Raw genomic sequence first — 61,471 nt, 5'->3', positions numbered from 1 at the left:
ACCTAAAGCAATCAGAGAAAGAAGAACAAAAACCCCCAAAGTTAGCAGAAGGAAAGAAACCATAAAGATCAGATCAGAAATAAATGAAAAAGAAATGAAGGAAATGATAGCAAAGATCAATAAAAATAAAACTTGGTTCTTTGAGAAGATAAACATAATTGATGAACCATTAGCCACATACATCAAGAAAAAAAGGGAGAACACTCAAATCAATAGAATTAGACATGAAAAAGGAGAAGTAACAACTGACACTGCAGAAATAGAAAGGATTATGAGATTACTATAAGCAAAAATATGCCAATAAAATGGACAACCTGGAAGAAATGGACAAATTCTTAGAAATGCACAACCTTCTGAGACTGAACCAGGAAGAAATAGAAAATATGAGCAGACCAATTCCAAGCACTGAAATTGAAACTGTGATTAAAAATCTTCCAACAAACAAAAGCCCAGGACAATATGGCTTCATAGGGGAATTCTATTAAATACTTAGTGAAGAGGTAACACCTATCTTTCTCAAACTCTTCCAAAATATAGCAGAGGGAGAGAAAGGATTATGAGATTACTATAAGCAAAAATATGCCAATAAAATGGACAACCTGGAAGAAATGGACAAATTCTTAGAAATGCACAACCTTCTGAGACTGAACCAGGAAGAAATAGAAAATATGAGCAGACCAATTCCAAGCACTGAAATTGAAACTGTGATTAAAAATCTTCCAACAAACAAAAGCCCAGGACAATATGGCTTCATAGGGGAATTCTATTAAATACTTAGTGAAGAGGTAACACCTATCTTTCTCAAACTCTTCCAAAATATAGCAGAGGGAGGAACACTCCCAATCCATTTTATGAGGCCACCATCACCCTATACCAAAATCAGACAAAGATGTCACAAAGAAAGAAAACTACAGGCCAATATCCCTGATGAACATAGATGCAAAAATCCTCAGCAAAATACTAGCAAACAGAATCCAACAGCATATTAAAAGGATCATACACCATGATCAAGTGGGATTTTTCCCAGGAATGCAAGGATTCTTCAAAATATGCAAATCAGTCAATGTGATACACCATATTAACAAACTGAAGGAGAAAAACCATATGATCATCTCAATAGATGCAGAGAAACTTTCGACAAAATTCAACACCCACTGATGATAAAAACCCTTCAGACAGTAGGCATAGAGGAAACTTACCTCAACATAATACAGGCCATATATGAAAAATGCACAGCCAACATAGTCATCAATCATGAAAAACTGAAACCATTTCCACTAAGATCAGGAACAAGACAAGGTTTCCCACTCTCACCACTCTGATTCAACACAGTTTTGGAAGTTTTAGCCACAACAATCAGAGAAGAAAAAGAAATAAAAGGAATCCAAATCAGGAAAGAAGAGGTAAAGCAGTCACTGTTTGCAGATGACATGACCCGATACATGGAGAATCCTAAAGATGCTACCAGAAAGCTACTACACCTAATCAAAGAATTTGGTAACGTAGCAGGATACAATATTAATGCACAGAAATCACTTGCATTCCTATAGACAAATGATGAAAAATCTGAAAATGAATTTAAGAAAACACTACCATTTATCATTGCAACAAAAGAAAAAATACCTAGGAATAAACCTACCAAGGGAGACAACAGACCTATTTGCAGAAAATTATGACACAGATGAAAGAAATTAAAGATGATACAAATAGATGGAGAGATATACCATGTTCTTGGATTGGAAGAATCTACATTGTGAAAATGAATATACACCCAAAGCATCTGCAGATTCAATACAATCCCTATCAAATTACCAATGGCATATTTCACAGAACTAGAACAAAAATTTTCACAATTTGTATGGAAACACAAAAGACCCAGAATAGCCAAAGCAATCTTGAGAACGAAAAATGGAGCTGGAGGAATCAGGCTCTCTGACTTCAGACTATACTACAAAGCTACAGTAATCAACACAGTATGGTACTGGCAGAAAAACAGAAATATAGATCAATGGAATAGGATAGAAAGCCCAGACATAAACCCAAGCACTGATGGTCACTTTATCTTTGATAAAGGAGACAAGAATACACAATGGAGAAAAGACAGTCTCTTCAAGAAATGGTGCTGGGAAAACTGGAGAGCTACATGTAAAAGAATGAAATTAGAACACTCCCTAACACCATAAACAAAAATAAACTCAAAATGGGTTAAAGACCTAAATGTAAGACCAGACACTATCAAACTCTTAGAGGAAAACATAGGCAGAACAGTCTATGACATAAATCACAGCAAGATCCTTTTTGATCCACCTCCTAGAGAAATGGAAATAAAAACAAAAATAAACAAATGGGTCCTAATGAAACTCAAAAGCTTTTGCAAAGCAGAGGATACCATAAACAAGAATAAAAGACAACCCTCAGAATGGGAGAAAATATTTGCAAATGAAGCAACTGACAAAGGATTAATATCCAAAATTTATAAGCAACTCATGCAGCTCAATAACAGAAAACAAACAACCCAATCCAAAAATGGGCAGAAGGAGCTGCATGAGTTGCTTATAAATTTTGGATATTAATCCTTTGTCAGTTGCTTCATTTGCAAATATTTTCTCCCATTCTGAGGGTTGTCTTTTGGTCTTGTTTATGGTATCCTTTGCTGTGCAAAAGCTTTTAAGTTTCATTAGGTCCCATTTGTTTATTTATGTTTTTATTTCCATTTCTCTAGGAGATGGGTCAAAAAGGATCTTGCTGTGATTTATGTCATAGAGTGTTCTGCCTATGTTTTCCTCTAAGAGTTTGATAGTGTCTGGCCTTACATTTAGGTCTTTAACCCATTTTGAGTTTATTCTTGTGTGTGGTGTTAGGGAGTGTTCTAATTTCATACTCTTTCATGTACCTGTCCAGTTTTCCCAGCACCACTTATTGAAGAGGCTGTCTTTTCTCCACTGTATATCCTTCCCTCCTTTATCAAAGAAAAGGTGACCATATGTGTGTGGGTTTATCTCTGGGCTTTCTATCCTGTTCCATTGATCTATATTTCTGTTTTTGTGCCAGTACCATACTGTCTTGAAAATACCGTATGCTAACACATATATATGGAATCTAAAAAAAAAAAAAAAAGATCATGAAGAACCTAGGGGCAAGACGGGAATAAAGATGCAGACCTAACTAGAGAATGGACTTGAGGACACGGGGAGGGGAAGGGTCAGCTGGGACAAAGTGAGAAAGTGAGAGAGTGGCATGGGCATATATACACTATCAAATGTAAAACTGATAGCTAGTGGGCAGCATCCACATAGCATAGGGAGATCAGCTCGGTGCTTTGTGACCACCTAGAGGGGTGGGTTAGGGAGTGTGGGAGGGAGGGATATGCAAGAGGGAAGAGATATAGGGATATATGTATGTGTATAACTGATTCACTTTGTTATAAAGCAGAAACTAATACACCATTGTAAAGCAATTATACTCCAACAAAGATGTTAAAAAATGAACATTTCACTCAGTTCTGGACATTTCAGTCATCTCTTAGACACTCCATTAATACTCTTGAAATTTTCATTTACAGAAACACAGTAAGTTCTTAAGAACACTTCAAAAATTTTGCAGTATAGATTAAAATTGGTGGTGTCAACCATAATGCTAAAAAGGTACTTAAAACATTTGTATTAAGGCTATACTTATATTCACTGCTTTCCTAAAATGCTGAAATATTTAATGTTAAAATGTAGGTCTGTCTTGAAGTAGTGTAGGAAATCATATCAGTAATTTTCCTGGGTGCTGGGTAATTACATTTTGATGTTTCTATTTCATTTCCCACTCAGTGATTACAAGTCCTTTCACTTATATTTTCTTTAATGCTAAACAATTGGATTTGAATTAGCTGAAACCTGAAACATATCTTTAAGATAAATGCTTATAGATTCAATTTGTTTGCTAAGCTTTCAAAGCTTTCTTTTAATTTTATTCTTTATTGGATGAATTGTTTTACATCTAGTGAAATTATATTGTAGCATTTTTTCATATCTAATAGTTTTTTTTGGTGTGGTCTATATGGGATAATTGCAGTTATTGAATGACTTGGATCATAAAAATTTAGGTTCACTTTTCCTTGTTCATTACTTAATGTTATGCTTCTGGTCTGAATTATCTTGGTAATTACCTAAATTCTTTGTTTTGTAGGATGAAACACTCATTTAACATCCAGAAGAATGTTAAAGATAAAGCTTTCTTCTTGCTCATGCTTTTCCAACTAGAAGAAAGTTACTATTACCGATTTCACTCAATCTAAACAGGGACTACGTGAGATGAAACAATTAGCCACAACTTGTCAAAGAGAACTTTATTTTTCAATTAAATCTAGTAGCAGTGTGTGGGTTAATGTAGGTTTATGTATTAAAGTACATATATGGGATTTGTTTTAAAATGGCAGAATATATTTATTTAAAGAGCAAGTAAGAGTTTGCTATATTTTAGCATGTCATTTGTAAACTGAGAACTTAAAGACAAATTGGAAAAGATAGTCATAGGACAATACTATCAAATCATAATGGATTGAAATCTGGGAAATGAAGATAATCCAACAGGTTATTTCCAATATTTATTGGAAAATGCTTAAGATTTTTGAGTGAAATACATAAAATATACTAAAATTTTTCAATAAATGTGATACTGCATTGTAATTAATGAAGGTGAATCATCTTAATAGTTTTATATTTTAACATAACATTAATTCTATAGGAATTTAAAAATTTTTTAAGTTTGTATACTTTTAAATATAATTTTATGCATTAAATCTAAATTGATACGGGGTTTTGATTTTAAAACAGATTAATTGGTTTGACTTAATATTTTTACATGTACTAATTAAAATGCAACTTCTCATCTAACTTTAAAAAATTCCCAAGAATTATACAAGAGCACATAACAGTATTTAAAATAATCTTGACTATTTCTTACTAAAAAAGTTAGTTTATAGTTTATGCCAGTCTGAACTCTGAATGATACAGTAAGCCATTTAAGTGATTTCTTCACATTTAGTTGCTTAGAATTCCAGGGTTCTTAAAGAACTGAAAAGTGTGTGTTTATATCTCTAGAATCATGGCCTTTGAATCCAAGTGTTGTTAGTATATCCTAGCTAAGAGACATCTTGAAAAATCAGAGATCCTATAATTGGATTCTCCACAAAGCACATATGAAAACTTTATTCTCTAGAATGGGACCATCTACCATCACAATCCTACCTGAGTCAATAATTCTGATATTTCCAGGCCCTCCTCTCACTAAGAACTAAACTTGGAACAGTGCCATTTTATCTTTTGATAATATAAACAGTAATAAATTGCCCCTAGACTTCATTTTTTTGCATCTTATCACTGTGAGCACAGAAAGATGTCATTTTTGTAAACGAGGAAAAGGTAGAAGAAAAACTGCAGGAATTAAAAACTTGTCGGGAAATGTGCCCCCTTTTGTAAACTGTCAGGAATACAATTTGTATATCTCTTATTCAGAGGTACGCTCCTTGACTAAGTAAACAGTTACTGAATTTCATATGAGTCTATTGCAGCATATTAAATATAGTTCTGTACATTTCTAAAGCACATAACCTCCCTGCCATGGTTTCTATTTCAGTACATATATTATTTACCTAGAAGATGATGCCTTTTACTTTAAAAATGTATTTAGGTGATTTTAAAAGTAGCAGATTTTTCACCTTAAAAACTGTTAATTTACTTTTTTTTTTTTTTTTTTTTTTTGCGGTACGCAGGCCTCCCTCTGTTGCGGCCTCTCCCGTTGCGGAGCACAGGCTCCAGACGCGCAGGCTCAGCGGCCATGGCTCACGGGCCCAGCCGCTCCGCGGCATGCGGGATCCTCCCAGACCGGGGCACGAACCCGGTTCCCCTGCATCGGCAGGCGGACGCGCAACCACTGCGCCACCAGGGAAGCCCTAAATTTTTTACCTACTGACACTATCTGAAAGAATTTTACCTGATAATAAATCTGGAGGAATTGCAATGAGACAATAGTTATTTGGCGTTCACTGCCTGAGCAACCATTGCTTTTTGGAGGCATTTAATCCTAAGTGTACCAAAGCTACCCTAGAAAACTTACAAAACAGTTAAGAAAATCATTTTTGTAAAAATCATTTTGTTCAAGGTCACTTGTAAGGCTTAAAGAACATTATTTTCAATCCTCTTTATTCAAATATCCACTAATATATGTTTGGGTTTACTACTCAATTTTATTGGGGGAAGGTGAACATTTGTAAAATATTTTTAAGCAGAAATTTTAAACCTCAATGGCTAATACCGGTTTTTATTTTAAATAAACATTTTAGAAGTGACTACTACAAATGTATGGAATTCCCTTTTTAACTCTAGTTTTACAAGGTGAAGATATTACAATATCATTATTTTTTCATTTGGGATTGAAGCCACATTCTATATAGAAAAGTGTTTGTTTTAAATGTTGTCCTATGATAAAAGTAAAATTGCTGAATAAGATAGTAGTCTGAACCTCATACCACTCTCTACTGTCATTTTCATGGTGACCAAATCTCCCCTACTGATTCTCCAGGGCTGCAACAGTGCTGAAACAGGATTCAATCTTAGGCTTCTGGGTTCTCTAGTTGAACCAAAGGACCAAGTGTGACTTGGTCATACTTTATTTATAAGGAAAATGGACTACTTATTAGAATTTTAAAGAATGGTTCAAATACTATCACCAGTCTAGAATGTATAAAATGTAAATTTTCATAAATCATCATGGAACTACTTGAGTTGGATTTAACAGGGTTAGTCAATCCATCACTTTTAACTAGGAGTCATGAGAGAGAATTTTGCCAAGAGGGCCCTCTCAAGATATTTCTCTCTTGGGAAAGCCGCTTATGCCTTTATAGGGGTTAAAATCTTGGCCATAAAGTACTGAGAGGTATATCAATATAGTATTCTTTTTCTAGAATAGGGAGTTTGATTTGTTTTTATTTTGAAGGGTCAAAAAAAGCACATGTATTGGGTTGGCCAAAAAGTTCGTTCGGGTTTTTCCATAAGATGGTACCAAAAACCCGAACGAACTTTTTGGCCAACCCAATACAACAGTCATTTATAAATTTTCTATCGCTCTTTTAAGGGCTAAATCTAAACAAAAAGGGTTTCTGTTGCTGTTTCAAACACTAACACAATCCATGTAGACACAACTGTGTGAAAAATAACCTTACAGTTCCCCATATTAAAGCAAAGCAAAACAAAAAGTACTATGAGTTGAGCTTAAAGATCACCTATTACATGTTAAATTGGTTTCCAGATAGCATATATTCAAAATAGTATATTTTGCTCAAACTCAAAAAATTCAAGGAAAACTGTTTCCTTAAGAAAGTACTTAAGAGCTGATGTTCCAACAAATTACCTGCCTCCAATTACACATGCTGAAAATATGTTCATAAATGAAGCAGTGGATTAGCAATATAATTTCCTATACTTATTACATAAATTTTATCATTAAAACATATAAAATAGAACGACTAAAATAATAGCAGAACTGAAAACAAAACATTAATGTATTTCTTTTATAATGGTAAAGCAAATGAATCCCAAACAGGTTAAAATGTTGGGTTTTATGCCTTGCCAAAATGGACTTCATAAGAATGTTTACCAAACTGTAGTCCCACATATCTCCCAATCCTGTTGTAATGTTAATTTACAGAGTTACTTATTTTAAAAAAATCTTCTATAAATGGAACTGCTGTATTCATATATTGATATAATTTTGAAAAGCATTACAATCTTTAAATTTCAAAAATGTTCTCAATTATACACTTTAATTTATATTTTTAAAATTGGGTGAATATTTTCAGATAATAGATCCATCGAATGAAAGGAGTTTTAATCAGATCTCAGGCATTTTGCATATTGATATCTTTATCAATGTCTAAAACAAAAAGGTGGCTAAAGGCAAATTTTAAAATTGCTTCAATTTGGAGGTATTTTAATAGAGCCTTTTTGAGATAATATAAAAAATGGAATTTGGGCCCAGGAGCTTTCCCAATTTTTTAAAAGATATTCACAACTTTTCTAGCTCTGATATTTTGTCTTTAATTTAGCTGGGCTCTCATTTAAAACAATACTTAATCCTTCTCTTCAGTTTTCTTTGACTAAACTGGACATCAGTCACTATTAGATTAACTCTGAATTTAAAAGTTACAAATACTCTAGTAGTAAAACTTTGATAATAATGTGAATATTTGTGAAATGCAAGAATATTTTAGTTTTTAAAAATATGTACCAATAACTACCACCAAATATGTCCCACTGATATGAATGCTAGAAGTATATCAAAATGCTTTTCTTTTTTTGGTTTTGGTTAGGTTTCTGGAGGGAAACAAAACAAAACAAAACAAAACTCCTGAGCCAAGACTCAGTCTTGAATTGTATAAAATAAAATAAGAAAAGACAGCATCATTTATCTCTTGTAATGGGATGACATGCTATAGAGTTATATATCTATAATATCTATCTCTCTATATATATATATAGTATATATATATATATATATATATATATATATATATATATTTGTGTGTGTGTGTGTGGTACGTGGGCTTCTCACTGTTGTGGCCTCTCCCGTTGCGGAGCACAGGCTCCGGATGCACAGGCTCAGTGGCCATGGCTCACTGGCCCAGCTGCTCCACGGCATGTGGGATCTTCCCAGACCAGGGCACAAACCCATGTCCCCTGCTTTGCGGCATGTGGGATCCTCCCAGACCGGGGCACAAACCCGTGTCCCCTGCATCGGCAGGCGAACTCTCAACCACTGCGCCACCAGGGAAGCCCCTAGAGTTATATTTTTAACTAACTTCTGTTAGCTCCTTTAGGCCAAGAGGCTAGCACTCATTTCCTTATTAAAAAAAAAAAACTTTTCCATTTATTATCCTAATGAACAGAATGAGATAATACTGCTTCTCAACCCAACTAGCCTAATCTTGGAGAGATATTCATACACTATTGATGATAAATATTTTTCTGCTTGAGTTGGGAGCAAAGAGGACAGCCTAGCTTGATGATGGTATCGACAGAAAGCAAGCCATGATAGATAAAGCTATAGCTTTCTCTTTAGTGATACCATTCCCTTCAACAAGTTTGGATTCTCTCTCTTGAGAAAAATCTGAACTTTTTAAATGCCAATTCTGAGCTTCTTTGCTATAATGGAAACACATGCTTGACAAGGTAGGAGGAAGCATATAGCTTTCAGGCCATTTTCCCAGCAGGAGAATACCATAGGGGATTTGCTTTTTAGGGAAGGAGTTCAAATTCTCAAAAGGACCAAAGGAAACTAAGGGAGCACATGGGTGATAAGATATTTCCAAATAGCTTCAAAATTCTGCTATTCAGCATAAAATGCTACTCTGGAAAATACTGAACTTTTACCCCTGACTCATCATTATCATAGTTCTTTTATTCTTAAATACTTTTCCTATATCTTTTGTAATTTTTTGGGTACTGTTAATATAGCATAAAATCCTTCAGTTTTATGTAGAAGCACTCTCATTGATATGGGGATATATGTATATGTATACCTGATTCATTTTGTTATAAAGCAGAAACTAACACACCATTGTAAAGCAATTATACTCCAATAAAGATGTTAAAAAAAAAGACGCACTCTCATTAACTGAAAACTAAACAGTATACTTAGGGCAGAAAGATCAATCATTTTTAGCCGATACATTATGCAGATAGATGACTGAATTTTCTCTTTAATATAGCATGTTTAAATTATTTATTTGTCCCAAGCAAGGAAGTGAATCCATACAATGTTTTAAAGCTTCACGGTTATGATATATAAATAGTATATATATATATATATATATATATTCATATACTGATGGCCAGTGGTACTGTGGTATAAAACATTTCATAAATATTGGTTATTTGAAAATGCCATCTTTGGTGTACTTCTTTTGTCCAATACTGTAATATAGAGAAGACAGATTAAGCACAGTCTATAAGTGACAAATTCTCAGAATATGCCTGTTGGATCATGTTGTGATGGAAAACCTTGTGACAGTCAATGAAAACTGAGATGGAAACTCATAAAAAATCAGAAGCCAGTAAAAATGGTGAAGTTATCTGATGGTCTTATCTATATTCATTCAGGACAGCTCCTCCCATTCTGTAATATTGGTAATATTGGTCATGGATTATTTTCTTCATTACAGGAAGAAAATACAGTTGTAATCCCACTGGAAGATTTGCTAGCTGCATATCTGATGTAGTGAGTAGATATTCAGATACATGATGAACATATACAATTGTTGAATAAATTATAGCGTTATGCAAAATCTCACATGAGGAGGCACTTGAGTGTCATGTTAGAAACTGATCTTTGGTAAAGGCAAGATGGAAAAAAGCCTCATTTAGTAATAATGAAAATATTTTCACTTACTAACACTGAACGTCTCCACATATTAAGATGTTGGTCAAGTCGGTCATAAAAATGGTAAATGCAATAGCTAAAAACCTCTGCCTGCTTTTTGCTGTTTGACATGTAGAGTCTCTTTAACAGATGATGATAGAAAACTTTCACATTCAGAGTTGGTCATTTTCATTCTTTTCAACTTGTTTGGGGGAAAATGAAGAAATCTGTATAAGTGGTCACAGTATTGGCTGTCCAGCTGGACAGTACTATTCTTCAGATCCACAAGTCAACTTATTTGATAGCTGATAAATTACTAATGGCCAGTGTTTTCCAGAATCATTTTTTCAGTGTTCCTTCAAACTATAGTAGGATTTTGTATCTAACCCAATTCAACTGAGAAACAAAATATATGCTTGCAAAGTCCAGGGTTTTAATATCTTCTGAATCTGTTGTCTTTGAAATTAGGCATTTTTGTTAGGTATTGAAAATTCATTGATGGTAATATTCACTAGCAAAAAATGAAGTGAAGGTAACAAAGGAATTGACAGAATACAAAAATGTTTGCACTGGTCTTTACTGTATGTCTGGATTTTAAAATATGAGTCTGTTCTTTTATATTTTAATCAAAGATGCAGGCATCTCTAATGTATTTGTCATAGAAAATCTGAAAGTCATAAGTAGTCAGTCAGACTTGAAAATCATTTTAAGTGGTCCACAACACTTGAAAGTTGTTATAGCTAATTGATAACATTTGAAAATCATTTAAAGAGGTCATTTCACAGATGATACTGTAGTTACTGTGATGGTTTAAGCTATAATTGATGAAAAATAGTTGGTAACTGCATAAAAATAAAAATAGTGCTTAAATTTTATGGAATTTGGAAACTTGCTTTTAAGAGGTGTTTAATTAAAGCAAAGTTTCTACTGTTTTTTTTTTTTTAAGCCATACCATTTGGCACATGAAAGTGTAGTGGGTGGTATGGCTGAAACAATGTAGGTGGTAGTATAGATGTTACATAATACATAGGGGACCCTCCCCCAGCAGCAAAATATGGAGCAGGCAGATAAAAGCAAGTTACCTTGTCTGTATTAGGTAGGATATTCTGTTCTCCAAGTACTTTTAAGGCCATAAGCGTGATCATATTGAGGGTCTGTCTTCTTTCATGACCCATGAGGCAAACAGTGCTTTCATTCACAACTCCATGCAAGGTCATGAGGTAGTCATACTTGCTCTTTTCTTCACCTATGAAATGGTTGTGGAGGTATGATTCAATCTTCTTTCGCTGTTCTGCTACATCAGGAAAATCAATGAAGAATCTAGAACACATATAACGTTCTAGGGTCTTCATTTCTGCTTCACAAACTGGCTTAAAGTTATGAACCAGCAAGTTACTGTATTTCAGAAGGCCACCACCTCTAATTTCTTCAGGTTTTCTGGTAGATATAAGCTTGTGCTCCAAGTGTGTCATTGCTTCTTGGAAGTCTCCATACATGCTTTCAGCTACCACAACAGGATATAATTCTTTGGTTAGCTTACCACTTTTGTCACTGTAGAAATCTAACATGGGATCCAAGACAATTTGAAAGGAATCTACACTAAATTCAAATTGTCGTCTGAGTGAATTCACAAATTTTAGCTCTACATTCTTCCCAGTGTTATTTGAAAGAGAGATGAGACTCCAACGATCATGCTTATTGCAAACTTTGACCATCTTCTGCACGTAAGCCTCTTTCATAATCTTTAGGGTAATCTTTTCCTTTTTTACACCTTTTGGTAAAAAGTCGAGTAGGCAACCTAGAACTACGTCCTTAACAAGCTGAAATTCTTGATCACTTGGTAGTTCAATACCAAAAATAACATCCAGATCCTTATAGCTCATGCCTTTGTGGCTTGCAAGTATGCAACTTGCTGTGGAACCATTCAATCGGGTATCTTTAACAATAATTCCTTGCTTTATCAGTTGATCTTTCACAACATGAATGATATCTTTTGGTTTTACCTCCAACGTGGGGAAATTCCCCCTTCCATGAATTGGAATTACTTCATCTAACACTTGATGCAGTGTTATAACTTGATCCCAAGTGAGATTGCTGAATCTGATTTCAGACATTATGAAGTCAGTAGGTCAACTAGAAAGTAAGCAAAATAATGAGAAGAAATTTAGCATCTTGAAATCAGTGTTATAGCTAAGGCATATGAAAAGTAAAATATAGACTTACCTGCAACATAAATCAAACTAATACTAAGCCGTAAATTATCAATGTATCTAATTGTGTTCAAATCTATAAGTGAAATAAAAGCCACTATGATTATATCAAAATTGTTAGATTGATTGGTGCATGTAAACAGACATTCTCAGGGATTTGTTAGAGTTGGAATTATTTTTGATGTGAAACGGTGGCCTTTCTCAATCTTTCCTCATGTAAATACTATAACAATTATATTTGTTTGGTGGTATAAATTTTGCTCATGAGATAATCAGAGCACATAATTGAGGTTAACTGTCATGAATTTAAAGTGAGATCAGATAGCATGTCTGTGTGTGGTAGACCCAATTGACTGAACAGCATAATGTTTAAAAGTAATATATAGCATCTTTAATCCAAAAGCATCAGAGCATTCTATTATTTAATTTCATATATATTACTGCTCTCATTTTAAAGAATGTTACTGAAGTCCATTATTAGATTATTAATTCCTTGAATTGCTTGAGGATAAGGAGAGTACCTAATGCAACACCTCCTCTATGTTCCTGGTAGCCCTTAAAGAAATGTTGGTTAAAGGAAATAATGAATGTCATTTTAAAATAAAAAACAAATAGTATTACTAAATTTGTCTCCAAAATGAGAGCAAGAATATACAAAAGCATAAGATTTCTGATTTTAAAAAAATGTTTTCTGCAGATGTGTAATATGACATGCTCAGAAAATTTTACAGTTGGGGGAATATTAGGAAGCTAAAATTATAGACACTATAAATATAATTAAATATAATTATACTATTATATAATTAGGTACAATTACAGTTATTACATGGATCTTCAAATACTCTTAAGCTATTTAAGCAATAAATCTAGTAAATAAAGTTCATTATGGATGTAGCTTTGGGTGTAGGCACTCTTTCCTGAATTCCAGAAATAAAAATTATACAAAGCTTAAGACAGATTTGTATAGACAGTATTCATATTTTGCTTATCTAGAGAGCCATTAGAACAGAATCTAAATATTTAGAATTTGGTGTTGTATATTTCTATATTTCCCCAGTAGAACTAGAGCAAAGAGAATCAGCTTATTTCACATCTGTAGAACCAACTTTGACAGCCCAAGCATTTTGCAAAAGGCCATTTAAGCAATGGCAGACCTGTCAGTGAGAAGGCTAAACCTATTCTGTTTCTCTATATGAAATCCCCATGTATATGAATTAGAGTATTTATTTTTATTATGTGATGAAATGGCCCGCATAATGCGCTGTGTGTTTCATTTTAAGCCACATTAATTGCCAATGTTCATACAGTTTTATCAGCTATGTCAATATCCAAATCAATCCTTAAAGATGAATGAACTGAACTGACTACACATCAGGTTGTTGGATTTTGGTCATTCATCCGTCAAGTGAAATTATCTTTATAGTGTCTTTAGGACAATGGAAAGAACAAAATGCTACATGAAGGATAGAATATGCAATAAGAACTGGCATGCTTATTTTCTAGTTAATTTTCCTGGAATTATCACTGAATTATTTGAAGCTAACAAAGTTTGTTTTCCTCAAATTCTCCATCTGGAAAAGTAATAGTTAGTAACATTGGCTGGCTTCATGTAAGACTTTAGGGAGTTCAATAATTTACCTAATAAATATTTTAGAAATATCACATATAAACTATGCAATTTTAATTGATATAGAAAAAAGTTCCCAAATTCCTTTTTAATATGCAAATTTCTTTTGCAAATGGCAATTTTCTTTTCCTTAATGGCAAACTTCCTGTGTCAATATTAGCTAAAAGTTAAAAATTCAATGACCTAGGGAATTCCCTGGCGGTCCAGTGGTTAGGACTCTATGATCTCACTGCCAAGGGCATGGGTTCAACCCCTGGTTGGGGAACTAAGATCCCACAAGCCACGTGGTGTGGCCATAAAACAAAAAAAAAATTTCAATGGCCTAATCCCAGGTCTACAATCCCCATTTAATCTATACTTCTAATCACCAATGATCTGAAAATAAAGGAGATCATTTACATTGGCATACTGACATTACTGAAGTTACCAAATTCTTTTCCACACAGAAGTTTCCAGGACCTTTATGTGCACATAAAACCATCTAAAGATATGAATAATTTAACTATCTAATTGTCAGAATGCAGGAGTCCTTTATCAAAAAGGTACCTTTCAAATCAAGAAATCAGAAGCTTGCTTTATATGTTGAAACTTCTCATAGATATTAGAGGAAAGAAAGGGACATAATTTTGTTTCCTGGATAGAATCACAGTAAGATCTTGCAAAGATGAGAAAGAGGTCCAGTTTCTCCAAAGAAGAAATACAAATGGCCAAAAGGCACATGAAAAGATGTTCAGTATCACTAATTATTAGAGAAATACAAATCAAAACTACAACAAGGTATCACCTCATACTGGTCAGAACAGCCATGATCAAAAAGTCTACAAACAATAAATGCTGGAGAAGGTGTGGAGAAAAGGGAACCATCCTACACTGTTGGTGGGAATGTAAACTAGTACAACCACCATGAAGAACAGTATGGATGTTCCTTAAAAAACTAAAAATACAACTACCATACGATTCAGCAATCACACTCCTGGGCATATATCTGGAGAAAACCATAATTTGAAAAGATACATGCACCCTAATGTCCACTGCAGCACTGTTTACAATAGCAAAGACATGGAAGCCACCTAAACATCCATCAACAGAGGAATGGATAAAGATATTGTACATATATACAATGGAATTTTACTCAGCCATAAAAAAGAATGAAATAATGCCATTTGCAGCAACATGGGTGGACCTAGAGATTATCATAATAAGTGAAGTAAGTCAGAGAAAGACAAATATCATATGATATCATTCGTATGTGGAATCTAATTTAAAAAGCGATACAAATGAACTTATTTACAAAAGAGAAACAGACTTACAGGTATCGAAAACAAACTTAGAGTTACTAAAGGGGAAATGTGATGGAGAGGGATAAATCAGGAGCTTGGGTTGAACATGCACATACTACTATATATAAGATAGATAACCAACAATGACCTACTGTATAGCACAGGGAACTCTACTCAATACTGTGTAGTAACCTATATGAGAAAAGAATCTGAAAATGAATAAATGTATATATATGTGTAACTGAATCACTTTGCTGTACACCTGAAACTAATACAACATTGTAAATCAACTATACTCCAGTAAAATTAAAATAAAAAAAGAAAGAGGTCCAAAGTTTTTCACTTTATAATAGGAAAGTGGTGTAGGAAAACGGATCATAATTGTGCAACTATCTAGTTGATGCTTAATTACCTATGTTAATGATACCCAAACTTTATGGTCTTCAGAATTATCTAGAGAGCTTTAAAAAATACACATATAGAATATTTCAGGCCTAGTATTTCTTGTTAAAAAAGGTAACAGTGGAGCCAACTTGCTAGGATGTGGGAAACCTGTGTCCTAGATTGAGCAATATATTACTTAATTGTTCAAAATCAGGGCTTTAAAAACCAGTTAGTATTTTAACCTTTCTTTATCTACAACTACATACAATTATTTTTAAAATCAAGCTTATTTTTCTATTGAATTAATACCTCATTAACAACGAAAGATTTCTGAGCCACTATCTCACTGAACACCTCTACAGCTTCATGCACAGGAAATGCAAATTAGAATTTTTAAAAATAGCCTTAGGAAAATAATTATACAAATACATCTATGATACACACATTATTATCTATGATAATAAATCTGTGATACACACACATACACACAGACACACATATAGACATATATAAGCACACAAAATATAATGAAATATATGTCAGAATGGAATAAATATGTCACTTATATTGATCTGAAATCTATACACACTTCCACTAATGCTCACTTCTATTAACATGGATAATCAAGATTTGAGAGTAATGTTATGCTTCTGTGGCACATCTACTATTCATTTTCACATAATGTACAATATCAATTAATGCTATAAGTACAAATTTCAAATATAACATTAAAATAATGATTTATCTTTCATGTGTAGATTACGGCTCAGCATTTAACTGTCACACCTCGTATAGCAGAATGAAATACTTTATATCAAAGACAAAAAAGTAACAAAACTTGTCTGGAAATTTGATTTGATTTGATGAACCAGAAAGCATGGCTAAATATAGACTTTGGATGACTATAATATTAGAAGTTTGAAAACTCCAACAAAGCCATCAATATTGCTTATGTTTCTGTCTTGGGTACAGTACAATTCTTAGTTATTGAAAGTGTATTTATTGAGCATGAGGTATATTTATTTTCATGGACTAATAACTCAAATTCAAGGCAGAAATTCTTCAATAATTTGCCACATAAGCATAAACAGAAGCACAAAATCTGAAATTCCTAATTATTCTCCAAATATGAAGATCAGCAGTAGTTCACTATTTTAACAGAGCATATAAATCTTGTTCTGACTCTCTGCCTTCTCACAATTTACTTATCCTTAAAGCTACCACTTTTTACATCTAGCTTAACTAATATTAGTGTATCCAACTTTAATAAACACTGAATTCAAAACAAAGTGGTTTCCATTATTCAGTGGGTTAAATTCACCTGGTAATGCAAGGCAAAATGAGTGAGTTGCCAAGATTTCACAAAGGACTGTGAATAGATACTCGTATAATAAAATATAATTGTTCCCTCTACCACTACTGTATGGGAAATGAAGAAGAACTTAGCCATCGTTTTCATATTTGTATTAATATTAGAATGTTATTTTCAAAGAGAAAAAGACTTAACATTTACTTTGGAAGGAATACTTTCAAGGAAGCACTACAGTTGAATTGATATGATGATTCAGTGGATCCTTCAGTGAAGATAAGAATTTTCATCTTACCACTAAATAAAGCCATGAATCAACCAGGAATGCAGGGAGAAAAAAGCAAGTAATAATAGAGTCATTTAATAATGTTATATCCAAATAATCTGATGACTCCTGGACAGTAGTCTTACAAATTATATATATATATATATATATATATATATATATATATATATATATATATACATATATCACACGCACACACACACTTAGGATACATCAGGATTACATGGAGGATCTGTAAACATAGAATTCTGGGTCCCAACTCCAGTTTTTCTTCTTCAGGTTGGAGGTAGGGCCTGAATATTTGCATTTCTACCAACTTCCCAGGTGATGTCGATGCTGCTGGTAAGAAAACCACACTTAATAATCATTAATCTAAAAGAAACTCAGAAAGAAGGGTAAAGGAACAGTAGTCCCAATAGCAATAACCAGTCCCTCATAGAATTTGGCTATTTCTATTTAATTTAAAGCATTACATTGAATAATGTAGATAATTCTGATCAAAGTGAATGTTCTTTTAAACATCTAGACTTCCTATTTTTACTTTGTAACAGTCCAATATTATTCAAATAAACATTAAAGGTAATAGAAAATCTTTAAAAAGTTTGTATTACAATTCTAAAATATAAGTCTAACTTGTACCACTATCTATCGTAAATGATGATATATAGAAACGGACCCCTGTGCTTTACGAACAGTTAAGACATATACACATATGCCTACAAATAGATAAACAGACAAAGAGTTTTTCATCATATATATTTTACCAGTCCAAAGAAGTATTATTTGCTGACTGGAAAAAGGTGTTGGATATTTTATCTAGTATACTGCATTTGTTTCCACGAAAGAATGTTAATGTCTGTGAGAAATGGTAAGAAATTACAATGCAGTATTTAATTAAGCAATGGTTTACTCACAAACAACCATTATCCCTTTAAAAATACAGATACCTATTTCAGAAAAAATTAGTATTTTTGTACATCAAGAAGAAAACATTATGATTACAAATGATATTACTTTGATGTTTCCATGTGGTATTCAATAAGATGGTAGAATACCCTAGCCAACATTCATAGTATAATGCACTAAATTAAAAGAAAATCTATGAAACAAGCATTAATCATCTCACAGAAATGTCTCACACTATTTTCACCCTGTCTAAAGAAAAGAGTGAAGTATTACATTAACCTAAGAGAAAACTCTTATTGATATCCGACTCATTCAAATCTGAGAGAAAATTTAATAAAATACTGACTAGGATAACAATGAACCTATAAGCCATCATGGTCAATACTTTGTGTCTGGCTCTGTGATTTAAAAAATGTAAGATGTCTATGTTTTGTACTTTTGTCTTTCACAAATATAGTGACGTCAGTCGAGTTGTTGGCTACTCAAACCATATTCTTTTGATTTAATAATTGCTGGGGAGTACAGGAGTAATTGTATAAGGAATAAAGTATTGCAATAGCTATGTAGAAATAAATAAAATAAAACTTTTGACCAAAGTATCTTATTTCAGGTTTGATGTTTTAAAAAAATTCCCAAGACTTAAAAAAAAAAAGAATTCCCAGCAGAAAACATTTTTTCTTGCTTGTTTATGGTGCTAACCCAAAGCACATGATACCAGTCAGAGATAATAAAAGCAGTGAAAGGCAAAGTAAGTGAGTTGCTTCAAATGGGATAAAAGTGATCTCTGTAACAATAGAGAGCTCCAGTGATTTCGTTGCCTGATTACAGAGAATGCAAATTAAAAGTGGAAGTCTATTTCTAATAGTCATAATATCAATAGGACTGAGATTTAAAATTAATATATTTTTAACTCACTTTTCCTTGAAAGATGAGTATTTTTCAGTTATCACTACATACCAACAATTTATCTATATATCTCAGCTATCTTGAGTCCACAGTAATTATGCATACTTCCTTTTCTGAATGCCTACTACATCTACCTATATAATCTTAAGGCAATGCTTAGAATGGCCACCAAATCCAAACAGATATCCCTTCACAGAGACAGAGATAACTCCACAGAATATTTCAGATTACAGGCACTCTTCAGAGACATTGAGGGTTTGCTTCCAGACCACCACAATAGAACGAATATCAGGAATTCCCTGGTGGTCCAGTGGTTAGGACTCTGTGCTCTCATTGCCAAGGGCCTGGGTTCAATCCCTGGTCGGGGAACTAAGATCCCAAAAGCTGAGTGGTGTGGCCAAAAGAAAAAGGGTGGGGGGTCGTGAAGAATCCACTCCTCCTTCACACTGAGGTCTTAGAGCTAGAACAGAGACAACCATGCAGGGAGAAATAAATACAGATTTCAAGTCAAATTAGAAGCTAGGTCTGTTTTATTAAAATAAATAGATAAATAAATAAATAAAGTGAATATTGCAATAAAGTGAGTCACATAATTTTTTTCATTTCCCAGTGCATGTAAAATTTGTGTTTACACTAGTATGTAGTATATTAAAGTGTACAAGAGCATTGTCTAAAAAACAATGTACATACATTAAGTTAAAATACTTTATTGCTAAAAAATGCTAACTATCACCTGAGCCTACAGTGAATCATAATCTTTTTGCTGGTGGGGGATTTTGCCTCAGTGTTGATGTCTGCTGACTGATAAGAGTGGTGACTGCTGAAAGTTGGAGTGCTTGTGGCAATTTCTTAAGACAGTGAAGTTTGCCACATCAATTGATTCTTCCTTTCATGAATGATTTCTCTGTAGCATGCAATGTTGATAGCATTTTACCCACTGCAGAACTTCGTTCAAAATTGGAGTCAATCCTCTGAAACCTGGCTACTGCTTTATCAACCAAGTTTATGTAATATTCTAAATCCTTTGTTGTCATTTCAACAACCTTCACAGTATCTTCCTCAGGAGTAGATTCCATCTCAAGAAATCACATTCTTTGTTCATCCATAAGAAGCACCTTTTTATCCACTGAAGTTTTATCATGAGATTGCAGCAATTCAATCATATCTCTAGGATCCACTTCTAATTCAAATTCTCTTGCTATTTCCACCACATCTGTAGTTACTTCCGTCACTGAAATCTTGAATCCCTCAAAGTCATCCATGAGGGGGGATTATTCCAAACTCCTGTTAAATATTAATATTGTGACCTTTTCCCATGAATCACTAATGTCTTTAATAGCATCTAGAATGGTGAGTCCTTTCCACAAAGTTTTCTATTTAATTTGACCAGATCCATCAGAGGAACCACTGTCTATGGCAGCTACATCCTTACAAAATGTATTTCTTAAATAACAAGACATGAAATTCAAAATAAGTTCATGGGCTGCAGAAAGGATGTTGTGTTAACAGGCATGAAAATAACATTAATCTTGTTGTACATCTCCATCAGAGCTCTTTGGTGACCAGGTGCATTGTAAATGAGTAGTAATATTTTGAAAAGAAACTTTTTTTCTGAATGGTAGGTCTCAACAGTGGGCTTAAGATATTCAGTAAACCATGTTGTAAACAGATGTGCTGTCATCCAGGCTTTGTTGTTCCATTTATAGAGTGCAAGCAGAATAGATTTAGCATAATTTTAAGGGTCCAAGGATTTTCAGAATGGTAAATGAGCATTGGCTCCAACTTAAAGTCACCATCTGCATTAGCCCCTAACAAGAGAGTCACCTTGTCCCTCGAACCTTTGAAGGCAGGCACTGACTTCTCTCTAGCTACCCTAGATGGCATCTTCTTCCATTAGAAAGCCTGTTTCATCTACATTGAAAATCTGTTGTTTAATGTATTCAAACCACTAAAACTTTCTCCATATCAGCAATAAGGCTGTTTTGCTTTCTTATCGTTCACTGGGGCAGCATTTTACATTTCAATAACTTTCTCTTTGCATTCACAAATTGGTTGTTTGGTGTAAGAAGCCTAGCTTTCAACCTATCTGGGCTTTCTATCTGCCTTCCTCACTAAGCTTACTCATTTCTAGCTTTTGATTTAAAGTCAGAGATGTGTGACTCTTTCATTTGAACAGTTAGAGGCTATTGTAGGGTTATTAATTGGCCTAATTTCAATATTGTTGTGTCTCAGGGAATAGGAAAGCCCGAGGACAGGGAGAGATATGGGGAAAAGGCGGGTCTGTGGAGCAGTCAGAACACACGCAACATTTATCAATTAAGTTCACAACCTTATATGGGCATGGTTCTTGGTGCCACAAGACAATTACAATAGTAACATCAAAGATCACCACTCACGGCTCTCCAAAACAAATATAATAATGAAAAAGTTTGAAATATTGTGAGAATTACCAAAATGTGACAGGGACCCAAAGTGAGAAACTGCTGTTGGAAAAATGATGCCAATAGACATGCTTGAAGCATGGTTGCCACAAACCTTCAATTTGTAATAAAACACAGTATCTTTGAAGTGCAATAAAGCAAAATGCAATAAAATGAGATATGCCTGTATATGACAGGTGGAATTACTATCAGGATGTGAGAAAAATAGGTAGATATACTTAAAGTTGACCTCATGTAGTCTAATCTATCTGTAAATAAAAATTCTTAGTTGCAACACCTTGAGGTGGACACTTTCTCTATGACTGTCATAACAATTTTTATGCCTGTGATAACTGAAGTTTTTAAAATGTGATGGCTGAAGTTTTAAAAATGTGTATAAAGTAAAACTGAAGTTAAACAATTCTAAAGAACCCGTTTTTCCTTTCAATGAGATTCATTAGCTATTTGTTCCACTAAAATTGGAGTAGGTTTTGCTTATAAGGAAACATAGAAATAAGCTTGTGTTTTGAGTCTAACTATAGATGAATAACATTTTAAAGGAAATTCATTCTCTATAAAAACTAGTACTGACATTAAGTTCTGTGGACAACCTATGAAATTCTTTTTATAAGCACCATAATCACAATGTGTTTATCAGTTGTTCTAAATAGGCAGTCATTTTATAATCTGTTCAAAATAAGTATCTTAACTAAAAGTTGTTGATTATAATAAAGTATTTTTCCTCCTTGTGGACTTTTCTGTGAGCCAATTACATTAAAAAGATTAATTACAATGCAATCTTAAAACATATTTCAGGTTAAAATATGGCAATGGATGTATGTTTTAAGTGAAAAAGTTAAAACATTTAAAAGGGAAGCTGCACATTTCCAAGTTTTTAATATAGATAAAATTTCCATATTTATGATTGTTGATTTAGAATTTTAATATTGAACTGTGCTATTGTAACAGATTTGAGAAATCATGAGGAAGTCATAGTAAGATTAAGCTATGTAAATGCCTATATGCTTTTATCATTATGTCCATGTAATTTTTGTGTGATTGACCTCAGTGCTTGAGTCCTACAACACTGTATCACTTATGCCATAATACATTATTGATGTTACAAGTTTATAGCATTTAAAGATTCAGCAGTGAGTTCTCAATACCAGTTCACTTTTAGCATTAGTAATTTTCAAATTTGGTTCTGAAGAATGAGTCACATTATTCCTGATGCTAAAACAGTTATTACATTTCAGGTCAATTCACAGAACTATCACATCTGCAAAGGTTCACTTTCATTTTCCAAATTTATAACCTCTTACAAATGCACCTCAGATAATTATGAAGCTTGAGAAAAATGTTTTTATTTGTTAATTTTCTTAATTTAAAAAATAACATTTTAAATCATTTTAAAAATGTGTGTAATAACTTAATTTTCAACTACTAGAAGTGACAGAGTGCTCAGAGATGTTGTTGCATTTATAATAGGCTTGGCCCACGGAGGGAGAGAAAAGAGAACATCAATTTCTCCTGTACCAAAAGATGGTGGAAGTGTTCAAGGTTTCTAGCCTTCATTCAGACCCACAACAAGGTATGCATATAGTTTCCATTTTAGTATTATTCATATCCTGATCTGTCATTCTCTCCATTTTATGACCATCTCTTTTCAAATATTATGCTTAGTTCCATTTCCCATTCTAAAAGTCAGTGCTCTTACTGACTAAGAATTTACATGAATTCTCAGTTTCCTGCCATTGATGAATAGGGAAATAACTTGTTCGTGAAATTCTTATATATGGGTAGTACCATGCTAAAAGAATGTCTTTTGAGTGGAAAAGCTCAGGTGAAAAGTTCATTGGGACAATAAAGATAAACATGCCAGGCACCTAGAGAAAAGAACACAAAGGTCCCAACTAGGAGCAGCTCTGAATTTAAAGGCATGATGCTCAGAAGCTTAAAAGGAACTGCCTTCCCACCAACAGTACAAGAGTGTTCCCTTTTCTCCACACCCTCTCCAGCATTTATTGTTTCTAGATTTTTTGATGATGGCCATTGATACAGCCACTAGGGAGAATAGTATGGAGGTTCCTTGAAAAACTAAAAATAGAACTGCCATACGGCCCAGCAATCCCACTACTGGGCATATACCCTGAGAAAACCATAATTCAAAAAGAGTCATGTACCAAAATGTTCATTGCAGCTCTATTTACAATAGCCAGGACATGGAAGCAACCTAACTGTCCATCAACAGATGAATGGATAAAGAAGATGTGGCAGCTGCATAGTACAGGGAGATCAGCTCGGTGGTTTGTGACCACCTAGAGGGGTGGGATAGGGAGGGTGGGAGGGAGGGAGACGCAAGAAGGAAGAGATATGGGAACATATGTATATGTATAAATGATTCACTTTGTTATAAGGCAGAAACTAACACACCATTGTAAAACAATTAGACTCCAATAAAGCTGTTAAAAAAAAAGGAACTGCCTTTCCCCCGTTAAACCTCTGCCCCTAATTACTTAGAAATCTTATCACTTTCTTTCCCTCTGCCCCAATCCACATACATACACTTTCTTGTGTTTGTTTTAATTTTTTTGTGTTGTAGTGGATATTGTTTGTGTTAAAAGTGTGCACTGTTCTAAGGAAATTGTCTCCCAACTTCTTTCAGTTTTAGCGCCAATCCATTACAGTGGGAAGTGTGAGACCTTGCAGCAGCACTGCCTCCTTCCTCGTTCTCCTAGTTTCTTACATGGCTGGTGGAGGTTGATAGCTATGCAAATTCAACAACCACCGAATCAGGCTTCTTTTACTTCTGATGTACCTAATGAAAAGACTTGCTGCCTCTCCAACCTGCCATTAATCTCAGTGAGGGGAGCTGACCAGAGAGAACTCCAGTTCCCTTTGGAGGGAGTGACTGAGTGGGGATATCACTGAGAAGACTCTAAAGTGCAACAGGCTTCTGGGCAAGCTGTGAGCTAAAATTACCTAGTGAGATCAAAGCACCACCCCTTCTGCACTGGACCCTGTTCAGCTCCTCATGACTCTCAGAATAACCCAGTAGCCAAGTAAGTACTCCCTGAGTCATTCCAGATCTCTTACCCCTTTGTGGATAACCCTGTCAACACTCAAGGGATCAAGGATTCTCTGGAGACTGAAGGGGACTTCTGAATTAGAGCCAACATCATATACACCTTCCACATGACTCAGGAACACTATCTGAAGAAACAGGAAAGTAGGAATGCTCAAGGAAAAAGCCTCAGCTTTTTATTTATTTATTTATTTAATCTCTGTTAGCATCTCTCCTCCTCTCCCCTCACCGAACCCTCTGGCAGGCTGTAAGAACTCACTTCACCAACCGCTTCTCTCTTGAAATTCATCCAGGCAAGGAGCAACTAAACAGGGGTAAGTTATGTGGTGCTAGAGTGAGGCTTTGGAGGGGGCCTGTTGGTAAGCACAGAGGAGAAGGGGAGGGGTGGCAAATAGATAAAAATTAAACTGCAGAAATTAAAATAAGAAGAAAGAAATAAGGGTAGAAAGGAAAAAGAAAAAGAAGGAAGAAAGGAAAGAGAACGCAGAGAGCAAGCACTTGCAACAGCTGCCACGGCCGCTGAACCGTTGCTGTCCAAAGGCAACTGGGTGCTGAAATGACTTCCCCCAATACACTTCTCTAGTCCCACTCATCCACTCCACAGACTTCCCTTCCTCCCAGGCTTAACCCGCCCTGTAGTTTAAAACCATTTCCATGGTAACCTGTCGTCACACGATTTAAGGTGGTCTGTAGTACTGAGTCATGAGTTCCACTTTCCCCAGGCTGGCGATCTCTCCACTACTTTCCTTTTTCCTCTAGTGCTGAACTTTCTCCAGTGGAATAATACTACCTTTTCTCCCTTCCTGCAAAGGGAAGGGAGATTTCTTCTCATTCCCACAAATAGTGTCTTGACTGTGTCTTTCCTACCTTCCACTCATCCACTTCCCCCGCACTAACAAATGAGTAACTCCTCCCCCACCTCTTCAATCATTGCCAACATAAGCACAAACTTAAATTTGGAATGCAGTTTTTCTGAAACAAGTGGCTTTTTCTTTAGTGTCTTTTTTCCTTAACTCTCTTTATCATGAGGAGTTCCCTCCCTTATTTTAATACCTTCTGTTCTCTGTTTTGCTAGAAATATTTAGTTCCTTATGATATTTCCCATATCTATAGCCACTTCTCATAAGTGAAAACAGGTAGATGGCATTCCTTAAAAATACAATTTCAAAATGCAGTCTTTGATAGTTTAAAATACAATTACTTTAATGAAATCTACTAAGGTTATGATTAGTAATATTAAATGTATTAGTCTGATTATTATTTCTAAACTTTATTTGCATTAAATTGTTCTACTAGCATAATATAGAGTTCACTTTTAAGGTACTCAAAGACTGTATTAAAAAAAGATAACTAATGAGTGCTTTATAGGAAGAAAAAAAATCTCAAAAAGAAGTTCAGGATTAAAGAAAAAATACACACATATATATACATATATATGTAAACATACTTGATTATCTGGTTATAACTTTCATTCACTGATATGTAGTAAACATACTTGATATCTAAAAATAGAGGTACAGACCTTTAATACTTCATTTTAGAAATGTCTGAAGTTAAATTTTGAAAATCATTCACTATCAGGCTATTTTTTGAGATGTCAATGTGTTAGTCAATTAATCTAGGAGATTTTGTATTTCCCTTACCTTGGAGTTGCGAATAAACATACTTCTTGATACTACATCAACATATCAGTTATATTACATCTCCCATTTATTACTGTTGACTCAGCACAGAAAATAAAATATTAAAATAATTACTGATGCTTTCTTTAGCACATTAACTAAGTTCAACTTTACCACAGCCATATAGACACAATTAATTATTAATAAAAGAGCTAATTTTCTAAGAAAGTCAGTACATACATTTTAGTCAAATAAAATCAGTTTCTGAATAAAATGTAATTTCAAAGTCTACTCATAGTTAAAACTAAAAGGAAGAGTAATAAAATTCCTTTTCTATAGGATTTCTCGCCATGTCTTTTGCTAGCACACTTTGTTGAATTTAACACCACCTACTCTGAAGACTAACTTCCCTCTCCATGAGTTCCCCATCAATTGATCTCCCCACATTCTCTGCACCTCACTTGCCACAACCACATGGATACCGTTGCCAGGAGACCAAGAATATTACTGTTGCATCTTTAATGTTCTTACAGTTAAGACTATTTTCAAATGAACAATTTATATGGGGCAATTCTGAATCCCAAATCTCAAGCAAAACAATGCTACATTGGACATATTAAGGATTAAAAACATTCCTCAAGTTACTTTGACTTTAATAAAACATAGTAGAGGTAAATAAATAACCCACACAGATGTATGCAAATAGCCAAATACTTTTGTTTTATTGTAACTATCTATATGTGAAATCAAAATTAAGCTGTAATTTTTGAAATACAGACTTTGGGGAAATATTTTCTATTTAATTTTTATCCCCCAAATGAACAGTGTTTCAAAAATCCTCAAACAGTTAAAAAAATTATGGTTGTTGATAAGCATTTGATAACTGTGTTGAATACCAAAGATTAACACAAAACCATTTTAAAAGACAAAGTTTTTCCCAACATAGTGTCTTGTTACAATATGTCGTTTATAGAAATCATCCTATAACTGTTTTCAATAAAAATATAAAAACTGAAATGATAGGCAAGCAAATAGATATAGGAAGCAAATAAGTTGTCAAAGCCAATGATCCATAGGATATGTTTTGGAGAGCCCATGTATGTCATTTTGCAGTATAATAGAGAGAAGAGACTAAGTACATTTTAGAAGGGCCAAGATAAAACAAGATACCCACTTGTTTTTTTTTTTTTTTTTCTGGTACTATAACATATGTAAAAAAAAGAAGAAACAATTTTTGAATTAGATCTAAGAGTATAAACCATGTATATAAAATGATGTTAAATCAGAGCTTAATTTGAAAAGAAAAATATATCTGTAGATTTTCTAAGGGAAAAATATAGAAATTGCATGACACTTCGTGATATGTAATACTGAATATAGATTTTTAAACTTTAACGTATTAAGTGTATAATTTTTAAACATGTATTTAAATGGTAACAATAACTAAAAATTATATAATGCTTATAGTGTGTCAGGTACTAAGTGCTTTAATTAACTAATTTAATTCTCACTCAAAAGAATGTAAAGAAAATCAGAAGGGCCCAAGATTCATGTGAAAAAAAATAGAGAACAAGTTATAAAGTAAATTAATGAGTAGAATAATAGACAAAATAGTCCAGGATTCAGGAATAAAGATGCAGACGTAGAGAATGGGCTTGAGGACACAGGGAGGGGGAAGGGTAAGCTGGGACGAAGTGAGAGAGTAGCATTGACAAATATACACTACTAAATGTAAAATAGATAGCTAGTGGAAAGCAGCTGCATCGCACAGCGATATCAGCTCGGTGATTTGTGACCACCTAGAGGGGTGGGATAGGGAAGGAGACGCAAGAGGGAGAGGATATGGGGATATATGTATACATGTGGCTGATTCACTTTGTTGTGCAGCGGAGACTGGCACAGCATTGTGGGGCAATTATACTCCAATAAAGATGTTAAAAAAAAAGAAGTCCAGGTTTAACTAAAAGACAGGAAGGCACAGGGTCACAGCATTGTGGGGCAATTATACTCCAATAAAGATGTTAAAAAAAAAAGAAGTCCAGGTTTAACTAAAAGACAGGAAGGCACAGGGTGGGGGAGGGGTTTTAAGTAGAATTTTAAAAGTTAAAACAATGCAGTAACAAAATAAAGAGAGTACATGTAACAGTGAGGAAGAAGATGGGAAAGAGTCTTAGAATTAAAACAAAACAAAACAAAACAAAACAAAACAGAAGTCAAATGACAACTATCACTAAGTAGCTGTTTAGAGATCCAAATGTCTAATTTCAGTTCCATTCATTCAAAACGTCAAGATTCTCAATTTGAACAATGGTGCCATTTCTCTTTTGACTTTGTTTGATATATATATTTTTAAATCATTAAAAATTCTTTTTTTCAAACAAGAATGATCTCAAAAACTACTGACTGAATTGTCAGATTTTAGGGTAAAACACTCAATTCCTTCCCTGAGCTCCTGAGAAAAGTAGTAGAGGAATTGTTCTCTGAAGATCCAGGAGGGTAGAAATTAGGATAATGGAATTTGAATATGGTGTCTACAGTGCAAAAGCATCCTCGAATGGGATTCTGAAAATAAGCTGATAGTAATGAGAAAAATGCAATATTTGAAGTACATAGATGGATACATTCTTGACCAGTGCCATCTATCTTAACTGAAAACTATTTGTCATCAGCTATGAGCTAGTCAAAAGGCACCAACATCTACTTCCTGATGGGCTTATCAGAATGAAGAATAGTTTGCCTAGGATTTTTCACTTCACCTTATTTTACCAGTAAAATGTTACTATAGTTTAAAAACTATACTAAAAATCTTATTATAGTTTAAAAACTATACTATATTTTGGAGTAACAAGTTCAGCACGATTTTAATATATATTTTAGACTTTCTGTTTCACTGATTCAGATTGACTGGTCCTTAAAAACATATACTCTCTAGAGTAAATTCAAAGATTACATTTGGTCAACAAATTCAGTATAAAAACTCCAGATGCCAATATCCATTTAACATCACGTTGGCAAAATAAATGAGTAAGAACAAACTGAAGGTACCAAAACACCTTGGGTAAGAAATTAGATCATTTTAAACAACCTAAAATTATTGTGATACAGTACAAAGCTTCATCCTTACCTTCTAATATTTCTTTGTATACCAAATAGTCCCTGGATTTTTAAAACAGCTACTTATGCACTGCAAGTGTAGAGAAAATGGGGGCTATTTACATGCTACTACAGTCCATTATCTGAAACACTTGGAGGGGGGTGTCAGAGCAGATATGTTCTGAATTTCAGAATTTTTCAGATTTTAAAAAAGCAATATGGGGGCATATAGTACATATTATATAACACCTCCATTGGGATCTGGAGTATCACCCTGAAATCAAACACACTAATATTTCTGCAGTAAAACATATGGTCATTTACACTAAATGGGATAAATAAACATAATAATTAGCACCTCACATACCTAGGTTTTGCTATTAAACCAGTTTAAGTTAGGTGAAGTTTTGCCATTAAAATTAATTATGAAAAAATTTTAGGCTTTCAGAGATTTTTTTTTTCTCAATTGTGGATAAGGGACTGCGGATCTGTATATAAAGACTGATTTTGCATTGGGAGTGTCTCTAGCTAAGGAAAAACATTTAAGAAAGTCAAAAAAAATCGACTCCTATTTATACACCTATTGACCAAAGCCAGAATTTTGCTTACTATCTCCACGTGTTTAAATCTATAAATGTTCAAGAATAAATAGTTATTTGAATTTTTAAATTACATTTGAATTTCATTAATGTGACCCATGTACAGTGAACATTTTTATGTTGAAATATTACCTGAAACTATAATCAATCACTCAAACTAGCTTATCTTAATTACAATTCCTCATTTCAACAACACTTTGGTGTTTATAAACTATGTTTAAGTACATTATCTCAAGTCTGAAAGGTAGGCAGGGCAGATGCTATGGTGTCCTTTCATAGATGAGGAAATAGATTCATAAGGATAAACGGCTGGTATTTATCTGCTGCCCACTGTTGTCTTATCATGGTCTTTTTGTAGGGCATGAACAATATATTTGATTAGTGGTGAACACAGATTGTACAGAAAAACATAAAACATTGTGGGTAGGTCAAAGTGTTAGAAAGCTGTGAAGGAATGTTTAAGGGATGCTCACCCATGTGCTTTGTGCTTTCAGACCCAACGCGTGGCCTCTCAGAGAAGCCTTCCTCTACTTACAGACACAGCTTTGTTCCTGGCTTTCGATACACAGTTTATAAAACTCACAGAAAAATGTTACGAGAACCCTGCTTTATTAATTTGTTAATTAGTCTTGCCAGTACAAACATACAAGGCAGTACTATTTATTACACTGCTTCTCATTATTAAAGAATACAGTGCTCTTCATCATGCTTTAATTTTGCAACAAGTCATGTCGCATTGCTGAATTTCATGTCCAAAACCAAATTGCACTCAGAAATAAAAATGAAAGGTTATTAATCATAGGATCTAAGAGTTATAAAGGGCCTAAAAGGCCATCCAGTCCAATCATCCACCCAATTGTTAAATTCTCCATGTAACAGTCCTGCCTAACATGCAGCCACAAATCCAACCTTAAATATCCCCAATGACATGTAACACATTCTAAAGCAGCCCATTTCAGCTTTGGATAGCTCTGTCAGAAAGTTCTTATACTGAAATGAAATTAGTCTTTCTGTTACTTTTACCAACTGGCTCTAGTTTACAGCTTAGGTAGGTAGAGAAGAAGTTATCCTTCATTACTATAAATACTCTTCAAATATTTGAAGACAGCACTCAGGTCTCCCAGGAGCTCTTTTCTCCAGGCAAATAATTAGCTATTTCCTCCAATAATTATTTATAGTGTATGGTTTTGAATATCTTTAACATCTTGATCATGATATTCTGAGCATAATCCAGTTCTCCTGCTTATATATTCAACAGATTTTACTAAGTATCTCTCATATGTCTAGAGTTTTCATTAAAACACAGAACATATTACAGGGATGCCTATTTAAAATGATATATTTCACCAAACATAATGACTTTGTTGGTAACCACTGTCTTCTATTCTTAAGAAAAAGCTGCTAATAGAAAATGTAAACAAGTAGAATGACACATTTTAGGTGCTAATTTATAAGGTAAAACAAGTTACATTTTTGAGTGCTGTGACTTAATTCAATTTTACAATTTAAAACTCCTAATTGCCAAAAAGCTCAACTCTGTAACAGTTTGTGAGGGATTTAGACAATGTTACAAACTGATAAAGATATTAAAAATATATCAGATAACCAGTCTAAACAGCTTAATAAGCAGAAGTGTGAAGGAAATTAAAGTGTTTATTTTGCAAAGAGGGGTAAAGAAGAAAACATTGAGCTCTCACTGGCATCAGAAGTGTATTTTAAGAGAAAAAACACAGAAAGAAAATTTAAAAATCTGGGGCTGGTAAACCTGCAAATCCAGCTAAAACCTGGCTGAGGTGTATTTAATGACCGATTAAGATTAACATAAAAGAAAAGGGGGTAAGTGAAACATAAATTAAACAATTATGAAAGAAAATTAATTGATTTCTTTGTAACAAGGTGCCCTACAATATAGTTAATGAAGTAGACCAGCAATACTCAAAACACTTTGGCCTTAGGATGTTTTTGCACTCTTAAGAATTGAGGAACTTAAAAGCTTTTCTTTATGTGGATTATATTTATTCAGATTTACCCATCAGAAATGAAAACTGAGGGGACATATAGTTTTTCGAGGCAGGAACCCGCTGTGTCTCCCCTTGCCTGGCAAAGTAATATAGCTATCCTTTTCTACTTCACCCAAAACTCTGTCTCCAAGATTTGATTCTGCACTGGTGGTACAGAGAAGCTGAGCTTTTGGCATCAGAGTCAAAAGGCTCTCCCCACTAAAGGATCATAAGGAGAAGCAAAACATACTTGCCACCCCTCCTCCACACACACAAAAATTTTAAACAGTCCAAGGCAGGATGCCTGAGCACTGAAATGAGGATGTCAAGACATAATATCTTGTGTAATCTGGCCCAGTTAGCCTTCTGGTGCCTTCTCCCACCACTCACTCCTTAACACAATGTCTTCTTTCAATTCCTTGTATATGTCATGTTCTTCCCTGCTGCTTGGCATTCACAAAGGCTGATCTCTCTGTCTGGAATACTCGACCCTCCCTCTTCACCTGACTAACTCCCATCCATCCATCCTTCAGATCTCACTTCCTCAGGGGACCCTCCTGACCTGCCCCCCCCCAAAAACAAAAAGAAATGAAAACTGAGTTCCACAAAAAGACTATTAGAACTAATAAATGAATTCAGCAAGATGGCAAAATACAAGATGAATATATGGAAATCTGTTGCATTTCTTTACACTAACAATGAAATATCAGAAAGAGAAATTAAAAAAAAAACATTTAAAATCACTTAAAAAAATACCTAGGAATAAACTTAAACAAGAAGGTGAAAGACGTATATGCTGAAAACTATAAAACATTGATAAAGGAAATTGAAGGTAATTCAAAGAAATGGAAAGATAGCCCATGTTCTTGGATTGGAAGAATTAATATTGTTAAAATGGCCATACTACAGTAAGCAATTTACAGATTTAATGTAATTATTATCAAAATATTTATGACATTTTTCACAGATCTAGAATAAACAATACAAAAATTTATATGGAATCACAAAAGACCCAGAATTGTGAAAGTAAACCTGAGGAAAAAGAATAGAGCTGGAGGCATAACCCTTCCAGACTTCAGAATATAGTACAAAGCTACAGTAATCAAAACAGCATGATAATTTGTATGGAAACACAAAAGACTCCGAATAGCAAAAGCAATCTTGAGAAAGAAAAACAGAGCTGGAGGAATCAGGCTCCCTGACTTCAGACTATACTACAAAGCTACAGTAATCAAGACAGTATGGTACTGGCACAAAAACAGAAATATAGATCAATGGAACAGGATAGAAAGCCCAGAGATAAACCCACACACATATGGTCACCTTATCTTTGATAAAGGAGGGAAGGATATACAGTGGAGAAAAGACAGCCTCTTCAATAAGTGGTGCTGGGAATTGATAAAGGAGGCAAGAATATACAGTGGAGAAAAGACAGCCTCTTCAATAAGTGGTGCTTTGAAAAGTGGACAGCTACAGGCAAAAGAATGAAATTGGGGGCTTCCCTGGTGGTGCAGTGGTTGAGAGTTCACCTGCCGATGCAGGGGACGGCAGAATGTTCTATGACATAAGTCACAGCAATATCCTTTTTGACTCACCTCCTAGAGAAATGGAAATAAAAACTCAACATCATTAATCTTTAGAAAAATGCAAATAAAAACTAAAATGAGATATCATCTCACACTGGTCAGAATGGCCATCATCAAAAAATCTAGAAACAATAAATGCTGGAGAGGGTGTAGAGAAAAGGGAACCCTCTTGCACTGTTGGTGGGAATGTAAATTGATACAGCCACTATGGAGAACGGTATGGAGGTTCCTTAAAAAACTACAAATAGAACTACCATGCGACCCCACAATCCCACTACTGGGCATATACCCTGAGAAAACCATAATTCAAAAAGAGTCATAAATCTGGAGCCCCAGCCCGGACGTGTGAGAAGCGACGGCGCAGCGTGGTGTGGTGCAGCTCCAGCTCCCCTTTCCCCCTTGCAGGGGGAGAGGTGTCTATGGGCCACCTGCTGCTGCCGCTGGGTGCTGTCTCTATGGCGAGGAGGAGGAGGAGGAGCATGAGCTCATCGACACAATTGTGTGAAAAATGAAAGCGCATCTGGAATTTCCCTTCTCAAGAATCAAAATGTTGGTACATAAATAAAGTATAAAGTATTTTATGAAACAAATCTTCAATCAAGTATAACATTTTGATGCTTGGTAGCTAGACTCCTTGTGCCCTCACTATGCCAGCAGCAACTGTAGATGATAGCCAAAGAATTTGTGAAGTTTGGGCTTGCAACCTGGATGAAGAGATGAAGAAAATTCATCAAGTTATCCGAAAATGTAATTACGTTGCTATGGACACTGAGTTCCCAGGTGTGGTTGCAAGACCCACTGGAGAATTCAGGAGCAATGCTGACTATCAGTATTAACTATTGCAGTGTAATGTGGACTTGTTAAAGATAATTCAGCTAGAACTGACATTTATGAAGGAGCAAGGAGAATATCCTCCAGGAACTTCAACTTGGCAGTTTAATTTTAAATTTAATTTGACGGAGGACATGTATGCCCAAGACTCTATAGAGCTACTAACAACATCTGGTATCCTGTTTAAAAAACATGAGGAAGAAGGAATTGAGACCCAGTATTTTGCAGAACTTCTTATGACATCAGGAGTAGACCTCTGTGAAGGGGTCAAATGGTTATCATTTCATAGTGGTTATGACTTTGGCTACTTAATCAAAATCCTGACCAATTCTAACTTGCCTGAAGAAGAACTTGACTTCTTTGAGATCCTTCGATTGTTTTTTCCTGTCATTTATGATGTGAAGTACCTCATGAAGAGCTGCAAAATTCTCAAAAGTGGTTTACAGGAAGTTACTGAACAGTTAGAGCTGGAATGGATAGGACCACAACATTAGGCAGGATCTGACTCATTGCTTACAGGAATGGCCTTTTTCAAAATGAGAGAAATGTTCTTTGAAGATCATATTGATGATGCCAAATATTGTGGTCATTTGTATGGCCTTGGTTCTGGTTCATCCTATGTACAGAATGGCACAGGGAATGCATATGAAGAGGAAGCCAACAAGCAGTCATGACATGAAATAGTTCTTTTATTTTTATTTTATTTGAGCTACACACATGCTTGTATATAGGTTTTATCTCTGGTTGAATCCCTTGAACAATAGACATTACTTTTTTTCTTTCATAGCTCATTTTATTTTCTGCCTTTCAGTACTAAGTATGACCATTCCTATTTCAGATCTTAATAAATAGAAAATCATTCAGGTTAAATCTGGCCTTAACTTAATATACTTGTTACTAGGTGTGTGTGACAGAGAGTGGGGAAAGCTATTCAGTACATCATATTGAATAATTCGGTAAACGTTACTTACTTGAGCTTGGTTTGTTTTTTCCCTTTCCTAAATTAACTAGCACTGACTGTAATTTATTTCCCTGTTTCATGTCTCCCTTCCATTCTGCAGGAGTTTTAGCTATTTGAGACTGTGGACCATCAATTTTGCACTTTAGAGAGTGATTCCGACTCAAATCCTCTGTTTTATCAGCAGTTTTGGCTTTTCTTGCTCTTATCTGGAAAAATGACCATCTGCCAACTTTATACAGTATTTACTTGCTTTTGACCCACAGAATATACAGCATGCATTGTGCAAATAGTTGATTCAGCAAGACTACAAAAAAAAAAGACAAAAAAACTACTGAGGAGCTTAGTAACTGCTGTTTCTGTACGTAGTACTTAATCTCCCAAGCACATCTAGTGTCTGTCAGTTTCTAATTGGCATGTGTAGGCTGCTCTGTGACTGAAGAATTTTTCAAACCAGCTTTACACCCTTCATGAAAAATCCTTTGTGAGTGGATGTTTAAAGTCTGCCTGGAAACTGGTATCCAAGATGTTGAAGCTGCAGTTATTTTATGATAGCACACTTCCCTTGATCTGCTTCTTTTTATTCCATCGCTGTTTACCCTTATTTTTAATTTTTTAAAATGTTATAGCCATACTTATGATGCTCTTGATTTGTTGATTACACAAATCAATTTCATTAAAGTCCAAAGACTGCAAGTCTTAGGTATATTTTGTACCAGATTAAATTAGAAGACAAAAAATTTGTGCTTTCATAGTTGCTACAACGATAAATAATGGAGAGATTTGGTGCAAAACAACAAAATACAAAAAATATAAATTTATCAGCTATATACAGTGTAGCTAATAAAATTACCTGAGGAGTGTAATGCTTGTTTATTTTTTGTGTATATCTTTGCAATCTATTTTATATATATTGACAAAAGAGACTGTGAAATATTTAGCCATGCAGAATATGTGACCAGATCAGACCATGTGTAGGAAGACACATTGGTAATCATTAACTCTGCCCTGAAATGATGGACTACAAGTTATGATGTGTGTTATATGCACTTCAATCAATAGTATGAGCAAATCTCCAAATGTTAGCCACATTGATTTGTTTCCCCTGTACATTCTTTTTTTTTTTTTTTTTTGTGGTATGCGGGCCTTCCTCTGTTGTGGCCTCTCCCATTGCGGAGCACAGGCTCCGGACGCGCAGGCTCAGCGGCCATGGCTCACGGGCCCAGCCGCTCCGCGGCATGTGGGATCCTCCCATACCGGGGCGCGAACATTTGTGAAACAGAGGGATTATTTGTTTTTAAGCTTTTGTAAATAAAGGCTTCAGAAATGTTTCTTAAAGAAAAAATAAAAAAGAGTCATGTACAAAAATGTTCATTGCAGCTCTATTTACAATAGCCAGGACATGAAAGCAACTTAAGTGTCCATCAACAGATGAATGGATAAAGAAGATGTGGCACATATTTACAATGGAATATGACTCAGTCATAAAAAGAAATGAAATTGAGTTATATGTAGTGAGGTGGATGGACCTAGAGTCTGTCATACAGAGTGAAGTAAGACAGAAAGAGAAAAACAAATACCGTATGCTAACACATATATATGGAATCTAAAATATATATATATATATATATAATCATGAAGACCCTAGGGACAGGACGGGAATAAACACACAGACCTACTAGAGAATGGACTTGAGGATACGGGGAGGGGGAAGGGTAAGCTGGGACAAAGTGAGAGAGTGGCATGGACATATATACACTACCAAATGTAAAATAGATAGCTAGTGGGAAGCAGCCACATAGCACAGGGAGATCAGCTCAGTGCTTTGTGACCACCTAGAGGAATGGGATACGGAGGGTGGGAGGGAGGGAGATGCAAGAGGGAAGAGATATGGGGATATATGTATATGTATAACTGATTCACTGTGTTATAAAGTAGAAACTAACACACCATTGTAAAGCAATTAGACTCCAATAAAGATGTTAAAAAAAACAACATGATATTGGCACAAGAATAGATATATAGATCAATGGAACAGAATAGAGACCCCAGAAATAAACCTGCACACGTACAGTCAATCTACAACAAAGGAGGCAAGAATATACAGTGGAGAAAAGACAGTCTCTTCAATAAGTTGTGTTGGAGGGAGACATTCAAGATGGCAGAGGAGTAAGATGTGATCACCTTCCTCCTCACAAATACATCAGAAATCCATCTACATGTGGAACAACTCCTACAGAACACCTGAAGAACGCTGGCAGAAGACCTCAGATTTCCCAAAAGGCAAGAAACTCCCCACGTACCTGGGTAGAGCAAAAGAGAAAAGAAGTAACAGAGACAAAATAATAGGGATGGGACCTGCACCTCTGGGAGGGAGCTGTGAAGGAGGAAAAGTTTCCACACAATAGGAAGACCCTTCGCAGGCTGAGACAGTGGGTGGCAGAGGGGGGAAGCTTCAGAGCCAAGGAGGAGAGCACAGCAACAGAAGTGCGGAGGGCAAAGCAGAGAGATTCCTGCACAGAGGATCAGTGCCGACAAGCACTCACCAGCCCGAGAGGTTTGTCTGCTCACCCGCTGGGATGGGTGGGGGCTAGCAGCTGAGGCTTGGGCTTCAGAGATCAGATCCCAGGGAGAGGACTGGGGTTGGCTCTGTGAACACCGCCTGAAGGGGGTTAGTGCACCATAACTAGGCAGGAGGGAGGCTGGGAAAAAGTCTGGACCTGCCTAAGAGGCAAGAGATCTTTGTTTCAGGGTGTGTGAAGAGAGGGGATTCAGAGCACTGCCTAAAGGATCTCCAGAGACGGGCACGACCCGCGGCTATCAGTGTGGACACCAGAGATGGGCATGAAACGTTAAGGCTGCTGTTGCAGCCACCAAGAAGCCTGTGTGCAAGCACAGGTCACTATCCATACCTCCCCTCTCAGGAGCCTATGCAGCCCACCACAGCCAGGAATAACGTCCCCGGGAGAACACATGGCATGGTATGCCTCAGGCTGTTGCAACCTCACTCCGACCTATGCTGCTGCAGGCTAGCCCTGAATTATGTACCCCACCCTCCCCTCCAGCCTAAGTGAGCCAGAGCTGCCTAATTAGCTCCTCTTTTAACCCTGTACTGTCTGAGTGAAGAACAGACACCCTCAGGCGACCTACATGCAGAGGCGGGGCCAAATCCAAAGCTGAACCCCAGTACCTGTCTGAACAAAGAAGAGAAAGTGAAATTTCTCCCAGCAGCCTCAGGAGCAGTGGATTAAATCTCCACAGTCAACTTGACATACCCTGCATGTGTGGAATACCTGAATAGACAACGAATCATCCCAAAATTGAGGTGGTGGACTTTGGGAGCAAATGTAGCCTTGGGGTTGGCTTTCTGCATCTAATTTCTTTCTGTTTTTTTGTTTATCTTAGTTTAGTATTTAGAGTTTATTATCATTGGTAGATTTGTTTATTGATTGGGTAGCTCTCTTCCTCCTTATATATATATATATATATATTTCCTTTTTCTCTTTTTGTTACTGTGTATATGTATGCTTCCTTCTGGGATTTTGTCTGTATAGCTTTGCTTTTACCATTTGCACTAGGGCTCTGCTTGCCCATTTCTTTTTGTTTGTTTATTTTTTGTATTTAGTATAGTTTTTAGAGCTTGTTATCATTGGTGGATTTGTTTTATGGTTTGGTTGCTCTCTGCTTTGTTTTTTTCTTTTTTATTACTTTTTAATTTTTTAATAGTTATTTTTAATTTTGAATTTTAATTATTTTATTTTATTTTACTTTTTCTTCCTTTCTTTCCTTTTTTCTCCCTTTTCTTCTGAGCTGTGTGGCTGAAAGGGTCTTGGTGCTCTGGTCAGATGGCAGGCCTGTGCCTCTGAGGTGTGAGAGCAGGTTCAGGACACTAGTCCACCAGAAACCTCCCAGGTCCATGTAATATCAAATGGTGAAAGCTATCCCAGACATCTCCATCTCAAGGCTAAGACCCAGCTCAACTCAACGACCAGCAAGCTACAGTGCTGGACACCCTGCGCCAAACAACAAGCAAGACAGGAACACAACACCATCCATTAGCATGGAGGTGGCCTAAAGTCATAAAAAGGTCCCAGATACCCCAAAACACACCACAAGATGCGGTCGTGCCTACTAGAAAGACAAGATCAAGCCTCATCCACCAGAACACAGGCACTAGTCCCCTCCACCAGGAAGCCGTCAAAACCTACTGAACCAACCTTACCCACTGGGGGCAGACACCAAAAACAATGGGAACTACGAACCTGGAGCCTGCAGAAAGGAGACCCCAAACACATTAAGTTAAGCAAAATGAGAAGACAGAGAAACACACAGCAGATGAAGAAGGTAAAAACCCACCAGAACAAACAAATCAAGAGGAAATAAGCAGTCTACCGAAAAATGAATTCAGAGTAATGAGAGTAAAGATATCCAAAATCTTGGAGATAGAATGGAGAAAATACAATAAACGTTTAACAAGGACCTAGAAAAACTAAAGAGCAAATAAACAATGATGAACAACACAATAAATGAAGTTAAAAATTCTCTAGAAGGAATCAATAGCAGAATAACTGAGGCAGAAGAACGGATAAGTGACCTGGAAGAGAGAAAATATTTGAAGAGATTATAGTTGAAAATTTCCCTAATATGGGAAAGGAAATAGTTAATCAAGTCCAGGAAGTGCAGAGAGTCCCATACAGGATAAATCCAAGGAGAAATATGCCAAGACACATATTAATCAAACTATCAAAAATTAAATACAAAGAAAAAATATTAAAAGCAGCAAGGGAACAACAACAAATAACATACATGAGAATGCCCATAAGGTTAACAGCTGATCTTTCAGCAGAAACTCTGCAAGCCAAAAGGGAGTGGAAAGACAAATTTAAAGTGATGAAAGGGAAAAACCTACAACCAAAATTACTATCCCCAGGAAGGATCTCATTCAGATTTGATGGAGAAATTAAAACCTTTACAAACAAGCAAAAGCTAAGATAACACAGCACCACCAAACCAACTTAACAAAAAATGCTAAATGAACTTCTATAGGCAGGAAACACAAGAGAAGGAAAAGACCTACAATAACAAATCCAAGACAATTAAGAAAATGCTAATAGGAACATAAATAATGATAATTACCTTAAATGTAAATGGATTAAATGCTCCAACCAAAAGACATAGACTGGATGAATGGATACAAAAACAAGGCCCGTGTATATACTATCTACAAGAGACCCACTTCAGATCTAGGGAAATGTACAGACTGAAAGTGAGGGGATGAAGAAAGATATTCAATGAAAATGGAAATCAAAAGAAAGCTGGAGGGCTTCCCTGTTGGCACAGTGGTTGAGAGTCCGCCTGCTGATGCAAGGGACATGGGTTTGTGCACCAGTCTGGGAAGATCCCACATGCCGCAGAGCAGCTGGGGCCGTGAGCCATGGCCACTGAGCCTGTGTGTCTGGAGCCTGTGCTCCACAATGGGAGAGGCCACAACAGTGAGAGGCCCACATACCGAAAAAAAAAAAAAAAAGAAAAAAGGAAAGCTGGAGTAGCAATACTCATACCAGACAAAAGAACTTTAAATTAAGACTATTACAAGAGACAAAGAAGGACACAACATAATGATCAGGGGAACAATCCAAAAAGAAGATATTACAATTGTAAATATTTATGCACCCAACACAGGAGCACCTCAATACAATAAGGCAAATGCTAAAACCATAAAAGGGGAAATCGACAGTAACACAATAATAGTGGGGGATTTTAACACCCCACTTTCACAAATGGACAGATCTTCCAAAATGAAAATAAATAAGGAAAAAAAACTTTAAATGATACATTAAAGAAGATGGACTTAATTGATATTTATAGGACATTCCATCCAAAAACAAGAGAATACACTACTTTCTTCTCAAGTGCTCATGGAACACTCTCCAGGATAGATCATATCTTGGGTCACAAATCAAGCCTTGGTGAATTTAAGAAAATTGAAATTGTATCAAGTATCTTTTCTGACCACAACGCTATGAGACTAGATATCAGTTAATCTGTAAAAAATATAAACATATGGAGGCTAAACAATACACTAATTAATAACCAAGAGATCACTGAAGAAATCAAAATGGAAATCAAAAAATACCTAGAGACAGATGACAATGAAATCACGATGACCCAAAACCTATGGGATGCAGCAAAAGCAGTTCTAAGAGGGAAGTTTATAGCAGTACAATCCTCCATTAAGAAACAAGAAACATCTCAAATAAACAACCTAACCTTACACATAAAGCAATTAGAAAAAGAAGAACAAAATATTCCCAAAGTTAGCAGAAGGAAAGAAATCATAAAGATCAGATAAGAAATAAACGAAAAAGGAAAGAAGGAAACAATAGCAAAGATCAATAAAACTAAAAGCTGGTTCTTTGAGAAGATAAACAAAATTGATAAACCATTAGCTAGACGCATCAAGAGAAAAAGGGAGAAGACTCAAATCAATAGATATAGAAATGAAAACGGAGAAGAAACAACTGACACTGCAAAATACAAAGGATCATGAGAGATCACTACAAGCAACTATATGCCAATAAAATGGACAACCTAGAAGAAATGGACAAATTCTTAGAAAAGCATAACCTTCTCAGAAGAACCAGGTACCAAGAAGTCATCGAAAATGTAAACAGACCAATCACAAGCACTGAAATTGAAACTGTGATTAAAAATCTTCCAATAAAAAAAAGCCCAGGACAAGATGGCTTCACAAGCGACTTCTATCAAACATTTGGGGAAGACCTAACACTTATACTTCTCAAACTCTTCCAAAATATAGCAGAGGGAGGAACACTCCCAAACTCATTCTACAAGGACACCATCACCCTGATACCAAAAGCAGACAAACATGTCACAAAGAAAGAAAACTATAGGCCAATATCACTGATGAACATAGATGTAAAATCCTCAACAAAATACTAGAAAACAGAATCCAGCACCACATTACAATGATCATACACCATGATCAAGTGGGGTTTATCCAAGGAATGCAAGGATTCTTCAATATACACAAATCAATCAATGAGATAAACCATATTAACAAATTAAAGTAGAAAAAAACATATGAGCTCTCAATAGATGCAGAAAAGCATCTGACAAATTCAACACCCATTTATGATAAAACCCTCCAGAAGGTAGGCATAGAGGGAATTTACCTAAACAAAATAAAGGCCATATATGACAAACCCACAGCCAACATCGTTCTCAATGATGAAAAACTGAAACCATTTCCTCTAAGATAAGAAACAGGACAAGGTTGCCCCCTCTCACCACCATTATTCAACACAGTTTTGGAATTATTAGCCACAGCAATTGGAGAAGAAAAAGAAATAAAAAGAATCCAAATCAGAAAAAAAGTAAAGCTGTCACTGTTTGCAGATGACATGATATTATACATAGAGGATCCCAAAGATGCTACCAGAAAACTACTAGAGCTAATCAATGAATTTGGGAAAGCAGCAGGATACAAAATTAATGCACAAAAATCTCTTGCATTCCTATACACTTATGATGAAAACTGTGAAAGAGAAATTAAGGAAACACTCCCATTGACCACTGCAATGAAAAGAATAAAATACCTAGGAATAAACCTACCTAAGAAAACAAAAGACCTGTATGCATAAAACTATAAGACACTGATGAAAGAAATTAAAGATGATACAAACAGATGGAGAGATATACAATGTTCTTGGACTGGAAGAATCAACATTGTGAAAATGACAATACTACCCAAAGCAATCTACAGATTCAATGCAATCCCTATTAAACTACCAACGGAATTTTTCACAGAACTAGAACAAAAGATTTCACAACTTGTATGGAAACACAAAAGACCGTGAATAGCCAAAGCAATATTGAGGAAGAAAAACAGAGCTGCAGGGATCAGGCTCCTGGACTTTAGACTAACCTGCAAAGCTACAGTAATAAAGACAGTATGGTACTGGCACAAATACAGAAATATAGATCATTGGAACAGGATGGAAAGCCCAGAGATAAACCCACACACATATGGTCACCTTATTTTTGATAAAGGAGGCAAGAATATACAATGGAGAAAAGACAGCCTCTTTATTAAGTGGTGCTGGGAAAACTGGACAGCTACATGTAAAAGAATGAAATTAGAACAGTCACTAATACCATACACAAAAATAAACTCAGAATGGATTAAAGACCTACATGTAAGGCCAGACACTATAAAAGTCTTAAGAGGAAAACATAGGCAGAACACTCTATGACCTAAATCACAGCAAGATCCTTTTTGACCCACCTCCTAGAGAAATGGACTTAAAAACAAAAATAAACAAATGGGACCTAATGAAACTTAAAAGCTTTTGAACAGCAAAGGAAATCATAAACAAGACTAAGCCAAAACCCTCATAATGGGACAAAATATTTGCAAACGAAGTAACTGACAAAAATTAATCTCCAAAATTTACAAGCAGCTCATGCAGGTCAATATAAAAAAAACAAACACCAAATCCAAAAATGCGCAGAAGACCTAAATAGACATTTCTCCAAAGAAGATATACATATTACTAACAAACACATGAAAGAATACTCAACATCACTCATCATTAGACAAATGCAAATCGAAATTATAATGAGGTATCACCTCACACCAGGCAGAATGGCCATCATCAAAAAATCTACAAACAATAAATGCTGGAGAGGTTGTGGAGAAAAGGGAACCCTCTTGCGCTTTTGGTGGGAATGTAAATTGATAAGGCCACTATGGAGAACAGTAGGGAAGTTCCTTTAAAAACTAAAAATAGAACTACCATACGACCCAGAAATCCCACTACTGGGCATATACCTTGAGAAAACCATAACTCAAAAAGAGTCATGTTACACAATGTTCATTGCTGCTCTATTTACAATAGCCAGGACATGGAAGCAACCTAAGTGTCCATCAACAGATGAATGTATAAAGATGATGTGCACATACATACAATGGAATATTACTCAGCCATAAAAAGAAACAAAATTGAGGACATTGGGTGGGAGACGGGTAAGCTGGGACGAAGTGACAGAGTGGCATGGACTTATATAAATTACCAAATATAAAATAGATAGCTGTGGGAAGTAGCCACACAGCACAGGGAGATCAGCTTGGTGCTGTGTGACCACCTAGAGGGGTGGGATATGGAGGGTGGGAGGGAGACACAAGAGGGAGGAGATATGTGTATATATGTATATGTATAGCTGATTTACCCTGTTGTAAAGCAGAAACTACCACACCATTTTAAAGCAATTTTACTCCAATAAAGATGTTAAAAAAAAAAGTTGTGTTGGGAAAGCCAGACAGCTACATGTAAATCAATGAAATTAGAACACTTCCTCACACGATATACCAAAATAAACTCAAAGTGGTTTAAAGACCTAAATATGAGACATGAAATAGACAAAACTTTCTAAAACATATATCGTAGCAATATTTTCTTAGATCAATCTCCCAAGGCACAATAAATAGAAGCAAAAATAAACAAGTGGGACCTAATCAAACATGAAAGCTTTTGCACAGCAAAGGAAACCATCAACAAAATGAAAAGACAACCTATGGTATGGGAGAAAATATTTGCAAATGATGCGACTGATGAGGGGTTAATATCCAAGATATACAAATGGCTTATACAACTCAATATCAAAAAATCAAGCAACCCAATAAAAAAAGTGGCAGAAGATCTAAATAGACATTTCTCCAAAGAAGACATAGATGGCCAACAAGCACATGAAAAGATGCTCAACACTTCTAATTCTTAGGGAAGTGCATATCAAAACCACAATGAGGTATCACCTCACACTGGTCACAATGGCTACCATCAAAAAGTCTGCAAACCATAAATGTTGGACAGGTTGTGGAGAAAAGGGAACCACTGTGCACTTTCAGTGAGAATGTAAATTGGTGCAGCCACTATGGAAAACAGTATGGAGATTCCTTAAAAAACTAAAACTAGAGCTACCATATGATCCAGCAATCCCAATCCTGGGCATTTATCCAAAAAAGATAAAAACTTTAATTTAAAAAGCTATATGCACCGCAATGCTCATAGTTGTACTATTTACAATAGCCAAGACGTAAACAGCCCAAGTGTCCATCAACAGATGACTGGTTTAAGAAGATGTGGTATATATATACAATGGAATATTATTCAGCCATAAAAAGAATGAAAGATTGTCATTTGCAGCAACATGGATGTACCTAGAGAATATCGTACTAAATGAAGAAAGTCAGATAGAGAAGGACAAATATTATATGATATTACTTATATGTAGAATCTAAAAATAATGCAAATTAATGTATATACAAAACAGAATCACAGACATAGAAAGCAAACTTGTGGTTACCAAAGGGGAAAAGGAGGGGGAAGGGATAATTTAGGAGTATGGAATTAACAGATAACAACTACTTTATATAAAATAGATAAGCAACAAAGATTCACCATATAGCACAGGGAACTACATTCAATGTCTTGTAATAACCTACAATAAAATAATCTGAAAAATGTATGTATAATGGAATCGCTTTGCTGTACACCTTGAAACTAATACAATATTGTAAATCTGAAAACTGAGAATTTTTTTAATTCCAAAATTTCAATTTTCGCTTGAAAACTTACATTTTGGCATTGCTAATGAACACCATCAGTTGTCTTCTTTGAAGTGAAAGACTCAAGTCATTCATTTTTGAAAAAAATATCTGTCAAATAACCAAATCAGAATAACCATAGTTTGTCACTAGTTCTTTCAAGTAAAAATGATATTCCACGAAAAAAGCAGCTAGGAAAGTTTGACAATGCAAACAATCTTGTAAGTGCTTCATATGGAGACAACCACCATACTTGGTGTGAGGAAGAAGTGCTTTCTGCCTACTTTCCATTCTGTTGTACAATTAAAGAGATATATATTCAAGGGTCTAGATCAAATAAAATTAATAGTTTTTACTGCTTAATCAAAGACATTAAGTGAAACTGGCTTCTTTTCCCCCTCTGAGTGCATTGTGGTGAAGAATACAAATTACTACTACTATAGTTTAGTACCAGTGCTTTGATTCATGCTAAGGCAATAGTAGTTTTAGTTGTTGTTTTTGTACCATTGTGAAAATGTCAACATAGTGCATAATGAAAATAATATTTTAGTATTATGAAAACAGTTTGACTTCATGGATCTCCAGTAAGATCTTGGGGCCTCTTAGGGGTCCTTGGACTACACTTTGAGAGCTACTCAGAAGGACGATCTAAAAGCATGAGTTTCCCATTGATTTTTATTTGCACCCAAAGCTTAATTTAGGTTACTGTATGCTTTACATAATGAAATTTTAAATATTTTTATTGAACAGGAAGATTTTTGTTGTTGTTCCTATGGGAAAAGGGTAACTACAATCTAATAGCTATTTTCTCTTCTCCAATTCATCTATATGCCAGCGCTATATAACTCTCTACTGCCACTTGGATGAGCAAACTCACATTACAAGGGAGGGAAAAATGAACAGAAAATATTTAGTAAATGTAAAATCATAGTTCACTGTGTACAGTGGTAATTCAAAATGAAATAAACAAACAGAAAGAAAAACTGTATAAAACTCATAAATGATAACTTTAAATAACTTTTATGTTAAAGATAGAAAATAAAACTGCATAAGAACCTTTTGCTTTAACATTATTCCAAACGTTCACTATACTAATAAAACTTCTAGCAAATTAATACAAATCCATTACCTAGAACACCACGATTTCTTTGATGAAAAGGATGTTTTATGTCTGGCAGAAATAAAAAATAGAACATGACTTTAATCAAGAAAGATCCAATAGATTTTATATCATCATTTCTTGCTATTTCCAAAACATACTTTTAAGCTTTTTCATCTCCAGTAATTTGTTCCTCAACACTTCCCTTAAACTATGCCTATAAAAACCCTTCTCTACCCTCTACTCTTCATAAACCTGCCTAACAGCCATACTTTAGGCCCATTTCAAAACCCATTTTGTCCTTGAAGCCTTTCCTGATCTCTCTTACCTTTGGCATTTGCTTGTATCTTTCTTACGGCTTTTAGCATATTCTCCTTTCTATTAATTTTAATATATTTATTTTAGTTCTGTTACTAATATGCTTCTTGAAGGAGCAGACTAGGCTTTCACATATTCGTATGCTCTTCAAGGCCTAGCATAATGCTTTTCTCAATAAGAATAGGTTGATTTAAATCTAGAAACATTTACTGAAGTCATATAATGTGTAAGGTACAAGGCTAGGTTATGTATATATGAAGTAGATGACCATTCTTGACTTCTGAGCTCTTATAATCTACTGGGGGAAAATAAAGCATGAAAACAGCAAGATATATGATAGTAAATTAAAAGTATAATGATTCATACAATAAGGTCAGAGGAAGATTTGGGGCAAGAGCTTATTAATTATTTATGGCTGATTAGAGTCAGTGAGATAAAATCCCATAACTTTTCTTCAATTATTAAAGCTGTAGAAAAAATGAATAGTTCCTCTAAAGTGTTGTTATCACATGGCACTCAACGAGGAGTAAATTTGCCCCCCAGAGTATATCTGGCAATGTCTGGAGATATATTTTGTTGTCACAACAGTGGACAGGGTATTGTTACTGGCACATAGTGGGTAGAGACTAGGGATGTTCTAAACATCCTACAAAGCACAGGGCAGCTTCCCACAATAAAGAATTATCCAGCCTAAATTTTAGTAGTGCCAAGGTTGAGAACCCTGTGCTATTAGGAAGTACACAGACATTTACTTAAATTCAATGAGAAATATTGCTAGTAAAGGATACTAAGGTCTCTGAAACATAAGACTCCATTTTGTAAAACTGTCAGAAATTCCTGGTTTAAGAAAGGAAAATAATAGCATATTAATAGGTAATTAACAGTGTATTAAATGGATTTCCCTTTGTTATCTTGCTGATTTTTGCAGCAGATTCAATTTTTAAACTCTGAGAAATAATCAGACAGTTTAATTTTTACTCAAAATGCATTTAATTGATTTTTTAAAGCACATTGACTTCATTTTAGTAAAAATGATACATGTTCACTTAAAAATATTTAAGCAACAGTAAAAATTGCAAATAGGATAGAAACAAATTATCTTGAATCCTACTAGTGCTAAAATTTGAGAAAACACACTCTGAAGCACTTTGTTCTCTCTGTGCATATATCATATGGAAAGTTAGAAATAAATGATTTTACTACAAAAGGAGATTATAATATTATTTATAATAAAATATTAAATCAATTTTAATTTAGTAGACAGCAATGTAGACTAGCTTTTAAGATTCCTCTAAAGTAAAACAACTCTACTACATTGACATTAAAATATTTTTGTATTTTTAACTACTTATTTTAACTTTATTGGAATTTATTGATTCCATGCTATGAAAGATAATGAAATTAGCATACTGACATTTCATCTCACTCATGATTGTTATTAGCTATGCCATCATTTTTATATCACTAAGGCTTAAAGCATTTACACTTTATAACAAAAACTGTCTTAATTTCTCTATCTTCTTTTCCTTTTAATTTCCTAATAACTGTCCAAATGTGCTCTACTATAGCTATGTTTGCTCTACGTTCTGTGATTTTTACATTCTTTCCACAACTTTTACATATTGCTAGATCTTATTATTCTAACAAAAACATTGTAGGGGTTATTTTGGCTTCCACTTGGTATGCAGAAAATTGGAAAGAGAATCATTCCACTGTAACAATAAGATAAACTGTATAATATACACAATTATAAATTTCCATGAACCTATCAGAGAGTCAAGGTCACAGGGCAACAAGCAGGCCTGAAATCTAAGGAAAGACAGGTGCTTCCAAGAATGGAACATGAGCACTGGCTAACTTGCAGAAGTACATGGGAGGGTAATAGGCTGCCACACCAGCAGGAAAAAGTTCAGATATATTTTTTTAACAAATTGCTGAAGGCTGTATGTGAGCTAGCATGAAAGTATAGAACCCTTGAGATCTATAGACTATGGAGAGTTCTAACCCAACTTGCAGGCTTTTCTCCACAAACCTCTCTGGCTTCCCATACAAAACAACAGCAATAAACAAGAACAAAACAAAACATTGAGGGCAGGGCAGGAGACCAGAGAAAGCCTACCTCATGGTATAGACCTGGGGAAAAGGAGTGGTTACCAATGTGGGAAAAACATGAATCTCTGCCCAGAACACTCTACCTTCTGGAACAAAAGCCTAAGTTGCTAGGGGAAGGATAGCAAACCTTGTCATCCCTAGGGCACAGTTGAAGACCCATTGTGGCTAGAGGAAAATAATAGAAAACAAAACAAAACAAAAACAACCTCTACCACTGGGAAAAGGGCAAGATCACTGAGAAAGCCCTCTTCAGGAGAACCAGGGGCACAGGACCTATGGAGGACAGAACGTAAAACAAGACAATAGAGAATATCCTCACCTGCCCCCATCAGCAGAGTCATGTTTCAAGTAAAAATGTGGAGAAATAACTTCTCTGAAGCACAGGACCACACAGAAAGGCTAAAGCTGAAGGTGTGATATGAACACTGGAAAAATCCTCCAGCAATGTAGCACTCACCCTAAGCACAAGGGAGCTAGAGGAATTTGAAGAAGGTGGTACACTGAGAATAATCACAGCAAGAACAAATTTCACACCCACTTCAATTCCTGATTAGATTATCTCAAATTCCCAACACTAAAGGCCTAACCAAAGAGACATGCTCATTTCCAGGCATAAATATGATTTACCCTAGCCTGTCTGTCCTATACATTCTGTTCAAATATAAAGCAAATAATTATGAGTTACAAAAAAGGAAAGAGAAAACAATATAACAGAAAGATTCAAATATAAATAATATATATTTATGAAAAGAATCAGTGAACTTGGAGACAGATGAATAGAAATTATCTAAACTAAAACACAGTGGGGTGGAGGGAAGGGAGGACAAAAAGAGGGGAAGAAGGATGAGGAGAGGGAGAAAGAATATGATAGAGAATGGTGCATTCAAAAGCTGTGGGACAGACATTCAGTTGATGGTTGGCTGCAGAGGCAGTTGAGGGCTTCCCAGTATGGGTAGAGTCGGCAGGGCTCAGCAAGCAGCCTCGCCTGGAATTCCAATCAGAACTTGGACCAGAGCTTCTCCTGGGGATGCTGAAGCACCACTTTCTTTGGACTGTGAATTTCTTCAAAAGTGGAACCAAGAAGAGGACTAATAAATACGCTGAATTCCAAAAAGAAGGCATGGCCATTTAAGATAATGGAATAGGAGGATGTGGAATTCATCTCTCCTCACAAGTACATTAAGAATACATCTACAAATGGAACAGTTCTCACAGAGCACCTGCTGAACATTAGCGGAAGACTTCGGACACGGAAAAGGACAAGAAAAATCCCCTCACAACTGGGTAAGATGAAAGAAAGAAAAAAAGAAAAGAGGAATCAAAAAAGGGACCAGTAACTCTGGCAGGAAGCTGAAGGTGAGGAGAGGTTCCCGCACTCAGAAAACCCCCCACATGGTGGAGAAAGTAGCTGGGACAGAGAGACCTTCAGGGGATCAAAGGGGAATACAGCGGACAGTCTGTGGAAGGCAGGTCAAGGTAAGAACTGCGCTCATGGTCTGTGTCACAGCCCTGTGCACCCCAGCCAGAGTCATGTGTCTCCTGTTGCAGAGGGGGGATGGGTGCTGGAAAGTGGGGTTTGGAGCATGGACCCAGGGAGGGGACAGCTGTTGGCTGTGAAAAGACAGCCCAAAGGGACAGGAGTAAAGTGCTCCATGACCGGGAAAGTTGGCAGAAGAAGCCTGGGACACCATAGAAACAAGGCATCATGTTGAGTGGTGTGCAAGGGGTGGAGCCATCACTGCAACCCCCTTCACCACCTGCTGGCTTCAGCCTCCGTGGGTACAGGGAGGGGCACCCATCTGAGCAGGCTCATCCACCCCTCAAGCCAAGGCCTCCTCTGCCCATGTAGGCTCCAAGGTCCTGAGTGCTGCCCATCACAAAGCCTCCTCCAGAATCAGCCCTGGGCGCCCCTGCTTGAGATGGGAATCTGCCAATGTTGGCAGGGGCTGAGTGCTAAAGTGTGGGGTTAAGAGAGTGGAAGCAACTGGAATGTCCATTGACAGATGAATGGATAAAGAAGATGTGGCACATATATACAATGGAATATTACTCAGCCATGAAAATAAATGAAATTGAGTTATTTATAGTGAGGTGGGTGGACCTAGAGTCTGTCAAACAGAGTGAAGTACGTCAGAAAGAGAAAAACAAATACTGTATGCTAACACATATATATGGAATCTAATAACAAATGGTTCTGATGAACCTAGTGGCAGGACAGGAATAAAGATGCAGATGTAGAGAATGGACTTGAGGACATGGGGGTGGTGGGGAAGGAGAAGCTGGGATGAAATGAGACAGTAGCATTGACATATATACACTATCAAATGTAAAACAGATATCTAGTGGGAAGCAGCTGCATAGCACAGGGAGATCAGCTCAGTGGTTTGTGTCCACATAGATGGGTGGGATAGGGAGGGTGGGAGAGAGGCTCAAGAGGGAGGGGATATGGGGATATATGTATACATATAGCTGATTCATTTTGTTATACAGCAGAAACTAACACAACATTGTAAAGCAATTATACTCCAATAAAGATGTAAAAAAAAAAAAGAGAGAGAGAGAGAGAGCGGATCTGGGGAGAGGACCACTATTGGCTGCACAGATACAACAGAGGGAACAGGAGTGAGGGGCTCCATGGCCGGGAATGCCCTAGAGGAAACATGGTCTGCCTAGGAAATGATGTGTCATTCTTGAGTGGCGCATAAGAGGTGGGGCCGCTACAGCTCCCACACACCAGTCCATGCCTCTGCAAGCACTGGGAGGGACTCCCACCAGAGTGAGCATGCCCCTGTCTGTTGCAACTGTCTGCTGGTTACTGCTGCCGCAGGCACTGTGTGCACACCCCAGTTGTGGCCAACTTACCCCTCCCTGGCCTGAGTAAGTGTGCCCCAATCAGCCACCGCTTTCACTCACTGTCGCCTGGGCAGGGAACAGATGCTGAAGGGTGGCAAACATGCAGACTTGGGGCCAAAACCAAAGCTGAGCCCCAGGGGTGGTGCGACTAAGGAAGAGGAAACGAAATATCTCTGTGCAGCTGCATAGCCACAGATTAAATCAACATGATCGGTTTGGTAAATCCTACATCTCTGAAATACCTGAATAGACAACAAGTGTTCCTAAAACTGAGACCAGTCTAACATTAAAAGCAGTGGACTTTGGGGGCAAGTACATGCGAGAGTTGGGCCAGGTCAGATTATGAGCTGGCCCCACAGTGCCCACAGCAGGTCCAAAGACCTACCTAGAGGTATTATAGGGCCCCCTGGGGAGGTGGAGGATGGTTGTGGCTCACTGTGGGAGCAAGGACGCTGACAGAGGAGGCCCCAGGAAAACATTCTTATTACTATTATTCCTTTTTTGCTTGTTTCATTTTGTTCAGTGGATGTTTTTATTATTTTTTTATTTCTTTAAATATATTTTTTCTATTTTTATTTACTTTTTTGTTGTTTTGTGTTTTTTCTCGTCGTTGTTCTTTTCTTAATTGTTTCTGTGTTTTATTTATTTATCTATTATTTTAAAAAATAAATTTATTTATTTATTTTTAAAATTTTTGGCTGCCTGGAGTCTTTGTTGCTGCATGCGGGCTTTTTTCTCTAGTTGCGGCAAGTGAGGGCTACTCTTCATTGTGGTGCGCGGGTTTCTCATTGGGTAGCTTCTCTTGTTGCAGAGCACGGGCTCTAGGTGCGCAGGCTTCAGTAGTTGTGGCTCGCAGGCTCAGTAGTTGTGGCTCATGGGCTCTAGAGTGCAGGCTTAGTAGGTGTGGCACACGGGCTTAGCTGCTCTGCGGCATGTGGGATCTTCCAGGAGCAGGGCTTGAACCCATGTCCCCTGCATTGGCAGGCAGATTCTTAACCACTGCGCCACTAGGGAAGCCCTGTTTTATGGGGTTTTTTGCCTTTTTAGTCCATTTCTTTGTTTCTGTTTGTTTGGTTTTCTTTTTATCACTTATCTTGGGTTTGGTTTGTCTGTTTTCTTTCTTCCTTTTTATTGTGTTGTTGCTGCTGTTTGTTTTTGATTTTGCTATTTGTCTTGGGTTTTGGTTGTTTCATTCTTTTTCCTTTGTTTTTCTTTCTTCTATGGCTGCACTGTGCAGCTTGCAGGTTCTTGGTTCCCCAGCCAGGGGCCAACGCTGGGCCTCCAGGGTGGAAGTGCTGAATCCAGGATGCTGTACCACCAGAGAATGCCTAGACCCAGGGAAAATTAATTGGCATGTGCTCTCCTGGAGTATCCATCTCAACACCAAGACCCGGCTCCACCCAACTGCCTGCAGGCGCCAGTTCTGGACACCTCATGCCAAACTACCAGCAAGACAGGAATACAGCCCCAGCCATAAGCAGACAGGCTGTCTAAAGTCGTACTAAGCTCACAGACAGCCCAAAACACACCACATGATGAGATCCTGCCCATCAGAGGGAAAAGACTAAGCTCCACCCACAGGAGTGCAGGAACCAGTCCCTCCTCCCAGGAAGCCTACAAAAGACCCTGGACCAACCTCATCCACCAGGGACCAGAAAGCAGAAGCAAGAGGAACTATGACCCTGCAGCCTGCAGAAAGGAGACCACAAATGCAGAAAGTTAGACAAAATGAGACAACAAAGAAATACATTGTAGATGAAGGGGCAAGGTAAAAACCCACAAGACCAAATAAATGAAGAGTAAATAGGTAATCTACCTGAAAAAGAATTCACAGTAATGATAGTAAAGATGATTCAAGATCTAGGGAACAGAATAGAGGCATGGATCGAGAAGATATAAGAAATGTTTAAAAAGGACCTAGAAGAATTAAGAACAAGCAATCAGTGATGAACAGCACATTAAATGAAATGAAAAATACACTAGAAGGAATCCATAGCAGAATAACTGAGGCAGAAAAACAGATAAGTGAGCTGGAAGATAGAAGGGTGGAAATAACTGACATGGAGGAGAATAAGGAAAATAATGAGACAAAATGAGGACAGTCTCAGAGACCTCTGGGACAACATTAAATGCATCAGCATTCGAATACCAGGGATCACAGAAGAAGAAGAGAAAGGGTCTGAGAAAATATTTGAAGAGATTATAGTTGAAAACTTCCCTAACAGGGGAAAGGAAATAGTCACCCAAGTCCAGGAAGCACAGAGAGTCCCATACAGATTAAACCCAAGGAGAAACATGCTGAGACATATATTAATCAAGCTAAAGGGGAAAGGAAATAGTCACCCAAGTCCAGGAAGCACAGAGAGTCCCATACAGATTAAACCCAAGGAGAAACATGCTGAGACATATATTAATCAAGCTAACAAAATTTAAATTCAAAGAAAAAATATTAAAAGCAGCAAGGGAAAAGCCGAAAATAATATACAAAGGAATCCACATAAGGATATCAGCCGATTTTTCAACAGAAACTCTGCAGGCCAGAAGGGAATGGCAGGATATATTTAAAGTGATGAAAGGGAAAAACCTAGAGCCAAAATTACTCTACCCAGCAAGGCACTCATTTGGATTAGATGGAGAAATTGAAAGGTATACAGACAAGCCAAAGCTTAGAGAATTTGGCACCACCAGCCCAGCTTTACAACAAATGCTTAAGGAACTTCTCTAGGCGGGAAACACAAGAAAAGAAAAAGATCTACAAAAACAAACCCAAAACAATTAAGAAAATGGCAAAAGGAATATATGTATTGATAATTCCCTTAAATGTAAATGGATTAAATGCTCCAACCAAAAGACACAGACTGGCTGAATGGATACAAAAACAAGACCCATATACATGCTGTCTACAAGAGACGTGCTTCAGACCTAAGGACACATACAGACTGAAAGTGAGAGGCTGGAAAAAGTTATACCATGCAAATTGAAATCAAAAGAAATCTGGAGTAGCAATACTCATATCAGATAAAACAGACTTTAAAATAAAGACTGATACAAGAGAAAAGGAAGGACAATACACAATGATCAAGGGATCATTCCAAGAAAAAGATATAAACATTGTAAATATTTATGCACCTAACATAGGAGCACCTCAATTCACAAGGCAAATGCTAACAGCCATAAAAGGGAAATCGACAGTAACACAGTTAGAGTAGGAGAATTTAACACTCGCTTACACTAATGGATAGATCATTAAGACAGAAAATTAAGAAGGAAACACAAGCCTTAAATGACACATTAGACCAGATAGACTTAATTGATATTTATTGACATTCTGTCCGAAAACAGCAGAATACACTTTCTTTTGAGGTGTGAATGGAACGTTCTCCAGGATAGATCACATTTTGGGTTACAAATCAATCCTCTGTAAATTAAAGAAAATTGAAATCGTATCAAGCATTTTTTCCAACCACAATGTTATGAGATTAGAAATCAATTACAGGGAAAACAAACTGTAAAAAACACAAACGAGGCTAAACAATATGCTACTAAATAACCAAGAGATCACTGAAGAAATCAAAGAGGAAATCAAAAAATATCTATAAACAAATGACAATGAAAAAACAATGACCCAAAACCTATGGGATGCAGCAAAAGCAGTTCTAAGAAGGGAGTTTACAGCAATACAATCCAACCACCATCACACACACAGAACCCCCCACGCACCCTGCTTTCCTCCCCTGGTGTCCATACATTTGTTCTCTACATCTGTGTCTCTATTTCTGCCTGACAAACTGGTTCATCTGTACCATTTTTCTAGATTCCACATATATGCGTTAATATACAATATTTGTTTTCCTCTTTCTGACTTACTTCACTCTGTATGACAGTCTCTAGGTCCATCCACATCTCTGAAAATGACCCAATTTCGTTCCTTTTTATGGCTGAGTAATATTCCATTGTATATATGTACCACATCTTCTTTATCCATTCATCTGTCGATGGGCATTTAGGTTGCTTCCATGACCTGGCTATTGTAAATAGTGCTGCAATGAACATTGGGGTGCATGTGTCTTTTTGAATTATGGCTTTCTCTGGGTATATGCTCAGTAGTGGGATTGCTGGGTCATATGGTAATTCTATTTTTAGTTTTGAAAGGAACCTCCATACTGTTCTCCATAGTGGGTGTATCTATTTACATTACCACCAACAGTGCAAGAGGGTTCCCTTTTCTCCACATCCTCTCCAGCATTTGCTGTTTGTAGATTTTCTGATGATGCCCATTCTAACTGGTGTGAGGTGATACCTCATTGTAGTTTTGATTTGCATTTCTCTAATAATTAGTGATGCTGAGCAGCTTTTCATGTGCCTCTTGGACATCTGTATGTTTTCTTTGGAGAAATGTCTATTTAGGTCTTCTGCCCATTTTTTGATTGGGTTGCTTGTTTTTTGGATATTGAGCTGCATGAGCTGTTTGTAGATTTTAGAGGTTAATCTTTTGTCTGTTGATTCATTTGCAAATATTTTCTCCCTTTCTGAGGGTTGTCTTTTCATCTTGTTTATAGTTTCCTTTGCTGTGCAAAAGCTTTTAAGTTTCATTAGGTCCCATAAGGAGGCAAGGATATACAATGGAAAAAAGGCAGTCTCTTCAATAAGTGGTGCTGGGAAAACTGGACAGCCACATGTAAAAGAATGAAATTAGAACACTCCCTAACACCATACACAAAAATAAACTCAAAATGGGTTAAAGACCTAAATATAGGCCCAGACATTATAAAACTCTTAGAGGAAAACATAGGAAGAACACTCTTTGACATAAATCACAGCAAGATCTTTTTTGACCCACACCGAGAGTAATGGAAATAAAAACAAACATAAACAAATGAGAACATTTGTATTTGTTGTGAAACATTTCTTTCCTTTTAGTCATAACATAGAATGAATGATGTTCATACCATGAAAAACTTCCCTTTTAAGCTTCTTAAAACAGCATTCAAATAAAATTGTATACTACTTGAAAAGTCCAAGCCCTCCAAATCACTCATATCTGATATTATGAGATAACTGGAGCAAAATCATCCCTGTGTATACAGAAGGGGAAGTCCATATACCTTTTATATCTCTGGATTCTCTCAATAGCACCTAGTGAAAGGTCTGGCAAAAAATAAGAGCTCAAGTAGCACTGACTGAAATAGCATAGCTATAATAAATATTTAATTATTACCATTAATTAGTGCCAGTAACTGGTCTTTTAAGAAAAAAGAGGTTAATATAAAGAGTAAGTTCCAGCTTTCCATGACATACAATACAAGGTAATAGTCCCCAAGCTTTTGAGTATGAAGACCCCTTTTTAATACTGAAAATATTCCCAGAATCCCACATGACTGTAGTTGTCATGTTCAGTGTCACTGACTGAATAACTATATAATAATAATAATTTTGAAAAAATCAATAACACTTTTAAGTAATTGTGTATTGGGGATTTTATTTAAACTATGTCAATTTTTTTTGTTTTTTTGCAAATAAAAACAGGGATCAACTGCAATGACTCAAAGCTCTTGATTCCTTAGGGAATCACTGCTCAGAGGTATAGCTTTGGCAAAGATAAAAGCAGCTGCATAACACAGGGATATCAGCTCGGTGCTTTGTGACCACCTAGAAGGGTGGAATAGGGAGGGTGGGTGGGAGGCGCAAGAGGGAGTGGGTATGGGGATATATGTATACATATAGCTGATTCACTTTGTTATATAGCAGAAATTAACACAACATTGTAAAGCAATTATACTCCAATAAAAATGTTTAAAAAATTAAATAAAAAAACAAAAACACACACACAAGAAAAATAAATCAATTGACTACAATAAATATTTTTGAAGTACCACCTAGAGAAGTACCACTAGGTGGTACTTCAAACATATTATTATAACAGGCTCAGATAAATAAAAGATAAATAGAGTCACTACCTTCAAAAAGTTCAATATAGTGGGAAGCACTAACCAAAAAATATAAATCAATCTGTCTGTACAAAGAATGCTATAATTATACAAGGAGGTAGTGAGGTGGCCATTAAAAGGTTTCTAGGGATGACATCTGAGCCGAGTCTTAAACTGTGGTTTTAGAGAAGATGGAATTCCAGGCTGAATAAAGTCCAAAGCAAATCCACAGAAGCGATAAATAGCATCATATGGATTTGGAGGCAAAGCTCTGGACTGGTATAAAACAATGTATAAAGTAAATAATTGTAGAATATAAGGCTAAAAGAAAAAGGAAGAGGCCTAATCATAATGGACCTTACGTGACTATGTTAAAGAGAGTGAATCGTATGCTGCAAATGACAGGGAACCATTAAAGGGCTTTAAGCTGAGGTGTGGCATCGTAAGACTTCTGCTTCAAACAGAGCTTCCTGGTAGCTGTAGAGTAGATGTATTTGAAAGGGATAAGAATAGAGGTAATGAAAATATTGTTGAATAAAATGACTGACTGTATGAATGAAGCTGTAATAGTCCAGACAAGAGATGGTGAGAGGCTGAACTATGTGGTAGTAGAAGTAGAAAGGGAGGGACAGATTCAAGAAATATTTATATCAAATCAGCAGGACCCAGTGACTGATTAAATGTAAAATATGAAGGAGGAGGAATAAAAGATAAATCCTGGTTTGAGTAACTGGGTGTAAATGGTGTCTCTAAATGAGACTGAAAATAATGAATGAAGAGCTCTTTTGAGAGAAAAATGATGAGGTCAATTTTAGATATGCTGAAGTGCCTATGAGAGAGAGATATCTAGCAAGAGTTGAATAATGGAGTGTGAAGCTAAAGTGAGAGAAATGTGGGCTAGACATATAGATTTTTGAGTCATTATTATATAGGTAACAGAGGATAAAGTGTAAATTAGTTAACCCAAAGAGAGAGTGTGAAATCAGGAAAAATTTTGCATAACAGAATCCTGGGAATACCTACATTTAGAGGGTGAAGAGGAGTCCAGGAAATGCATAGAGAAAATACAGTTAAATATGTACAAGGAGAGCCAATAAAAATGTTTGTTTAAGAGGGCTATGAAGTAGAAAGTTTCAAAGAGAAATCAACAGTGCAATCAACATTGTAAAATGAAGTTGTGTTATCTAGTAAAATAAGACATTTAAAAAAATGTTCATCAGACTTGGAAGTTAGATAAATAACAACAGTGATAAATAACAATAGCAGTTTCTGTAGTGGAAGAGAAAATCAGAACGCAGTGGGCCATAAATTCCTTTATTCATTCAACAGATATCTTATTGAGTGCCTTCTATTTGTCAAGAATAATGCTAAACACTGAGCATAGAGTGGTGGACAAAATAGCCATGCGTTTCTCTCCTTATGGAGCTTTTACCATGTGAGTAGGTGTCTATTTCATCAATGCTGTGGACAATGGAGAAGAATAATTTTAATGAGGAATTCTTAAAAATTAAGAAAATGACTTGTGATCATTTTCCTGGTTGGTGAGAAAAAATACATTATATTATAGTCTAGATTATGAGGAAGATAGATTATGTATTTACACACACACACACACACACACACACACACACACAATGCCATGATCCTGAATTAGCTGAGCTCAAAGAAAACTTGCAAGTAATCTGAATATTTTTTTTTTGCTTCCACTCCTTTTTCCCCATTTTAACAAATGACAAGAGGAAAAGAAAGAGATTTAAAATAAAGTTGTAGCAAGGTCTGGAGTTGGCAGAGTCAAAACAGCCTGAAGGGGTTAGTGCACCACGGCTAGCCGGGAGGGAGTCCGGTTGAAGTCTGGAGCTGCCGAAGAGGCAAGAGACCTTTTCTTCCCTCTTTGCTTCCTGGTGCGCGAGGAGAGGAGTTTAAGCGCGCCGCTTAAAGGAGCTCCAGAAACAGGCGCGGAGCTACCAAAGAGACAGGAGACTTTTTCTTGCCTGTTTCCTGGGGTGAGAGGAGAGGAGATAAAGCGCACCGCGTAAAGGAGCTCCAGAAACGGGCACGGAGCTGCCGAAGAGACAAGAGACTTTTTCTTGCCTCTTTGCTTCCTGGGGCGTGAAGAGAGGGGATTAAGGGCACCGCGTAAAGGAGCTCCAGAAACGGGCGCGAGCCGCGGCTGTCGGCACGGACAGAAGAGAAGGGTGTGGGACGCTAGGGTTGCTGCTTCCGCCACCAAGAGGCCTGTGTGTGAGCACAGCTCACTCTCCAAACCACCCCTCCCGGGAGCCTGTGCAGCCCACCACTGCCGGAGTCCCGGGATCCAGGGACAGCTTCCCAGGGAGAATGCGTGGCGTGCCTCGGGCCGGTGCAGCGTCACGCTGGCCTCTGCCGCCGCAGGCTCGCCCCGCATCCATGCCCCACCCTCCCCCCGGCCTGTGCCAGAGCCCCCGACTCAGCTGCTACTTTAACCCCGTCCTGTCTGAGCGAAGGGCAGACGCCCTCGGACGACCTACACAAAGAGGCGGGGCCAAGTCCAAAGCTGAACCCCAGGAGCTGTGCAAACAAAGAGGAGAGGGGGAGGACTCTCGCAGCAGCCTCAGAAGCAGCGGATTAAAACTCCACAAACAACTTGAAGTTCCCTGCATCTGTGGAAAACCTGAAGACAGCGAAATATCCCAAGTTGAGGAGGTGGACTTTGGGAGCAAGATATACTATTATTTTCTACTTTTTTTCTTTTTGTGAGTGTGTATGAGTGTGCTGCTGTGTGAGATTTTGTCTGTATAGCTTTGCTTTCACCATTTGTCCTAGGGTTAGACCGACCCATTGTTTTTTTTTTTTAAATAGAAATTTTTCTTCTTAATAATTATTTTTTATTTAAATAACTATATTCTATCCTACTTTATTTTGTCTTCTTCCTTTCTTTCTTCCTTTCTTCCTTCCTTCTTTCCTCCCTTCTTTCCTCCCTTCCTTCCTCCCTTTCTTCCTCCCTTTCTTCCTTTTTTCCTTCTTTACTTCCTCCCTTCCTTTCTTCTTTT

At 36.3% G+C, this 61,471-nt stretch overlaps 1 protein-coding gene and 1 pseudogene across 1 annotated transcript; one reads left to right on the top strand and one right to left on the bottom strand.

Moving 5' to 3' along the window:
• Positions 1-11,345: 11,345 nt before the first annotated feature.
• On the bottom strand, positions 11,346-12,518 carry TENT5D (terminal nucleotidyltransferase 5D). The gene has a single exon (XM_007122805.2). The coding sequence runs from the start codon at positions 12,516-12,518 to the stop codon at positions 11,346-11,348; it is 1,173 nt and encodes a 390-aa protein (XP_007122867.1).
• A 21,846-nt stretch (positions 12,519-34,364) lies between these two features.
• LOC102987554 (CCR4-NOT transcription complex subunit 7-like) lies at positions 34,365-35,229 on the top strand (annotated as a pseudogene).
• The last annotated feature ends 26,242 nt before the right edge of the window (positions 35,230-61,471 follow it).

The sequence above is a fragment of the Physeter macrocephalus genome, chromosome 21 (genome assembly GCF_002837175.3).
Source record: "Physeter macrocephalus isolate SW-GA chromosome 21, ASM283717v5, whole genome shotgun sequence".
NCBI classification, from domain to species: Eukaryota; Metazoa; Chordata; class Mammalia; order Artiodactyla; family Physeteridae; genus Physeter; species Physeter macrocephalus.
Note: the sequence above shows the minus strand (reverse complement) of the source record. Positions and strands in the feature narration are given on the sequence as shown.

What these genes read in the sequence shown, in the direction of transcription:
- TENT5D (XM_007122805.2), bottom strand. Translation starts at nt 12,518, where the DNA reads ATGTCTGAAATCAGATTCAGCAATCTCACTTGGGATCAAGTTATAACA.